The sequence below is a fragment of the Pleurodeles waltl genome, chromosome 7, assembly GCF_031143425.1.
Source record: "Pleurodeles waltl isolate 20211129_DDA chromosome 7, aPleWal1.hap1.20221129, whole genome shotgun sequence".
Taxonomy (NCBI): Eukaryota; Metazoa; Chordata; class Amphibia; order Caudata; family Salamandridae; genus Pleurodeles; species Pleurodeles waltl.
The window spans coordinates 1251773177-1251845265 of NC_090446.1; the positions used below are offsets into that span (position 1 = coordinate 1251773177).

Sequence of the window (72089 nt, forward strand, 5' to 3'; positions counted from 1 at the left end):
ATGACCCGCTTCTGGAAAGAGGCCCAAAGTAACCTGGAGGCCAGTCAAGAGGTGATGAAACAATGGTATGACCAGAAGGCCACTCTGGTAGAGTTTCAACCTGGAGACAAAGTGTGGGTAATGGAGCCAGTAGAGCCCAGAGCTCTCCAGGACCGCTGGTCTGGCCCATTTGAAATAAAGGAGCGGAAAGGGGAGGCCACTTACCTAGTGGACCTCCAAACCCCTAGGAACCCCCTAAGGGTGCTCCACGTGAACCGACTAAAAGCTCATTTTGAGAGGTCGGAGATCAACATGCTTCTGGTCACAGATGAAGGAATGGAAGAGGAGAGTGAACCTCTCCCTGACCTCCTCTCTGCCCAAGAAGGTGATGGGTCCGTAAGCGGGGTCATTCTGTCTGACTCCCTGACTCTAAACCAGAAAGGAGACTGCTATGAGCTGTTGGAGCAGTTCTCCCCCCTCTTCTCCCTTACTCCGGGACTGACCCACCTCTGTGTTCATGATATTGACACCGGTGACAGTCTCCCTGTGAAAAACAAAATTTACAGGTTGTCAGATAAGGTGAAGGCCAGCATCAAGGAGGAGGTCTCCAAGATGTTGACGCTAGGGGTTATTGAGAAGTCCAGTAGTCCCTGGGCCAGCCCAGTGGTGTTGGTCCCCAAGGCTACTGCCCCAGGCGCGAAGCCAGAACTCCGGTTCTGCGTGGACTACCGGGGTCTCAACTCAGTCACACGGACTGATGCTCACCCCATCCCCCGAGCTGATGAGCTCGTGGACAGGCTAGGCGCTGCCAAGTTCCTGAGTACGTTTGATCTTACTTCAGGGTACTGGCAGATCGCCCTGACTGAGGGGACTAAGGAAAGGTCCGCCTTTTCCACCCCTGACGGCCATTACCAGTTCCGGGTGATGCCGTTTGGATTGAAAAATGCCCCCGCTACCTTCCAACGGTTGGTTAACGGGGTCCTGGCTGGCAAGGATGCCTTCTGTGCAGCCTACCTGGATGACATAGCTGTCTACAGTTCCAGCTGGGAGGAACACCTGCTCCACCTCAAGGAGGTGCTTCAGGCCCTGCAACAGGCAGGCCTGACCATCAAGGCTAGTAAGTGCCAGATTGGGCAGGGTTCCGTGGTGTACTTGGGACACCTAGTAGGTGGTGGCAAGGTGCAGCCACTCCAGGCCAAGATCGAAACTATCAAGGCCTGGCAACCACCTCGAACCCAGACTGAGGTGAGGGCCTTTTTAGGCCTCACCGGCTACTACCGCAGGTTTGTCAAGGGCTATGGTACCATTGTGTCCCCCCTGACACAACTCACGTCCAAGAAGCAACCTAGGTTGGTGAATTGGACAGAGGCTTGTCAGAAAGCCTTTGACGCCCTAAAGGAAGCCATGTGCACGGCCCCCGTGCTCAAGGCCCCTGACTACTCCCAGGAATTTATCGTGCAGACAGACGCTTCAGAGCATGGCATAGGGGCAGTCCTAGCACAGCTAAATGAGGAGGGCCAAGATCAACCGGTAGTCTTTATTAGCAGAAGGCTATTACCACGGGAACAGAGGTGGAGTGCTATTGAAAGAGAAGCTTTTGCTGTGGTCTGGGCACTGAAGAAGCTGAGGCCCTACCTGTTTGGGACTCACTTCCTAGTTCAGACAGACCACAGGACCCTCAGATGGCTCATGCAGATGAGGGGTGAGAATCCAAAACTTCTGAGGTGGTCCATTTCCCTACAGGGGATGGACTTTACGGTGGAACATCGCCCAGGGGTTGACCACGCCAATGCTGATGGTCTCTCCAGGTACTTCCGCCTTAGCGATGAGAGCTCCCAGGAGGTCGGGTAGCTCTCCCCACTTTCAGCTGGGGGGGACACATGTTAGACCTGACAGCCTTAGGGTAGTCACCCCTAACTTTTTGCCTGCCTCCCTCCTCGTTTTTGGATACTGTTTTTGCTGGTTTTTAGACTCTGCGCACTTTACCACTGCTAACCAGTGATAAAGTGTATATGCTCTCTCTCTGTAAACATGGTAACTTTGGATCATACCTGATTGAACTATTTAATCTACTTATAAGTCCCCAGTCATGTGCACTCCAGGTGCCTAGGGCATATAGATTAAATGCTACTAGTGGACCCGCAGCACGGATTGTGCCACCCACTTAAGTAGCCCCTTTTCCTTGTCCCAGGCCTACCATTGCTAGGCCTGTGTGTGCAGTTTCACTGCCACCTCGACTTGGCATTTAAAAGTACTTGCCAAGCCTAGAACTCCCCTTTTTCTGCATATAAGTCACCCTTAATGTGTGCCCTGGGTATCCCCTAGAGCAGGGTGCTGTGTAGGTAAAAGACAGGACATGTACCTGTGTAGTTATATGTCCTGGTAGTGTAAAACTCCTAAATTCGTTTTTGCACTACTGGGAGACCTGCTCCCTTCATAGGCTAACATTGGGGCTGCCCTCATACACTGTTGAAGTGGCAGCTGCTGATCTGAAAGGAGCAGGGAGGTCATATTTAGTATGGCCAGAATGGTAATACAAAATCCTACTGACTGGTGAAGTCGGATTTAATATTACTATTCTAGAAATGCCACTTTTAGAAAGTGAGCATTTCTTTGCACTTAAATCCTTCTGTGCCTTACAATCCACGTCTGGCTAGGTTTAGTTGACAGCTCCTTGTGCATTCACTCAGACACACCCCAAACACAGGGTACTCAGCCTCACTTGCATACATCTGCATTTTGAATGGGTCTTCCTGGGCTGGGAGGGTGGAGGGCCTGCCCTCACACAAAGGACTGCCACACCCCCTACTGGGACCCTGGCAGACAGGATTGAACTGAAAGGGGACCTGGTGCACTTCTTAGCCACTCTTTGAAGTCTCCCCCACTTCAAAGGCACATTTGGGTATAAAACAGGGCCTCTGCCCTACCTCATCAGACACTTGCTGGAGAAGAAACCGGAACCAGAAACTACATCCTGCCAAGAAGAACTGCCTGGCTGCTCAAAGGACTCACCTGTCTGCTTTCTACAAAGGACTGCTGTCTTGCTGTTGCCCTGCTGCCTTGCTGAACTCTTGTCTGGCTGTGAAAGTGCTCTCCAAGGGCTTGGATAGAGCTTGCCTCCTGTTCCTTGAAGTCTCAGGACCAAAAAGACTTCTTCCTTTCACTTGGACGCTCCGTGCGCCGAAACTTTCGACGCACAGCTTGTTTCGCGGCGAGAAAAACGCCGCACACCGACGCTGATCGACGCGACGCCCTCGGGGCGATCGAGACTTCGACGCACAACCTCGCAAGGACAAAGCCGCTCGACTTTCCAGGAGAAATCGACGCGACGCCCACCGTGAGTGCGAAACTTTGACGCGCGGCCTCGCAAGGACAACGCCGCCCGACTTCCAAGGAGAAATCGACGCGACGCCTGCCGTGAGACCAAACTTTCGACGCACGGCCTCGCAAGGACAACGCCGCCCGACTTCCAAGGAGAAATCGACGCGACGCCTACCGTGAGATCGAAACTTCGACGCGCAGCCCCGCAGAACGACGCGCAGCCGGAAAACAAGCAGGAGAATCCACGCACAGACCCGGGACATCTGGTAATCCCCGCGATCCACAAAAAGAGACTGTCTGCGCGCCGGAAAACGACGCCCGACTTCCCCGCGTGGAAAAGACCGACGCAAGTCTGTGTGTGCTGAGGAGAAATCGACGCACACACCCCTTTTTCCACGCATCTCTTCTCCTGTGGCCCTCTGAGGAGATTTTCCACCAGAAACCAGGTACTTTGTGATTGAAAGACACTGTATTGCATTCTAAAGACTTAAGACACTCTATATCACTTCCCTGTGATATTTCTACAATTTTCCATTGCAACTTTACTCTTTTTGACCTACAATTATCCTGATAAATATTATATATTTTTCTAAACACTGTGTGGTGTATTTTTGTGGTGCTATATGGTGGTATTGTATGATTTATTGCACAAATACTTTACACATTGCCATCTAAGTTAAGCCTGACTGCTCGTGCCAAGCTACCAGAGGGTGGGCACAGGATAATCTTGGATAGTGTGTGACTTACCCTGACTAGAGTGAGGGCTTTTGCTTGGACAGGAAGTAACCTGACTGCCAACCAAAAACCCCATTTCTAACAATTGCATAACAAGAAGATGGATTGTGATGTTTCTAAGATGCCAGGTGTGCAAAAAACTACAAGAGGCCACAAACATCTTATGTTTTATAACATGTGTTAAAGAACCACAGATACATGCCCACAACATGAGATTTATAAGATCAAAGCCTGAAAACTCAGCACATTATGGAGCAGAATTGTAGGGTCATATGGATATAAAGGAGCTTACATGTAGAAAGCAAATTCTCAAGGAGTTTAACCAATCATCCCACAAGAACACCCATGCTGCCTTAAGTGTTAGACATGGGGTTATTTCCCATTGCCATGGGTGCCAAAATGAGGCCTCTGCTTAATTGGCACAGGCTCTGGTCCATTCCTGAACTGGAACCATACAGACAACTGATTAAAGAATTATTATGTCAGAGGGACCACCTTAGAATCTCTTGGCTAGCTAACATAAAGAACGATCTTGTCCTCGAGCCCAGATGAAGCCACTAATATCTCTAGAGAACAGAGAAATGTAGAGATTTTCTTTGGGAAGAAAAGATAAAGAACTGCAGGTCTGGTAATCTGACTGACCAGTTCTTAGATCACCAGAACCTCCCATTACACGAATCATCTTTCAAAGCTACACAAGGCTCCCAAACCAGGTACCTTTACTTAAAATTCAGATACAGCACGCTTTCAATCCTTGGTTTTACCTCAAAGTGGAGCAAGGGAAACTGCTCTAGCGGCAGATGCCCTGCATGCACCCAATCATCTGAAACAATTGCACACTTTTTACTTTTTTGTCAAGCCTGAAGGGCCCCTCGTAAAAGATGGATAATTCTAGTCTGCCATATTATTGAGGTGAGACGATGCAAAATTGCGCTTCACATTTTGAAATCTGACACAAACGTGGTGATAGTGGTCAGCATGGCTAAATTCCTGCAAATTGCATGACTAATCCGCAAAAAATGATTGATGGTTCCTTCTCTGCAAGGGTCAGGACCTAATATGCAGATCTGGTACTAATACTTAATGCTCCCCAATGGTAAGGTTTAGGAGCCTCCTCCAATTTATGAACCTGGTAGTGAGATCCCTTGATTATTAGCCTTAGCAAAATCAGTGGCACTTACCTGAAGAGGGAGTACATTAAACCGACCGAAAAGGCAGGTCATTGGGGTTAAAAAAAAAAGTATTCTAAGTGGTAAATATTATGGTATTAAAAGTGTACCTTGTTAGGAACTTTACCAAGGTTTAGTTATTTTACTTCATTTCATAACTTTAGAAACATCCTCAATATGATGGAAATTTGTGGAATTCTGTTTTTATTGTGTACATTTTATGGATTTTTATATCTGAAATAAACTTTGCTGATGATGATGACAAGAGGTCACAAACATCTTATGCTGTATGAAAATGTATTAAACAATCGCAGCTACATGTCCACAACAGTGATATGTCATTTTTGTACCAAAAATGAAAAAAATATCAGTGTAGAAACGCTGCATTTTTTTTATTATGTTAAAAAGGATACAGAGGGAAAAAAACACTTCACAAAATCACGAAGTTCATCATTAGGAAATAAAACTGTGTGCATACGCAAGTGTATGTTCATATCAGTTTCTCTGGTTTTCTTTTCACAACTTCCTAAGCACTTTCCATTTAGCAGATGTGTGAAATGAGGTTCGTGGAAGTGAAGTCATTTGACCAAGATCACACAATAGGGACAAGAGCGAAAGCCACGATTAGCTCCCATATCGGCATAAGTGTGCATAAGGTTGGCAGTTTAGCCTGCAGTGTTATCTCCTTCTATATGGAGGCAGTTTTCACTTGCGTTGCATTCGAAGGAAACTATACTTTTCACGGATTAGGATGGGAAAACTAGCAAGCACAATGCAAGAAGCTGATACAGTCTCCCATGTCCTTGTGTGAGTTTATGCTTCTATGTGTCATTGAGCAGTTCCTATGTGCCTTGACTTCACACGATTTTGGACTTTTGTTAGGCACCATCTGGAGGTAGTATTTTTTCTACATATCATATTTGGTCCAAACCACCTTGCGGTGATCCTACTAGAGTGTGTTATATCATCTACTTGTTCGGACAAATTCAAAGAGTGTTTTAAAAAAATGTGTAAAAATAATAGTTATAAAAAGTTTAAAATACTGTGTGCCACATTAAAATAAAATTCAGTTTGAATATAACACTGAAGTTGTGTTTTTCTTGCGCATTATGCCTTACCCAGCCACTGGTTACATCCCTATCTCTTTTTTTAACGTGTTTTTTTCTTGTCTAGTGGCACTGTGCCTCTGTGTAGAGCCCGGTGTAAGTTATCACTTCGAGGAGAATAAGCATCGAAGGAATCCATCCCGGCACGTAACGTGCATGTGGCAGCCAAGATGAAGAGAAATCATAGCCCCTAGAATTTGACATTTAGATTCTTATTAAATGATTAGCCTGATATGGCCTCGGCCATGCTGAGTTGGCAGATCCCAGCCTATAAAAGCGCCCTAGGTCCTCGGTTGTCCTTAATCCGTCGTTGGCTCACCGTCCAGAGGTAAGTAAGGGCAACGCGTGGAGGCGTGCGAGAGATGTGCCCCCTACCACTGCTGCGCCGAGAAAGGCACGCCTACCCCTTCACCTATTCTGCATTACACCGATTTCATCTAGGCAGAAGCAAATTATAAAGCGCGCTGGAAATGTTTCACATTGTCACACTCTCCGTTACGTGGAGCGCTTGTCCAAAGTATGCAGACACCCGCTGTGCTCTCTGGTTCTGTAACTGATCCCAAGGTCCCCCTTAGCGGAGCATTCAGACCAGCCGAGCGATGGATGCCAGGATGTTTTTCCCTTTTAATGTACACAATGCTGGGCTTCCTTAAGGCATGGAGCGCGCGCATCCAACGCGAATGAGAAGCAGTCGGGCCTACAGACACCTCTCTTGTCTTTCAGCCTTCAGGGTGCCCGGTTCTTGGTTCTATTGTCTTTTACGACTGGGAGGCAGTACTGGTAAGTGGCATTTTCAAAATACTACCTAGTTTTGTGTCTTAATGGTGGGGAATGCTGATGATGGGCAAGTGCAGTTGTCCCGCTTTCTGTCGCACTAGAATGCAAAAGAAAGAGAGTTGTATAATAGTTTATCCAGGACAACAAAAAAGGAAAACATACACGAAAATAGTGCATCCCAGCATAGCCAGCCGGATAATCCAGGAGAAGTAAGGAAGCCAGCCAGCTAGCTGTTTGAGTTGCTCTAGTGAGGGCTCTTGTGCTCACTGCAGAAACCTTTAATTTCGGACTACATACCGGTGTGTTTGGGATTAGAGAACAAGAACACAGTAGGAAAACCGACAATCTGTTTGATAAATTAAGACCTCTGTGGATTTTGAAATGTTTTAGGAAGGCTATACAAGGTAGTCATGGGTCCACGGAACCTAAAAATACTACATATATAATTGGTGAAATGTGATGAAAGTACCTTGAAGTTAACACACTGTTGCCATTTTATAAACTTTTAGAAAGCTAATTAAAATGAAGCAGTAATCACAGTTTAGGATTTCATCGACACCAGACTACACAATAAGGGTGTCGTTAAGACAACTTGAGGATGTGATTCAAGTGCTCCACCTCCGTGCTCAGGTGCTAGGATTAATTGATAATGCATTCATCTCCGGCAGCAGGAGTAAGGGTAGCAGAAATTATCTGAAAGCCATCAGACTCCCTGTGGACCGTGTAATACTTCTCATAGTTACTGGTCTCTAGATCTTCGTATTCAGTTACAGTAACTCTTAGAAGATGCTTCTCATGTTACATGGGGCCCTCAGTGAGCAGCCCCGCCTGCATGAATAGTTGGATCAATGTATTTTATTGCAGTATTAATAAAGAGCTTACTATCATGTGTGGTGCTGACACAGCTGCCTACACGAGTAGCACACTACTCCATGTAGGGTGTGCGATTCCAAGCGTTGCCATTATTTTGGTCCTTTGTGGGAAGTAATTCCATGCTGTGTGTGATGACCACCGAGGTGTGGTGACCATGGATGAAGAAGTGCCAAAGAGAGGTGCACAGTTTATGGTATTCAGTAAGCAGGCTGCTTTGAGCTGCTCTGCCAGTCCATTTATGGTAGTTTTTATGACCATGGTCCACTTAACTGGTACTTCCATTGGTTATCCAGTGTGAGATATTTTGTTCAAAGCTTACGGTCCTGGGCAGGAGTAGGTTTGAGAAATCTGTTGGGATGGACTTTGTTAAAATCATCCCTTTTCTGAGTGTGATTGTGAGATGTCAAGAAGTGGTCATAGAATCTAATTTGTCCAGACCAGCAGTGGTGAGCTAAATTAAAGTCCTCGTTGGCCTCCAGCAGTTGGTAGATCTCTATAGTTATTTCATGTCTGTTCATTCGGTGATGGGTAGTTTATTGTTTTGGACTGGTATACTACTAGATGTTAGACATACTCCAACCACAGCAGTTTTGTCTTATGACTGTGTAAAAGTGGCAAGAATCATAAGGGAATTAATATTATGACTGTATGAACTACAATTGACTGCCTGACCATTGAGTGCTATGGTATTATTTGGGGTCAGGTGGGTTATATATTGTGTTGTATTGTAGTTGCATTTATATAGCACTTACTACCCCTGAAGAGGCCTTGGAGCACTTAACACTGGAGAGCACACTGCTCTGGAATCCAAGGTTATTGGTAATAATCTAGTGATTATTTGTAAGCCATTTCAAAAATGTACTCCAGTTTCTTTGTGATAGTTTAAACGGGAGTTAGGTATGATTACCAGTTGGGGGAGGGTATGTGAATTCTTGTAGATGGTTGGTGGGATTAAAAGAAAGAAAATATTTGATATTGTAAAATTGCAGGCATGACTTAAAAAGTAGAAGCAGCAGTAATTTTTGGAAGTTTGGAATGAAATGACAGCAATAGGCAGAAATACAGAAATAAAGATTAAGGCAAACGTATGTGATTAAAGCAGGGTGCAATCAGCAAGAGGTGACATGCAGAGGATGGAAAGTGAGGAGAGGGGCACTCATAAGAAAGGGAGAGGAGAGTTTTTCGTGCAGGGTTTTGTGAATACTGAGGAGGATCTTTGAGACAGCATGCAATGTGGAGATGCAACACTGCAGAAAGATACAACGCATGTGCCAAAGGTCATGCACTAATTATGTTTCACATATTTACTGGACCACAAACTCCATAGCACCTCCCTTCTTTGTACAATACATTTCTTATGTGTCTTGCTGTTCTTAGTAACTTGTACATAGTAATTTTGCTAAAATCTGAAAAGGTTTTGATAGGTATATAAAAGGGAAGGGTGGTGGCTAAGTGCTGTGAGACAGACACATCTACCTAGCTGATCTAATCCAAAGAAGCACTCGCTTCATTGACTCAGCATCCCTAGACATCCTGTGCAACTGTATCTCATTCTGCCTTCTATACAGCTTGAGGACCTAAAGTGAAGACAAACTGGAAGTGCTGTTATGAGAGTGCATGACAGAACACAGCTATGCAGGGGGTGGTCCAATGGTCCATGACAGAAGTTAACAGATGTTTAAAAATTTGAAACCAACTGGCCTAAAGTCTTTGGTGCTTGCTCAGACTTTAGAAGATAGAGGTACCAGTCAGCTAAGACTACCCCATGAGCACTGAGAATCAGTTTAATGAGACCAATTGTGCTTAAAGCTTTATTAAATGTCATAAAAGTTCCTGCTTTAATTGATATGAGTGCCGCTACCATTGGTGGCCCCTGCTTGCTGTTCTCTTGTTTGCACTTTGTCAACAAAGTGTCCTAGTGCTGGGGGTTCATCAGGCAACATGTACTTGCAGAACAGCCGGTGTGCTCTTTGACACTAGGGGCCATATGTACGAAAGCTTTTTCCCATAGACACAGAATGGGTAAAATCCTTTGGTACATCTGTCCCTAGATCCCGCTTGTGCGAACCCTTGTATTGGTACACCTGCACACCTGCTATTCATAGTTTCAGCTCACTCCTTTAATACCAACGTGGATTCATTGATTTGATCGAGACTTGAGAAATATCTTGAGATTCTTACATGATTAACGAGCTCTGGTCTTATCCGTTTACGTATGATTAATAGATCTAAGGTAATCCAATCATGTTGCACTGAAGAAATATGTGTTACCCAATCACATCTTTTTAAACTGAACAAAAGCCTGAAACATTAGCAAACAATGTCTTCCCTTAGAACTGGGCTAGAATGTAATCCACTAAGGCTCAAAACAGAAGAAAGGGAGTGACCGGTGCCAGACTGGCTTTGTATTCCACTGAGCACTTCCCCAGTACTGGAGCCATTAGAGGCAGATTTTGAAAATCAAAAAGAGAGATGGAAAGAGGGATGGGAGTGAGAGTAAGGGATTAAAGAATGAAGAGAGAAGGAGAGAGAGAACAGGTGAATGCAAAGAAAGAAATAAAGCGAGGAAAGGAATCACAGAGCTGGGGTGGTTTGATCTTTTTTGGGCAGACTCCTTTCAGTTCTACGTTTAGGCCCTGCAAGAAATCTGTCATTGTGTTTAGCAAGGGTGAAGCTGTTGATGTTTGTTCTCCCCAGCAGTATTCTGTCAGTCATTGTCCTGCTGTAGTAGGCACATGACTACAATCGCATCTCGGTATGCATCTAGAGAGGCCTTGCCACTGGAACTAGAACACAGTACATCTATCACTAGGACACACTAGGCATAATGCAGAGAGATTGTAATCTCTCCAGAAGCAGCCAGTAGTTTTTGGAAATTATTTTTAAAAAAAATGCTGCACATAGAATCAAATTGACAAATATTGTCAAGCGTTGTTCCCTGTACACATGGTCACTGGATAAAAGAGACACCTAAGAGTTAGTTTCACGTGTACTGTGAAACCCCTAATCTTCCTAATTAGACTGAGGCCTGGTTATGAGCCTGGCAGTCGGACCGCCAGACCTCCAATACGGCAGTGGAAAGGCTGCCCCTTCCTATTATGATGTTTCCACCTGACCAGCGGAAACAGTGTGACAGCATTGGGTTTGGCTCTCAGGTAGATAGATAGATAGATAAATAGATAGATAAAAATGTGTAGTTGCTTACATACATACTTCTTGCTCTGTTTTCTGTTGTACCAATATGTTGCCTTACAGTAACAGAAAACGATACACTTTACCTACTCAGTGTCATAGTGGTGGCCTTAGTGGGATATACTAATTTATATTTAGCACAGTGTGATAAAATCTCAAGTTGTTTTAAACAGATTTTCTACAATTAAAGGGGGGAGACGTTGGGTGGTCTGTGACCACTTCTTACAAATCCCGATTATATGTATATTTTTTAGAAAATACGATAGGCTACATGTTTACACTTTTCTGACATAGAAAACTAAATAAGTAGCTGGAATGGTGTATAGCTATACTGGAGTGCAGATAGACTGATGAACAGAATGAAAGATAGAGACAGACATAAATTTAGATGTGCAGATTCTGAGCCAGAGTTATAAATAGGTAAACACATAATGATTTTTGATTGAAATCCATTTCACTTCGACAGGTACTCCACAGCCATGAGTTCGGACGCTGAGATGGCCATCTTTGGGGTGGCGGCCCAGTTTCTCAGGAAGACGGAGAAGGAAAGAATTGAGGACCAGAATCGTCCTTTTGATGCAAAAACATCATGTTTTGTGGGTGAGCCAAAGGAGATGTACCTTAAGGGTGTTATCCAAAGTAGAGAAGGTGGCAAAGTCACTGTGAAGACCGTGAGTGGCCAAGTAAGTGACAATGGACAAAGTTACTGACTCACTAAACGTGTGGTTCTCTGCACCCACAATCTGGCAAATCTTTATCTTTTTCTTCTTACTCACAGTCATTAACAGTGAAGGACGATCAAGTCTATCCAATGAATCCCCCTAAGTATGATAAGATTGAGGACATGGCTATGATGACTCACCTGAATGAAGCAACTGTTCTGTATAACCTCAAAGAGCGCTATGCAGCATGGATGATCTACGTAAGTGCAATGAAACGATGCATATACTTTTCAGTGTGAAACCATTCTTCTCCAGGCAGTTGATCTACTTTTATTCTTCCATTTGCATTGTCTGTCATTGATCCATCTACCAACACTGATTCAATGGGCAGTTACTGAGATTCGATTACATGACCTGTTCAGTGGTGAACTCACCTCCTTTACAACCTTTTAACAGCACTAATGTTTTTAAAACAGTTACACCAATTTATTGGGTGGTGCACTGCACTTTTTCTCCGGTCATCTGAACCCGCCCCACTAATTCCCTCAATAAAAGATTTTTTTAACTGCCAGCCCTTCACTGATGTTAGGACCCCATGTGATCCTTTCCATTTCTGATTTCATGATACATAGTAGAGATGACTTCCCAGCACAAACAGATTTCATATGATTATTTCATTTAATTTTGTTGACGCATTTCAGAGAGTCTCCACAAGGTCACCCAATTGAAGGACACCATTCACACAGAAAACAGTGACTTATTTATGTTTGCTGTTGCTTAACACACTCACTCACACAAACACACAGTTACACATAAACACACATTCTCATTTCCCCACAAACAAATCTCCAAAATGGTTTCAACTTTTCTTATGGACCTGTCACTGTCAAATTCTGCTGTATGTGTCACTACCCACCCACCTACCAATGGACACTGACGCTTTCTTTCCTGTTTTCCTTCAGACCTATTCTGGTCTCTTCTGTGTAACCGTCAACCCCTACAAGTGGTTGCCAGTGTACAACCCGGAAGTCGTTTCTGGATACAGAGGCAAGAAGCGTCAGGAGGCCCCACCACACATCTTCTCCATCTCTGACAATGCCTATCAGTTCATGTTAGTTGGTAAGTAATTGCCCATTTCATAGGCTGAATCTGTGTTAAGAGACAGACCCTTCGAAGATTATCATGCAATAACTAATACATACAAAGATAGTATTAAGCATAGGTAATCTGGGGTAAATACCCGAACAGAGAGTCTATTCTGCTATGGCTATTTATTTGCTTTGGAATAACACGCTTCTATGAATTCTTCTTATAAAGAAATATTTTCTGTTGTAAATATTTGTCTTGTTCTCCACGTTAATTGACTGTTCCTTCTTGTTTCCTACAACAGATCGTGAAAACCAGTCAATCCTTATCACGTAAGAGATGATCCATTATTATCACTAAACAGGCAGCATTATTGGTTTGCATGTTTTTTCATAGCCTTTTTTGTATTCCACAGCGGAGAATCTGGTGCAGGAAAGACTGTGAACACGAAACGTGTCATCCAGTACTTTGCATCAATTGCAGCCTCTTCTGACAAGAAGAAGCAGGAGCCACAGCCTGGAAAGATTCAGGTAAAACAGAGAAACCTTGCCGACTACCCTTTCATGAGGACATTGAACTATAATAGTGTGCTCATGCTGCTAAAAACTGATGATAAAATACTGCATCACAGCAGCATTCAAAGGAGGTAGATGAATCCATCTTGCGCCTTTAAAACAAAGTGTGTGCAGCAATTTCTCCCCATTTTTGGCCCTATCTCTGGTTTGACTAGTTTAGAAATTTTCAATATGTCTGATAGTTAACAACTAACTACGTCAGAGGTGTTGGAGCTGGGACTCCTCCACTTTACACTTAATTTGTTGTTTTTTCCTCAGGACCAATGTTTACTCCTGTAGTCTCTTTTCATAGTATGAAGCCTTTATTTTGGCACACTATAGTTAAAATTGGCTTGAACGTGCTCAGCGAACAGGCGTAGGAGCAATTCTAAGTGAAAGGTTGAGTTTTAGTTGGTCATAGACAGTTCTGTGAACATTCACCGTGCATAAGAGATCTTGAAGGTAGACACTTCTAGCAACATCTCATTCGCTGACTAGAAAAAAGTTAAGAATGTGGTAGAAAAGTCATAAACGTTCCTCCTAGTCTAGTTATGACTATTCTGAGAGGATACCCCTAGGAAGTATGTCATATTTTAATAAACCTATCGCTCAACAATATTGTTAATGGTAAATATATTTAGAATATATTTATACTCACATTTTCAGTGTTATTTGTTCCTCTGCTTAATTGGCTCTATCCAAGTTTCTTATTTAATTTAGTCCTCATTCTTAGTCCCAAGGAAATTCTGATTTGGGTACAAAAGATAGTTGTAATCTATATGATTCCAAGTTTCTCACCTAGAAATGCAGGAGAAACATACAGTATTACTGTTTTATCTCCCATTCTGAGGTTCTTAACATAGTAGAATATGGTAACACCCACTTGGTAATAAAAACCTTAAAAACACATTAGAGACTTGACATAGTCCATGTCCTGTGTTATGCTTCTGCTCTCTGTTACTGTGGAACTCATATGTTTCAGTGGAAGTCCAGATTGACTGATTTCAGACACAAGTGTAGATCAGAGTCTTTGGCAGCATTAGAGTATAATGCTGCATAATTAATTAATTGATTACAACTCAAAGAGAGTAAGAGCATGTACTAGCACAATCATTATTGTAAAAGCACAATCTACAATGGATGTCGAGTTTGTGCTCTTTAAATTAAACTTTTATGAACCACCATAACATCCCTTTGCTCATTGCTAACACTATTAGAAGATGAGGATCAAGGATACGATTTTACATTAATATAAGTTGCTTTCCATTCTGGTGTCCAGCAAAAGTATACAAATTATTGTTTAGTTGGAATTTTAAAAATGACATTTCACATTTCAAAAATGTTTCTTTCTTCTAGGGCACCCTAGAAGATCAAATCATCTCAGCTAACCCACTGCTGGAAGCCTTCGGTAATGCCAAGACCGTGAGAAATGACAACTCCTCACGCTTTGTAAGTTTATGGCTGAGATATTTTCTTTACATAGCTGATTCCAGTAATTTTTAAGTAACATCAGAAATATACTTTACTCTGTTGGAGAGAATGAATTAGAGGGATTGAATCCTCAGACGATAAATTGGAAATCAAATTACACTTAGGAAAGCCCCTATAAGTCACATAGTGATTTAGAGGTGGGATGACCCTCAATTCTTTGAATCAGAGAATGTAGTCAAGACTATGGTTGTTCTCCACATCTTTTAGTTGAAGAAACAAAATCCAGCCACCCCTTTTTCTTTATCTCTGTTAATGTTATCTTCTCCTTCTCGATTGTTCTTGCGTTGCCTTTCTGTGTCTCCACATATCATCCTTTCCTTTTTTATCCTTTGTCTCTTCCTTGCCCCATGTACTCTCCTTGCCTTTATTTGGCACTCTTTTTATCCTTTTTTCTCCATTTATCCCAAATATATCTTTCTAGAATCCACTTTGACTCTAACTGCTACTCTTACAGTTTTTATATTTCACTCATATATTTAAGGAAACATTTGTCTGAAAGTAGAAAGATCAGTAAAATGTTTGCTAAAATCCTGTTTCATAATACCAATACCTGTGCAGGTGAATATAAACATATGCATATAAACAACTTTGTGCATATAGGTGTTTCGGAGTTACATTTGTACCCTCTTCTCTTATTCAGGTATTGTATAAGATTGATGGTTCATTGTCTACTTGTATATAAATTCTTTAGGTCAAATGGTTAAATGTGATTAGGAAAAGCAGATTTCAGATTATTGCCAGAATGTTTTTTACAAAAATAATTCATTATAAAGCACATATATTTATTTATTAGCATGACGTAGATGGGAACTACTTTTGACACCCATATGGAGAGTCACACGAAACTGTGCAGGAAGAGATGTGGATTATCTTCTTTATTGGCCTATGGACCATAAGTCTTGTCTGTAGCTCACCACAGCTCCCTAATCACACATATTTCCGCATCACTGTGTATGTTGAAGCATAATATAATGTGAGAAGTGGTCTTAGAAAGGGACACATATAAGACACTGCATGCAGATCAGAATTCCCACTTCAAAGTGGAAGTCCCAATTCTTAACCTAATGCTTCCTACCCACAAATTGTCCACCTTTGTATGCACAAGTTCTGCATATATTTCCTATGAAATAGCTTGAGGGATTTGGGGAAAACCTGCTGGCTGTTGATTGAAGACCACCTACAATTCTACCCTCTTTTCAAATCACTGAACATAATAGACACACATCTTCAAACAACACAAAATGCTTCATATACAAAAGTGTTTTTTTAGCAGATTAGTATTCTACAAAGGTCAAAACACTGTTAGGAGAAGAACCACTCATTATGAAATAAGTACGCTGAGCATTTGCATGATATAGACTTCGCTAGCTGTCAGCCCAAGGGTGACATGCTCTTTATATTTCATTTGGCCAGGCTGTGCTGCTGTGGTTTATGCTCTTGTAAAGGCTAGTGTTAGGAGTCTATATTTTCTATTTTTCCTTTTGTGCAGTACCTGGAAATAATCACTCACATGAGTCATTTTTGATTATCCTGCTTTGAAAAAATATATTTTTATGCATCGTTTCAAAGCAGATAAAAAACAAATTGCTGCTGTTTCCATGTAACATGCATTTATCATTATTTCTCAGGGTAAATTCATCAGGATTCATTTTGGGGCTACAGGAAAATTGGCCTCAGCTGATATTGAGACCTGTAAGTTACCACAGATAAGTAGAGTAACAAATTTACAGTTAAATGAGAATGATGAAAAATAATAATGCATCTAATATCAACTTCAATTTGGCAGATCTTCTGGAAAAATCCAGAGTAACATTCCAGCTATCAGCAGAAAGAAGCTACCACATCTTTTACCAAGTTATGTCAAATAAGAGACCAGAGCTTATTGGTAAGTATAAGTTGGCATGGCCCTTTCTTTCAAATCTAAAATTCAAATCACTCTTCTTTATCCACTTTCATTAACACAAAAAATCACCTCATCTCCAACAGATATGCTACTAATTACAACCAATCCATATGACTTTGGATTTGTGAGCCAAGGTGAAATTACTGTGGCCAGTATTGATGACCAGGAGGAATTAATGGCTACTGATGTAAGTTTTAATTTCATCATAATCTTTCTAAAAAATGTTTATGGACATGTGCCTGAAGTCCTAGATCCAGAGGATAGTAAAATAAAATCAGGAATAGATCAAGAACAGACAGTAGAGCTGTAAATGTTTAAGCCTTCCTGGATACGTGGGTGGAATTCTCCATTGTAGGGATGTCTACATTCAGACCTAACTAATTAATTGTGCTTTGCTTGAGAACAACATTCTAAAGAGGAGGCTAGTCGGTGAATTTCAGTTTGCAAGTCCTGATGATGCCAAACAGTGTAAGAGGAAATTTTGAAGTTTCATAGCAGATGAGGTTCACAGGCCCGTTGCCCACAGGCTCCTTAATAAACAATATAAAATCACTGTAGACCCACATTGCACATAAAAACAATCTAATGTAAAGCCTTAAATGCAACAGCCACCACTGAGAGATGCTGATCATGAAAAAGCAAGTCTTTACTTTTCTCAATGGTGCACTGCATCCTGAACCTTCCACCATGCCTTTAATGCAACTGTGTTTTACGTACAGAGTGCCATTGACATCCTGGGCTTTAACTCAGATGAGAAAAATGGCATCTATAAACTGACTGGTGCAGTCATGCACCATGGCAACATGAAGTTCAAGCAGAAGCAGAGAGAAGAACAGGCAGAGCCAGACGGCACTGAAGGTAAAGACTGATATGTTCTCTCTTTTCCGTTGACTGTGCCATTGGGTTTATGTATGTATTGCCACAACTCTCAGCACAGTATACCACACTTGTGCCATCATGAATTTTCAGTTACATTCTTTGCTGTCTTCTGCTTAGTGGTAACATGTTATTGTGGAATTGAGAGTAAATTATGTAACAGCAAAATAGAATGAAGGCAGATATATTCAGCTAGAGTCCATGCTTTTAATCACACATGTGAAAGAGGAATGCTAAGGTTGTGGAAAACCATGTAACGTTTGTCACAAGAAATATAGATTTTATGCATGTTATGCAATGGGACTGTCATCATTCAGATAGTCTTTCTGACTTTCCATTTGTCAGAAGAAAATGCAAGTGGTAGCCCATAATTCCGGATTACAATTACACTCACAAAGTTACATTTGTACCTGTGAATACCAGAGACAAGTGTGTGATGTTCTTATTTTGTCTGAAACGTTTATTTAAAGAAGTACACTTCAGGACCCTAAAACACCATCTGTAATAGAATCACCCTCACAGTACACGTCCAGGCTTGGTTTAAGTGTAGCATTATTTAGGGTTGACAGCATGTTTGCATGTTTTTTTTAAAGATTAATGATAATTGAGAATTCATGGATTTGTGCAATATTTACGACTGTTCCAAATATCCTCAACATTGTATTTAAATGATTGCAGTTGCTGACAAGATTGCTTACCTAATGGGTCTAAACTCAGCAGATCTGCTTAAGGCTCTCTGTTTCCCAAGGGTGAAGGTCGGGAATGAGTATGTGACCAAAGGTCAAACCGTTCAACAGGTAATGATTTTTTGTAAATGATTGTCTATTTAGCTCTAGGAATAAAATATATGCATACTCATTAATATAATGTCTTGACTAAGGTTTACAACAATGTTGGTGCATTGGCTAAGTCAGTTTATGAGAAGATGTTCTTGTGGATGGTAGTTCGCATCAACCAGCAACTGGACACTAAACAACCAAGGCAACACTTCATTGGCGTCCTGGACATCGCTGGGTTTGAGATATTTGATGTAAGTGTGATAGAAATATTGTTAGCCAGGTCTTGAGCCTAAGAAATGTGAAGATTAGTATTTTTCTTATATTTCTACTAACAAACACTTTTGTCTCTGGATTGTTCAGTTCAACACCCTGGAACAGCTGTGCATCAACTTCACTAATGAAAAACTGCAACAGTTTTTCAATCACCACATGTTTGTCCTGGAGCAGGAAGAATACAAGAAAGAGGGGATTGAGTGGGAGTTCATTGACTTTGGAATGGACTTGGCTGCCTGCATTGAGCTTATTGAGAAGGTACAGCTGATACTGTGGCTCTGCTAGAGCGCTATTGTATTATTTGTTAGTCATTTACAGTGACTAGCCATTTAATCTTAATAGGAGATGTTGCCACTCCTTTACATAATTTATACTCCTAACTTTTTATTAGATACTCTCAAAGATGTGCAGTCATGACCATTAGGTAAAGAAAAAACATCAGGTGTGATTGTTGCACCTAAACCAAAATCTGGAAATAGAAAATCTAGAAAAGAGTAAATCTTTCTTTAAAAAAATCTAGACAGAAAGCAAGGTTGGGTTGTAGAATTATCTATTGATACAGTGACACTAACTCTCTGTGAAGCATACAGTGCAGCACACTCCCTTGTTGCCTCCGTCAGTACCTTTTATCACTTCCATCTGTTCAGTATAGATCACTGGTTGTAGCTTTTCATATTCAGGACTACACTATACTGGCTGGTAATAAAGACAGACCCTCTTACAAATTACAGGAAGTTCACTTCACTAAGCTCTGTTGTCATGCTATTTAAGCTATTTGTGCAATCAATCTGATACCTAACCATCACATTTATATTTGCTCCTCTGTCAGCCAATGGGCATCTTCTCTATTCTGGAAGAGGAGTGCATGTTTCCCAAGGCAACAGACACTTCCTTCAAAAACAAGCTCTATGACCAGCATCTGGGCAAATGCAACAATTTCCAGAAGCCCAAGCCCACGAAAGGCAAAGCAGAAGCCCACTTCGCACTTGTGCACTATGCAGGCACAGTGGACTACAACATCACTGGCTGGCTTGAGAAGAACAAGGATCCACTGAACGACTCTGTCATTCAACTGTACCAGAAAGCATCTGTGAAGCTCTTATCCTTACTCTACACTTCTTATGGTGCTGAAGCAGGTACCATTGCAGACCAAATCTATCTATCTATCTATCTATCTATCTATCTATCTATCTATCTATCTATCTATCTATCTATCTATCTATCTATCTATCTATCTTTCTATCTATCTATTTATTTATCTATCTATCTATCTGATCTGAGTTCTCATTTGTGGATGAAAAGTTAGAATTGTGCAGGTCTCACCTAGCAAGGTCTGAATAACCTGTAGCAGGTGATTGATGGAGGAAGGTTAATGAAACAGACAGAACATGTTTATGCTGCAAGACCAGTGATGGCCCCTGCCTAGGGGGGTTGATCATATGGTAAATATTTCTAGGGCACAGTGAACATCTCATATAATTAAATATAATGCAAGACTGCTACTCAATACAATATAACCAATTACATTTTCAACAAATCTGACAGGTGAAGTGACATATCATGAATACCCTGCTATCACATGCACAATGTCTTTGAAGGGTCTTTTGCAACTATTAAAATAACTGACAATGTGAAAGCCCATCTGTTTTCAAGACCAATCTGCAAAGAAGGCATAGATGGTTAATATTACATTCATTTATTTAGCGTAGTGGACACAAACCCACTCCCATATGTATTGTTATATAATTGTGAAGATTCATAAGTATAATTAGTTAGTGATGGCAATACTGCTTTAACCAATACAAAGATGCCATACTACTTGTGTCATTGAAAACAATAGAATCAGGGACTTCTTTAACTAATTAGAATTACAAAAAGTAAGGGCACTGAACGAATGCAATGAAATACAACTCATGCAAATAAAACTTACATTTCAATAATGCAACTGTATTTCAAAATATGATTGAGTAATTCATATTTCTCTGATCTCTAACCAGCAATACATTCTTTGTGTACTCATTGCTTTCTAAGACCAATTTCTGGGTTTCCTTTTCCCTCTTGCCTAAATATCTTTGCTCGTTTTTCCTTTCTGTTGACTCACTTTGTTGTAGCACCCTCTTCTTGTTTAGACCTACCATGATAATTGTAGTCAGTTTCTGATTTTCTGGTACTTTTGAGGCCAGGCCTTATGGCTAACAATGGTTTTGGTCTTACACCTCGTCATAGGTATTTGTGTTCATCCTTATTTTTGTGAAGTTTAGTGCCCTATGTAAGATATAATGAATATCTGTGTGTGTATATTACCTGCAACAAAAGAACTACAGTAGCAGTCATTGCAAAAGCTATTGAACCCCTAGGAGATAGTAAGAGAAGAGACACCTGAATAAGACCAAAGCACACAAACTCAAATATTCAAGCCATTTTTCTTAATAAATGAATACATAAAAAAATCATCAACAAATGTCTACAAAGCTTTCAACATGAATACCCGGGATTCGAGTGAGCCCTGATGAATAAAAGTTCTACAAATAATAAATGTGGAAAAATCACTTGCCCTCCGTCACCCAAACACCTATACCCAAATTACAATACTTGTCAAGGCAGTAAGGTACACACTTTTCGTGATATGTTCTCGCACTTTAGAAAACATAGGCTACATTCTGAAGGCTATAGTAATAATGAACCCAAATCAGAATTAAAATGTAGACACAAAGGTTACATTGACCATGCAGTTTCTCACAACACAGATGTTACCACATAAACTCCAACAATGTCAGACCGAGTAAGGGAAAAAAAGCAATATTCTGAGTCTGACACCTCTGAAAGGGTGATTAGTTCCAGTGTTACTGTGTGATCGCCCTTTCTGATCTATGGCATTAGGAATCAGTAGGTAATGCTGCACATGTGAGATACCTAACCTCTGGTAGCTCCATTTTTAAGGGTGGTATTACCACACAATTATGCCTAAATCCTTTGAGTGAAGGTCTTAGAAATATATCAGCAATGTTAAAAGGTGGTGTAGTAATAAAGAAACAGAACATTCAATGGAAAACCGTGGGACATACTTTTTATTTACTTACTACTGTTTGCAACCATAAATTGCCGAGTCAGTTTTTTTAACTTATTCCTCTTTTCAAATAAGAAACCAGTGGCAAGAAAGCTGGCAAAAAGAAGGGTGGTTCTTTCCAGACCGTGTCTGCTTTGTTCAGGGTAAGCCATGTTCACAGATTTATTTTTTGTTTAAATATGTAGTGAAAGGAATGCAACCATAATTAATTTATTTAACCACAGGAAAACTTGAACAAACTGATGTCCAACCTGAGAAGCACCCACCCCCACTTTGTGCGTTGTCTCATCCCCAATGAAACAAAGACACCTGGTAAGTGAACACTGAACTTGGCAATTTGTATTGAAGCCACTTCAAGAGATTTTTTGGAAGATTATAAATCCTTCATTCATACACTCAGTCATGGTGTACACCTACATAGAAATAAATGAATTTACTCTTGCTTAGTATCCTTTTATGTATTGCAAATGTAATTATTCTGCAACGAATAGTATATATGAATAACATATATTCATGGTCAAAATTGCTCTGTGAATCAGGTTTTGTATAATATTCTTAAGATTTATCAATATAACAGAATAAATAAAATAAATGATTTATGTGTTTAGAATGCAAGTGTGCTGATATACTTAATTCAGTACGTTTAAATGTGATGATGTGCACTTTTAGCTTTAAAACACTTTTTTGTTTGGATTTATTTAAGGTGCCATGGATCATCATTTGGTTATCCACCAGCTGAGGTGTAATGGGGTGTTGGAAGGTATCAGAATTTGCAGAAAAGGATTCCCAAGCAGAATTCTATATGCTGACTTCAAGCAACGGTACATGTTACATACGCACAACTTTGTACATCAGTGGATTTCTCTGCCATTGTCATATATCACTTCTAATGTTCAATCTAGATGGGTTTTACCCTTCCACATATTTAATGCCAACATCAGTTGAAAAATAAGACAGCACATATTGAAGTCACATTTATCTTTTGAAGAGAAACTGATCAGACATAACAACAACTTCCTACAGGCATGGTACCCACAAGAACATATGTATAACCTAGATAACCTACAGCTTAAGTATTATTCAAATATCAAATATTAATAGAAAAAGTCTACATGAAAAGTGTATAGAAACCTCAAAAGGGTGCTTTCATCTATTGATCTACTGGCAAGCAAAACAAAAGTTTCGGTAAATCAAAAATGGATTAAAAATTTAGATTATAATCATAGTGTGTGTCTAACCTAATTGGAAACATATTATCAAAATGTGCAAACATGCCCACATACCTAGTGATGTAGGGCTGTGGAAATTTTCATCTGGGCCACTAATGAGATAAAATATATTTTTCTTGTTGAGTAGATGATATTTCCACTTGCCACCATGTTTTCATCACATTACTCTGGATTGTCTTTGGTGGATATACATTGGTGTATATGGATTTAAGGATTGCTATGTGTTCAGTTTGGTCAAAGTTATACTTTCCCTGAACATAAATGGGGAAGCACAGGGCCTGGCCAGTCATACAGCTTCTTTATTTATCAGAATGCAGATTAATGCTGATATGACCTGGTTAATCCGCTCCAATAATTATGAACAAAAACATTGATCTATCTCTTACTCAATTTCAGGTACAAGATTTTAAATGCAAGTGCTATTCCTGAAGGTCAGTTCATTGACAGCAAGAAAGCATCAGAGAAGCTTCTTGGATCTATAGATATTGACCATACTCAGTACAAATTTGGGCATACTAAGGTAAGTTGTTTTTATTATTGTTTTATCTCATATTCTGTAAATATACATAGATAGAATGTTTGCAAAATAAATTCTAAGTGCTATAATACTTTAGCATTTTATTATACATAAATATTTTGCAAGCAGATAACCAAGTGTGCTTGAATTGCAGATACATTGATGTCACATATCTTAAATTTTTGTTAATTTCTTTATAAATCATTTAATTAAATCACAGTCATCGATCATTGGTCTACATTGCTTTGGGTTCAAAAGGTCAATAATGTACTTCCACATATTTTATTTTAGAAGCTAGCTTCATTAGAAGCCAACCAAAGTGATTTGTAACATCATTTAATGTTGCTAAATAACTATGAATTTGTTAAGCATCATGTTTAGTGAGCAATGGATTGCTGCAATATTATGTCCTCCGACTATGACCCATAAAAGGCATCCTTGATATACCACAGTCTTTGGCAGTGGAGAAACATACCCTTTCACTCACCTTGCACGAAACTGCAAGTCTTCTACATGCTAGATAAAATTGAAGCCTTTTTAGAATGTATCTGTTTGTCTGATAGTTATGTGTAGGGGAAAGATGCACCAAACATGGTGAAAAACACGCTGATCTCTGGTGGACAGAGTCACCGACTTCTGCAGATGGGTACTGATGCTATGGGATAATCGTGTCACAATAAAATTAGAAATGCACTACTTGCTTTCTTGGTGGTAACTTACATTACCTACATCAGCATTCACTTTGCCTTTTGTGTTTGTATTTCTGTTGCACAGAATTATTGCATCACACTATATAATATTCTTTTTTTAAACAACCAATCAATGTGTATATTAATTAGTAAAATTGATGACTTAGCAAGTCTTTATATGCCCATTATTTACATACCTACTGTCCTTATGGTTTCAAGGTGTGACTTAGATTCACTACCACTGTCTTTTGTATATGCTGTTACCCAACCTTCCACCTTGCACAACAGGTTTTCTTCAAGGCTGGCATTTTGGGTGTCCTTGAAGAGATGAGGGATGACCGCTTAGCCCAGTTGATCACTCGTACTCAGGCTATGTGCCGTGGCTTCCTCATGAGAGTAGAATTCCAAAAGATGATGGAAAGGAGGTGAGTACTGGATGATATCATGAAAACTGTTTTCCTGCATGGAACCAAGCTCTGTATACCGGAGTCAAATGCAATGTATGTTGTATTTACATAGACTAAATCAGGAGTGTCCAGCGTAGGTCCAAAAGGGTTGGATCCATATAAAAGTTTCAAGATACCCATGTATATTATACAATGAATCAAACTGAAATAATTAATTTAATCTTTGGCTATACTGTATCAGGCATAGATTCAGCCCTCATGCACCTACATTGCACAGAGGTACACTAACTGATAGGGTCACAACCTTGTACAACTGTCTGACCTTTCATATTCCTCACATCCAGAAGGGTATGCCTTTTATGCCTTTTATGTCACTAATATCACAATGCCAGCACCAAATCCATGGGATACTGACAGGCAAAATACATATATATTGCATGTTTAGATAAAGGGACATTACATGTAATAAATACCACCCTACATAGTATTAGTGATTCAATAAGTATTTTTGTAAGTGTTGCCCTTTATTTCAATAATTTCATAAGCAATACACATTGAGAACAAAAAGATCAGTTTTTCCCATAAAATCAAACTGTCAAGTAAAATACATTAGCAGGAACATTCCTACTTATCTCAGAGCTTCCCTCCCCCACCAACTGGCATGCACGTCTCATTGCTCAGGTTTAATATAATATCATAGTTACAATGCTCCCTGAACCCTAATCTCAAAACATAACTACATTTGTTAAATTGCTACAGGAGAAAAACAAAGATACAGTAAAGATATGATTTCCCATCATCAAAGCTCACTTTTAGACTCTTTTTCAAAGATCTATAATTAATTTCAGTGCTGCATAAAAAGTGCAACTATTACTTGTTGGACAAATAAGAGGACAGTGAATACTTTCTAGGCAACTGGTGTAAGGTAGCCCTGCCTGTAACCTTAAGAATAGCTTCTGTGTATACATTCTGTTATAGTCCATTAATCATGTGCTATAAATGCTTTTGAATGGGAAATGGGGATAGGCTGAATGAATTAATGCATTACTGAAAGAATGATGAATTAATGGAATTTCTAGGACACAAACTGATAACCTTGAAATGCTCAGCAATTTTCAACTGTGACAAGCAAATGTTAAGCAATAGTTTCAAACTGTGTTCATTTTGAGTGAATTACAGTATATTCCCAGTTCATTCCAAATGGTAGAACACAGCTCAAGCCACTTCATGAATCTAGCCATCAAAATGAGTACTGGCATGAGACGTTTGTGCTGTCATTGACTGACTTCCTTCCACATGCATGTTTCATATATGCATACAATTTAATATAATATATTTCTCGGCACTTCAGAATTTTCATTAAATTTCCCTGCTGTTCTGTGCACTCTCTACCAGTGAGTGCTGCATCTCCAATGGATTTCCTTGGGTTGTACCACCCCACCAGACATTAGCCTGTTAATCCCTAAGGAAGACAGTGTGAGAAAATAACCTATGTTCACCTCTTCCCTTGGACAAAGGCAACAGTTTCAATGCAAGCAGAGTCAGGAGTAACAGGAAAATCATATGTGGACAGAGTTCACTTGATAAGGGTGAAGTTTTCAGAAGAGCATTTGCCCATGTTTGTAACATAAACTAGAATCCAGAAGGATTGACATACTGAAGAATATTTATTATCTTGTTTCACATATTTCTGTGTTAGAGTAGAAAAAAGCTATTTAACAGTGATCAGTAAATGGAGACTAGTATACACACTGTGCATTGAAGGTGAAACGTTGTGTAAATGTAACTTTACATACCTTTTAAGTGCATATTAACGTGAATATAAACTTTTAACAATAACTTGGTAGGATACTTGCCTGTGCATTTTACATAAATACCTACTTGTTCAATTTATGTTATAAACTCTCAGGGAGTCCATCTTCACCATTCAGTACAACGTCCGCTCTTTCATGAACGTCAAACATTGGTCATGGATGAAGCTGTACTTCAAGATTAAGCCCCTCCTGAAGAGTGCAGAATCTGAGAAAGAGATGGCCAATATGAAGGAAGAATTTGAGAAAACCAAAGAAAGCCTGGCTAAATCCGAGGCTAAAAGGAAAGAACTGGAAGAGAAAATGGTTGCCGTTACGCAGGAAAAGAATGACCTGCTTCTTCAAGTCCAATCAGTAAGTGACTGTAAAAAGCTAACCTTGATTTCTCTCTGGACCTCAAATTAATCCAGGCGCACTAATATTCATTTGACTACTTTTTAATGAAGGGTGTGTTTATTATAAATGAATTGCAAAGAAGAAACGTAGCATATGCCTATGACTGACAATTGCTATAAGGAATTATTTGACATTAATTGACAAGGGCTTCAATCTTTGGAGCTTCTTGTTTGCAGCTGTAAATATTGGCCTCTAAAGTGATCCTCTGCATACCTGCATTTTGTCACTGTGTTACTGTATGATTTATTGCACAAATACTTTACACATTGCCTTCTAAATTAAGCCCATCTGTGCCAAAGTGCCTTTTAGTTGACAGCAGGGGACCCACAGTTTAGCCAGATCAACCAGGGCATTAGTCTAATTGGGCTCATATGTCTTAGGAGCAATGCACACATTTACTTTCTATGAAGATAGGATGTAAATGCAGACTTTTGGATGATGCATTGAAGTTCTTTTAGCAGCTCCATTTATACATTGACCTTACGCATTACTTCTCTATTATTATTCATTGCATGTTTCGAAGGACCCAAAAGCACTGCAATACAGAATTCTATTCCTATTACATGCATTAGCCTTACAGCTTTTGCTACAGTTCCAGAATGTTATGAATTGAATATATTCTGACAAATATTGTTTAGAAAAATATCACCCTACTAGAGTCAGTTAGTAGAAAATCTGCACCCAATGAGACAATATTTTTGTAAATATTATTTACAACACATTATTTATGTTCAACAATATTGTTGTCAATGATATTGTAACAGTCAACATTTGTGTAAAATGCAGCACCAGTTGGGAATTACTCAATGTAGTTGATTTTTCAAAGAATGAAATGTCCAGAATGCATAATGAATCAGCAGAGTCAGAGCATGAATGTCTAGTCTACTTCAGGAAATTTGGTCATGTATCTGTGGTACACATGTATGAAGATGGAGGGTGGTATGTTAAACATGTGTATATCACTAAGGGCAACAAAAAAGTAATTTGATGCACAGTAAGGTAATTTAAGCTGCTGTTGACCTTTTTGTAGTTTTTCCTTTTAAAAACAATTCTTGCAGTATAATGCCCTAACTTGTTTGATGCTTTTAGTGCCTGGTATTTCATATAGAGAGTGTATATTATTTCTGCTGTGTCACAGAAGACTGGGCAAACCTAGAAGGGCTCAGTGTGAACTGTGGGAGGATACATTGTGAATTGTAGGCAATAGGAATAGGAATCGGTATAGGAAATATGAATAGGTATAGGAAATTGACAGCTAATTAAATCTTCGGGAAGGTAGCTTTGGGGAAGCACCTGTGTTACGTAAAGAGTGATATGATGAGAAAATAAAATAAAGTTAAGACAGAGTCTAATTTCAACAACTCTCACCACAACATGTGGACGTATATCTGTTGCTTCAGGATCCACCAAAAGATACAATCAATCACATAAAATGTTATGTTTGATACTTTAGATGTTTGTAAATTCAACATTACATTTTCAATCTGATATTTTAAATATGTGTTTTACATGTAAAAGGAATCAGAAAATCTGTCTGATGCGGAGGAGAGATGTGAGCAACTCATTAAAAGTAAGATTAGTCTTGAAGGCAAAATCAAGGAAATTACTGAAAGGCTTGAGGATGAAGAAGAATCCAATGCTGAACTAACAGCCAAGAAAAGGAAGCTTGAGGATGAATGCTCCGAACTGAAGAAAGACATTGATGACCTTGAACTGACACTGGCCAAAGTAGAAAAGGAGAAACATGCCACTGAGAATAAGGTAAGGAATATTACAATACAGATGTCTCATCAGAATTTGTTTATCTATTATGAACACCATGTGCTACAGAAACATAGACACATTGTTTTAAAGAGAAATGACACATGAAAATGTTCTTTTGTCTTATTCCTGAAATGCAAAACTGTAATCAATATTTCCTTGAGCCATGTTCATGCCACCTTTTCCTTTTCCTTCCACATACATATATTGGGCATGTATTAATATCATTAGAAATGATCTGTCGAATTGGTGATATCTAGACATGTGGTCAAACAAGATTTGTATGTGGTACACTATTAAATCATTAGGTTGGTGTTCCTCAGTCAATAATTACATTTAACATAAAAACATCAAGCTCATTTGCTTATTTCAATTACTTTCCCATGTATTATGCCAATTGTGCCACCACATATCCCTTAAATGTATGCTGGTAGCCAAAACATATCTTGCCCTTGCAGTTAGAAAACATGCTCCTACATTCTGCTTAACTACAAATGAAAAGCCATGTCTATGCACATTTGTAGGTACAATTCTTTTCAGGAGTTGTAGACGACACACTAATAAACAGTAAATACAAGACATATAGTACTTGTATTTTAAAATGTGAGTACACAAGCAAACCCCTCTATTATATTTAGGTCAAAAATCTTACCGAAGAAATGGCTGGCCTGGATGAAAACATTGCCAAACTCACCAAAGAGAAAAAGGCTCTTCAAGAAGCCCACCAGCAGACTCTGGATGATCTACAAGCTGAGGAAGATAAAGTCAATACCCTAACAAAAGCAAAAACTAAATTGGAGCAGCAAGTGGATGATGTAAGACACATACTGTACTAACAGTGGCACTTGACTAAAGTCTATATCATATAGGCCAGAATGATGAGATTTTGTGTTTTTCATGTTTTGTTAGCTTGAGGGATCTCTGGAACAAGAGAAAAAGTTGCGCATGGACCTTGAAAGATCAAAAAGGAAGCTTGAAGGTGACCTAAAACTTGCTCAGGAGTCTTTAATGGATATGGAAAACGACAAGCAGCAACTGGACGAAAAGAACAAAAAGTAAAAACATAAAAATATGATGTTGCTTTGGCATTGACAGTGTGAAGGAAATATGCCAGCTGTTGTATTCTGGTGGTGGTGATTTGGGCTAGTAGAATAAATGGCAATTCCTACAGTCTGACAGGTGATGACTAAATCATAGTTTATTTTTTTAAAGGAACATATTACTAGTTATGGTGGAACATATTGGTGTGAACATACCATCTGAGTCTCAGACCTTTTCAAGGGGATAATGGTACATTTTATGATCTAGAAGGTACACAGGCCAGTGATAGATAAACATCCGTTAGACAGCATGTTTACTTTGCAATAACTACACACATTCGTATTTGTTTTCCCCTGAAACAGGAAGGAGTTTGAAATTAGTCAGTTCCTAAGCAGGATTGAAGATGAACAGGTACTAGGGGCTCAATCACAGAAGAAGATTAAGGAATTGCAGGTAATTCTATGGATGCATGCTTACATCCATTTATAATATTAAAGTGAGAGGGGCAATATTTACTCCAACCTTTAGGCAAACTTGGAAATTGTGCTGTATTAGCAGCAGAAGAAATACCAACATTTTACATGTGTGTGCACATTAGTGTAAGTATGTGCCTGTGACATTTTGAGTAACCCTTTTTACCTCATTTACAAATAGAAATTTTAGGTTTTTAGAGATGTGTCAACAAGCTTTTTTGAGTTTTATTGAGTATTTGTTAATTACAAATGCCATGTGGGTAATTTTTAAATTGCGAATTCTAGGCTCGTATTGAAGAACTTGAAGAGGAGATAGAAGCAGAACGAGCATCTCGAGCTAAAACAGAGAAGCAGAGATCTGATCTCTCCAGAGAACTTGAAGAGATCAGCGAGAGGCTGGAGGAAGCAGGTGGGGCCACCTCAGTTCAGATTGAGATGAACAAGAAGCGAGAAGCAGAGTTCCAGAAAATGCGCCGTGACTTGGAAGAGTCAACTCTGCAGCATGAAGCTACAGCAGCCGCTCTGCGCAAGAAGCACGCAGACACTTTAGCAGAACTTGGGGAACAAATTGATAACCTGCAGAGAGTGAAACAGAAGCTGGAGAAGGAGAAGAGTGAACTGAAGATGGAGATCGATGACCTAGCAAGTAACATGGAGTCTGTCTCTAAAACCAAGGTACTTTTTGTCTCTGAATCCCATAGAATATTATAAATTTCTTACTACAGGTGTGCAACATGTTTATCTAAACCCTTCTCATTTTGTTTCAAAATAAAGGCTAATCTGGAAAAAATGTGCAGAACTCTAGAGGACCAGTTTTCTGAAATTAAGTCAAAAGATGAAGAACATCAGCGTCAAATTAATGATTTAAATACCCAGAAAGCTCGCCTGTCAACAGAGAATGGTCAGTAAATAAAGGGCATGTGTGCATTTCCATTTTATGTGCACAACTGAAGTGAAAAAGTGCTGATTGTGTGGCAAATCTGCTTCTAGGCGAATTTAGTCGGCAACTAGAAGAGAAAGAGTCCTTAGTATCTCAGTTAAGTAGAGGCAAGCAAGCCTTCACCCAGCAACTAGAAGAGCTGAAGAGACATCTGGAAGAAGAAGTGAAGGTAACTGATTTAACACTGTATAAAATTGCAGTTATGTATATTCTTATTCTGAGCACCTTAACCTTGTTCCATGTTAATTCATAATTGTCTACCAGCGAGCTGTTCCTTGTAACTACCTGTGAATATTTTCCCGCGTTTATCAGTGGGTGAGCCGTTCATTGTCATTGGCGACCTTCAGGAAAAGCCTGTTCACTTCTCTTTCTTCTTCGGATTGAAATTCATTTAAGCAAAAGTAGGGTGAAAGAATGGGAAAGAACCATATAACACCTAGTGGCCAGTTATTGCTAGATTGCTTGTTCAGCCATACATTGCCATGTTCTATAAGAACCACTTACACGTGCTCCCCACAGTGACTCTGGGTCATTTAAACACAGACACTGAGGGGTCGGTAAATGCAGGTCCAAGCATAAATGCAGTGTCTCTGGCACAAGCGTGAAAGATTTGAGTGAGCAGGAAACTAATGTTTTTGATGTTGATAGCAAGGTACACAGCCACAACACGCAATAAGTGAACCCAGTTCGGTATTTTGCACTCCACATTAATAGGCAGCCGAGCTACTTTTTCTGAGTCAGTCACTTATCCTTTCCGACGCAGAGCCTTTCTTCATGCTAGCATAACGTAGTGCAATGTTGTATATCATAAAACTGAATGAAATAAAAGTGAGTGAGTATATATAACGCAGTTTGGCGTGTGATCTCCATGACTCCTACCGGGGAAGAGAGCGCCCGGCAAGTCTACGTTAGTAGAAGCCTTAGTGCTAAAAAACATTGAGTGCCTTTAGTGCGAATTTGTCTACAATGCTCAGCCGTAAGCAGGCTACAATGAAAATAATTATGAAATTGAATAAGAGACTTTCTAAGATGATTGTTCACTTCTTTTGGGTGCATTTCTAGCATTATATTAATTTCTTAAATAAGATGTAATCATAATTGCATATATAATGCGCGGAAAATGGCACCTATCCCCGTGAACAGTACTGTATATTCCAATGTTTTAATCATTGAAAATGGTCCGTTTTTTCACTTTATGATCTGGACTGTGGTAGGTAGAGGTTGATGTCAGCTACTATAACAAGCTGAACACATTGACATTCCCAAGTTTTTCATTCTTGACTTGTACTGCACACTGTTGTTGTTTTCTCAAAAGAACCATGATGGTGACTCCTGTGAATATTTTTGAAAAAAAAAACACATTTATGTGATATATTTTAGGCCAAGAATGCACTTGCCCATGGCTTGCAGTCTGCTCGTCATGACTGTGACTTACTGCGCGAGCAATATGAAGAGGAGCAGGAGGCCAAGGCTGAGCTGCAACGTGCATTGTCCAAGGCCAACAGTGAGGTTGCTCAGTGGAGGACCAAGTATGAAACAGATGCCATCCAGCGCACCGAGGAGCTGGAAGAGGCCAAGTAGGTTTTGGTGACATCTGCAATAGCTTACATTGCTCTTTGTATACGTACTTACAGAAAATCAATTGGGTTATAGTTGAGAACAACCAGAGCACTTTACAATATTCACAATGAATTGCACTAGATCAAATCTGGAGATGCCTGGATGATTTTTGAGATCCACTCAAAGAAATGTTTGTCAATTCCTTTTGCATATGAGTATCTTAGAGATGCTGAAAGAACATTTATGCTTCGTTCAGTGCAAAACCTTTTGCGCCACAGTATAATTATGGATATACAGATGATGCAATACAGAGACACCCAAGGATTTCATAGTTTGCTTCAGAGAAATTCTTTTTGAATTGGATCCAAATTAAACAGACTTTATTTTCAGGACCTAAATTCAAACAAATATGTTTTATGTATGTCTATTAATGTCTTGTGTGTAACTGTATTAAGACATGCGAGAATTACAAACACAAGGAAAATGTTCTTAATTGAAGCAAAGATATATAACCATATGACATGTACTTACCTTAATGATGCTGAATATAATAAATGGCCATTTTAGTCCTAGCGCTAACATTTCTTCTTTAGATACATTTACTAAATTATTTTCAAGAATTTATTCTCAATCACAAAATCTATTTTGACTAAAAAGAAACTTCTTGGGCCTTGACAATACAGGCTCCACACCAGCGTTTTTAGATATTGTTGATTTAATTAAATATATTTATGTCAACAATACATAGAATCTTTTCTAGAACCACTATGGGTGATTTCTAAGCTTTGAGGATTGAGAAACTTTTTTTTGTAACCAAATATATTTAAATGTATTACTGAAATGCAGAAATTTAAGAAATAATCTTAGTCAGTGACATACTTCCAGAAACTGTGTAAAATAATCTCTGATGCTAAAACCCCAACAACATCCCATGTGGTCTTATGCCTTCAGTGACAAAATTGCTGTCAATTAAGAGCTACTGCACATTTGTTTTTTTGTATTTGTGCCTTTCACTGTTTTGAAGTACATTGATGGATCCCGGAATTCTTGTATACATATCATGGAACAAATGCACCATAGTACAGACCATATCTTCTTATCCACATTAGGAAAAAGCTTGCTCAGCGTCTACAGGAAGCAGAAGAACAAATTGAAGCAGTTAATTCTAAATGTTCCTCATTGGAAAAGACAAAGCAGCGACTTCAGGGTGAAGTTGAAGATCTTATGATTGATGTAGAGAGGTCAAACGCAGCCTGTGCAGCTCTTGACAAGAAGCAGAAGAACTTTGATAAGGTACTTTGGAAAAACCCTTGTGGATTATCTTGTATTTAGACATTACTGACATTTTCTAAAATGTTGGTACAGTGTGTTTAGGCACGCCTATAACAAAACTTTATTCTGTTTGATTACATTGTTTGTTTGTGAAGGGAAACATCTTTTTAGTCTGTTAGTTGAATAAACTCAGAGTTTCACATTCTGTTCTTTTAATGAGGGGAAGTCCAATTTTGAACTGTAATTTAGAAAAAAAGGCCCCCAACTTATTGTTCTTTATTAAACCCAGAAACACTGAATTTGTATTGAAGTTTACAAAACGGATACTAATACGTCATAGTCTCTAAATTGTTATGTAATTGAATAAGGTTTCCAGGACTTAATTCTGAATAGTCACCAACTACTAGCACACCATGCCATATCATAGACAATAAACTATTTTGGCTCTACCTCTAACAGAGGCCAACAGCAGCACAAAGTTTGAAGTTCTTGTTAGTATTCTGCTAGACCATTAATGATCATTGTCCTGACTTCAGACCTCACGATTTACATATTTTATAAATATCAGATGGCCAGAATATCAAATGGAGGTAGATGGAGGATGCTTGTAGAAACAGTACTAAACCATGAATAGACAATTATAAGGGTGAAGATGGTTTGGAGGGGGAGAAGGGGGAGAAGAAATCCAGCTGTCCACATGTCATGGACATGTACATAAGAAAGAACTCCTCTTCGTAACCAAACTTCTGAAACAAGGAACTATAAAGGTGCTCTTACGAAGGGTAGAGAGCACCCTGCATAGCATGCACAACATTTTATACCTGTTTCAAATAATGTGGTGCTTAACTAAGTAAGTTATAAATAAGTCTTAAACACTCTTTCATATAGCCCGAAGGGTGGGTCTAGTGGACATGTTATTCTTCAACCTTTAGGAAATCCGACTCAGCTAAAGGAACTCCTTGCACTCTTGGTGCATTAGTCTAACTACCTTTGTCTGCCAGGGTAAGTATTCACTATTCACTCCAGCACATGCTGTTTTGAAGCAGAAATTCTGCCTTTGTTCCTAATGTGAGAGAAGGCACTTTATCAATAGCAATTAGATGGGTGACATCATCAGACTGGTCAATGACACAATACAAGAAATTCTTGAAAAAACATGAGGATTGAGAAGTTGTGTCTCCCTCTGACATCTAGATTTTTAAGGCAGTCATCCCAAACAGTAGTCTTCCACTGCAATGAAGGCACTATAAGGTCCTTCTGCATGTTACAATCCTGAAATGATACAAGCTGAGGAAAAATATGGAATGACGTAGTTGTAACTTGACATAAAATATTATATACAATATCAAAGTAAAAAGCTCAGGACCACACAGATGTCATTTGGGTCAAAAGTAGTAAAGAAATAGAATAGTTATTTGACTCCTGGTATGAGAGATCACAGGTATCCAGAGAGAAAACATAATAGGGTTCAAGTTCAATGAAATATTAACATGTTCTATTACAAATTGTGACGTGAAGGCAAAGTAAATATTTCATGCTTTGTAAATGGTATTATTCCATAGGTTTTGGCAGAATGGAAACAAAAGCATGATGAAGCCCAGGCTGAACTTGAATCAGCTTTGAAAGAGTCACGGTCCTTGAGTACCGAACTTTTCAAAATGAAGAATGCCTACGAGGAATCCTTGGACCACCTTGAGACTCTTAAGCGAGAAAATAAAAACCTTCAGCGTAAGTGCTAGATTTGTCTGGGGTGTCCTTGCTTTGTAGGCATACATACATATTTCATTTATGTAGCATTTTTAAAACTAAGTGCCCAAATACATTACAGTACAATTTCAGCCGTTTCCTTATCCTTTTTGGGTTGCGTGATATAATATATATTGCCCTCTGATCTAGGGGTGACAAACATACTTAAAATGAATGTTTCACCCATAGTCTACATATTTGAAGATCTGACATACCAATGCAGATATTTGTCATGATTGGTGCTTTGTGTCTTTTACTGACTAGTGGTGCCACTGCTTTAAACAGCTCTGTACCACTTGAAGTAGTACCACTGCAAAAAGAGACAATATTTGTGGTTTGGTCTTGTCCTCTAGCAGGGTTCTGATGTCAATAGTGTAAATCGGGTAAGGTGTTGTGACCTCATTGAGACCCTCATGTACATCATTACGATGGGCTGCTCCACCTTCTTCATAATTACATCATCACGATGACTAGATAGCTGTGCCTCAGGTAGAGCCCTCTGCACAGCATAAGGATTGAATGGTACAACCTCTAATGAATTTGGATATATTTTGTAAAGTCAGCTTGGTATACCCTCTGAAAGCATAGCATGTAGTTTATAAATATTTGGCCTGACTCAGACTGTGTTGAATAAATAAAAGAATGGTGCTCTATTTTTAAGATCATGGAGTCTGATGTACAAAATAACAACAGGGTATTTGAAGCATTAAAAGACATCTCATATACTTCAAGAGTACTGATGGCAGTAATATCAGATGTAGTCTCTAGTGTAGGGTATTGTAGACATTTTGTACGAGGGGTACGATGCAGGCTTAGAAGGAAGCCGCTGTGGGGTATACATTTTTAGTATTCCAAGCAGAAATAGGGATTTGTATACATCACATAGGTTATATATTTAGATTTAAGTGGAATTCTGAGTACATTATGATTGTTAAGCGTGGTAGTTTTAGAAGCAGTCTCCAGTACATCAAGAAGATGAATAAGGGTGAAACCTGGTGCACTGAGAATAAGTCCCATAGAGGCTATAAAGTTGGGTTGTTGTATAATCAAAATGAGATTCATGTATTCAAAATGTAAGTGTGCATCTTATAAACGTTTATATCCTTGGTTTCTCATGATATTTTAAGGTGGCTCTAGAGAAGAAAGTATTTTTATCTTCTATAGAATGTTGTTGTGAATTCTTCACATAACTGAAATATTAATGATATTCTAGAATTTGATAGTGTACATCAAAAACAAATCACAAGCTTTGGTCTTAAAAATACATTGTGTAATTCGTTTCCCAGACTATATACAGAATGGCCAGTTTTAATAATGACATACCAGTCACTAATGCATGTTTTTACACCATTTATAGAGGAAATTTCTGACCTAACCGAACAAGTTGCTGAAGGTGGCAAGAGTATTCATGAATTGGAAAAAGCTAAGAAACAAATTGAACAAGAGAAATCCGAACTCCAATCTGCTTTGGAAGAAGCTGAGGCAAGTACATACAGATAACGCTATATTGAACAAAACTATTTATGTTTTTATGCAGAGCTTAACTTAAGTTTTGCATTACTTCTGAATGTTTTCAGGCTTCCTTAGAACATGAAGAAGCAAAGATCTTACGTGTGCAACTGGAGCTGAACCAGGTGAAATCTGATATTGATAGAAAGATTGCAGAGAAGGATGAGGAAATCGATCAAATCAAGCGGAACAGCCAGAGGGCCCTAGAATCCCTACAGAGCACCCTGGATTCTGAGATCCGGAGCAGGAATGATGCCCTCAGGCTAAAGAAAAAGATGGAAGGAGATCTCAATGAAATGGAAATCCAGTTGGGACATGCCAACCGTCAGGCTGCTGAAGCTCAAAAACAGCTCAGGAATGTGCAAGCGCAACTCAAGGTAAATAATTCAATTGGCAATCTTTGCTTTTTCTGAGCTATGCTACCACCTGCCAATGAATGGCAAATCACACTGTTTTTATCCATTCCACAAAGGATGCACAGCTGCACCTGGATGATGCTCTGAGAAGCAATGAAGATTTGAAAGAACAAGTAGCTATGGTTGAGCGCAGAAGCAACCTGATGGCTGCAGAAATCGAGGAGATGAGAGCTGCTCTAGAACAGACTGAGCGTGGCCGCAAAGTAGCAGAACAGGAACTTATGGATGTTACAGAGCGGGTGCAGCTGCTACACACTCAGGTAAACTGAAAGCTTCTAAGTGTTGAGACATGCTTATTTGTGTGATATGCTGTAATACTAACGCTTTCCTTTCACTGTAACCCCTTTAATTCAACAGAACACTAGTCTCATTAATACGAAGAAGAAGATGGAAACTGATATTTCTCAGCTACAGACTGAAGTAGAAGAATCCATCCAGGAGTCAAGAAATGCAGAAGAAAAGGCGAAAAAGGCAATTACAGATGTAAGTAATTGCTTTCTTTAGTATACATGTAATGACATTGGAAATCAGGAAGGCTGAAGAGATAAGTGGCAATCTCATGTCAACAGAAAGATTTTCACTAAAATAGGAAGAGTCAATTGATTGTGGGGAAAGGGAGATGGGAAGCATATGCTCTTTTGTCTTCATCAAGTAATAATTGCAATATAGAGAGAGAAGATCTATTATTTGTCATCTGCTGCCTGTATATACTTGGGAAAGATAGAGGAAGAGAAAGATAGAAAACACTGACAGTGAACACAAGGATGAGAAAAGAGCCTGAGAGTGTGACATAAATGGGCAGGGTGTCTCTGGTGGTGGATGAAGGAGACACGAGGTGGAATTGAGATTGCTCAGCTTTGGTATTTGGCATCTTTGACATATGATAACGTCGTCTGCTGGATTTTGAGCAAAACGTTTAGCACCTGCAGGTATTCTTTAACATAGAATAGATACATAATGCACAGTTTTGAAGAGATGATGTCTTTGAGTGACTGTACTTTAGCAGTAGTAAGGGCCACACCAGCCTTCATTACCAGTGAGTTCCTAGTCTCCATTGCAACACCAAGACATTTGTGTTAATTGTCATTACACTGATTTATTATTATTTGTTGATTAAACTTTCCTAAGGTGCTTCCTAGTTTAATGGTAAAAGCATGAAAAATCCCAAAAATGTAGGTAGCAATATAAAGAAGACCAGATGAGGTTGAGTAAGAAGAAACCCGTTATTTCTGTGAGCTACTTGCTCACTTAGCACTTACATCTGGCTTTCAGAAAACACTGTCAGTGAAGACAGCCTTACTGCTGGAAGGAATGAGGAGGTAAGACCCCTCCTCTTTCTTCTGGTTGCTGGTGGATGACTGTTCGCCACAGTGGTGCACTTTAGTCAACCTGTGCTGTGGCAATGGGTTAACATCACAGTTTTTTCAGAAGCCTATTGAAAGATAGTGACAATTTGATTCTTGTTGGAGACACTAACTGTACATAAGAAGTATAGAATATTGTCACTACTCACACATAAGATATTATCAATGAGTTATAATACCGCCGAAACACACTTTCAGCTTCAGTGTCTCAGAGCCAGTGCAGTGGTTGTACTCATGGTTACTGTTGATAACCCATCAGGCTTTACCATGTGTGCTTGCCCCTAAAATATCCATATGGCAGGAAAATATCACAAAAAATATAATACGACAGAAACATTGTTTCCTAAATATTGGGTATAAAAATATTGGTCAATTGGATTAAATAATGGAACATCCACACACAATGGGTTAACATTTTTGTAAATTATATTTCTGTCAGACAATATTTTGGGTAATAATAGTCTAGATTATCTCAAGTTAGATACTGTTACGAACTCCAGTTGCCAGTAGGGTAAACTGATCATCACTCTTTCACTTCCATCTACATTTACTTACATAATTTGTTGAAAGTCGGTACAGCACACTCCAGTTTTCAGTGACACTTGTATCACGAAAGACGTGTCACCTAATTATTAAAGCTGTTTCTTTCTATGAACAGGCGGCCATGATGGCTGAGGAGCTGAAGAAGGAACAGGACACAAGCGCCCACCTCGAGAGGATGAAGAAGAACTTGGATCAGACAGTGAAGGACCTGCAGCACCGCCTGGATGAGGCTGAGCAGCTGGCACTGAAGGGTGGCAAGAAGCAGCTTCAGAAACTGGAAGCCAGGGTACGGACTTCTGATGCATGCATGCTGAGCTTGGACGCCACTCAGTCCTTCAGTCTTTTCAATGCCTCCTTATCCAAAACAATTATTCTATGCACCTATTAGTAATACTTACACAATATCTCTACAACATTTTCACAAACATATTTAAGCTGGCAATATAAATAAAAATGCTGGCTACATCGAAAGTCTAAGCAAGGTAAAGTAAGTCTTCACTATCATACTTCCAGGGGTGCGATTCACGAAGTAGGGCACACCTCATTTGCATGACTGTTTTTCACAGAACGGGCACTTGCACTCACAAACGAAATGACACACGCATGTAAAATGGCACGAGTAAATATCCGTAGAGGGGATTGAGTGGGTGTTCTAGGGTGTTGATGGCTTGAAAAGTAGGGAAACCGTCACACACTTTTGAAAGCTACATTGCCTGATTAAATACGACTTAATGTTATTCCTGTCTAGGACATTGGTCACTCTGCATTCATTGTGGCAATCGGTGAGATGCTCAGTGACACACAGGGTTGTGCAAGAAATGTGTTTCTCCATGGGGATAAAGTATTGTCTTCTTAGGGTGAGGGTGTAATAAGGAAACATTTAAAACGTAAATAAAGTTTACCTAAATGTTTATGTAAATGTACAGCTGCTATATTGACTTATGCTAATGCATATAAGTAATTCTGAGTGCATGTACCAATTACATCTTGTCAAGATTTTTTAAGAATTTCAAAATATGTGGAAAGTCAATCTAAATAGGGGAGTAAACTCACCAATATAGAAGAGTTGCTTTATTAATTGCACTCATAAGGTCTCTAGTAAGTGAATGCAAAGCGCCACGTGTAGACATTGCTATACAGCTAAATAAGATATGTCTAGCCATGTAAAACTTCTCAGATCGTTGAACAGACAACCTGGTCCTGACAAGTTGGTCAAATGGGAAAACTAGAAAGAAGTCTACAATAAAATGTTAACTTTATGTCAGAACAAACGAGCTGTTCACGACTACTGAATGAAATGGTAAATTCACAAAAGGTGTTCTCCTGCAGGTGCATGAACTGGAGAATGAGCTTGATGCAGAACAGAAGCGTGGCGCTGAAGCTATTAAAGGAATGCGCAAGTATGAGAGGCGGCTCAAGGAAGTCACCTATCAGGTAAATACAATAGACAGCAGATCGTGTTTTGGGTTCTTTGTTGGGCAATAAGGGAAACATAATGTAGTTTTTCCATCTGAAATGGCGAACTATGATTTTACTTGCAGTCTGAAGAGGATAAAAAGAATGTCTTTAGACTCCAGGACTTGGTGGACAAGTTGCAGTTGAAGGTGAAAGCCTACAAGAGACAAGCAGAGGATGCTGTAAGTAATGTATACAAATTCTAACACACCATGTAACACAGGATTGCATAATCCTTGACAAGCTCTTTATAAGACCACAATTTCTCTTTTAAGTTGCGAGCTCATTTCGAACAAATATTCTGAAAATAGCGTTTTCAAAGTGAGTAAGAGATAGATGTTTGAACCTCAGAGTCATTGAAAAATACATATTTCAATTATACAACCTATTTCACTTAACAGTGTTATTATTAAAGGGAGCCGTGATAATACACTAACAAGTCTTTCTAGAACACTGGGTTAAAAAAAAAATATATATCTGAGGTGAGTTGTAGGAAAAAATAAGGTTGAACCTCAATTAAGCCTAATAACATCTTGCCCAACACGTTGGTGTTTCAATTCTGGATAAAGACTGAGATAGGAATGAAAACAGCAGAGTCCGGGACGCTTTGGCACCAACTGTCTTACAGGAGAACTTACGCCCATCCACGTTGACCTTACACATATAAACTGTATGCTTAATGTGATTTGGAGGCATACAGTAGAATTGAAATTAATATGTTGTACGGAGATGCGAAGGAACAGTTTCAAGGCACAATTTTAGGCTCTAAGAAGTGTGTGGTGTCTGATCAGTTAAGATAAAGGAAACTAGTGAAGATATATGAACACATGTATGGGTGGATGTGTTACCATGTATGTTAATATGAGATCAGTCATGCAAGTACGTTCACGCCTCCTGAGGTGTTAAGATAATTTCTTTGTTACACACAATATTGTTTAGATGTGAAGGATGGGATAAGTGAGTAAATGGGAAGTCATACATGGTGACACCGAAACATTCAGAGCTAGGAATTAGGTATTAAGAGAACAATATCTTCTTTCAGGAGGAACAGGCAAACACCCACATGTCTAGATTCAGAAAGACTCAGCATGAGTTGGAGGAGGCTTCAGAGCGCGCGGACATCGCAGAGTCTCAGGTCAACAAACTGAGAGTGAAGAGCCGCGACATTGGCAAGGTAAGAGCTGGGTTTTTGGTTTTCCCTTAAATTAGAGGAAAAAAGTAAATGTAGCCAGGAGGACTTGCACGAGAACATCTACTCTTTCTTTCAACTGGGTTGCATGCACCTAGAAATCCATACAGGATGTTTTAGGAACCATATCTACACTGGCAGTGCCAGCACCGGGAGCACAGGATTATTTTGCAGAAAGCCTGGGATCAAGGATATCAAACTTTTTCTGTCTAGTCTTAGTATAATATAGTACTTTGATTCCATGTCCGCATATGCTGCTACTATAATAAATACAAACCAGACAGAACACATGCAATAGAACTTGGGGTGTCAGGCAGGGAACAGAATGACGTATATTAACAGTGATAATTGAGTTGTCATTTAGCACATCCTTTACTACCTTCTGTTTACAAAATGGAAGAACTGCTTTCTAAAAAGCATTTTTACCTATTAATTGAATTATTTGTCTCTTAACATGGGTGTTCTTTGTTGAAATGTTTGCTTACTGACCTTAAATATCGCAATTTTTTTTTCATTCCAGAAAGCTGAAGAATGAGATGCTTCAGAAACAGAAGAAGTGCATATAATATGAACTTCTTTGTGTTTATACTGTAAATCTTGTAGTGTATACACAAGTGTAAAGGTTAATAAATGTGAAGGAAATTTCATGGCTCATTGTTTTTGCTGCTATTTTTGGTTTGGATGTGGCTGTAGACACCCACATTTTTATATACTTTGTTTAAGAAATATACTTTGTTTAAGAAAAGTTGACTGTTGCTACCATGGGTGGGTTGGAAAGCCGTACAGTTGATGGTAAAGAGAATTGCACGATGATGTTGGAGTACATTTCATTGCGGTTTAAGTTTTGCATTGCCCAGTACATCTGTGGTATTATTAGCCAAACATGAAAAACGATTGTAAAGTCATGAAGCCAAGAAGGGCCGAAATAAGGCCAAGACCAGAAATAAGGCCAAGAAGAAATAGAAAGTGCATACCCGTGGCACGACTTCACACTTACCTATATACTTCCATCATTGTCAAAGTAGAGCAAACTAATTGCTGCACACACAGTTCTTCACGTTTAGCGTATTTCCTAACTATAACATGAGTGCTCTCATCATTATATGCTGCGCATAAAGGTTTTCTATCTACCAGGCTACATGGCAACTCTGTAGTTTCAGGACCATTGCAGTTTTGATATTTTGTTACAAAGCACTTGAAACACACATAAATATATAATGTAACATAGTTACATTTTCTGTGCGCTCAGCCTAGATTTGTCATCATTTAAATGATTGTATTCTTACTGGTGTTATGGCTTTTTCTCTGTGACACGGCTATTCAGTGTCAGTGTTTGTCCTCTGGTAAGGTACATGGGTTTTGCGTCGTTGGGTTACTTAACTTCTCAATTAGCCCTTTGTTAGTTGGCGCAGAAGTTGCACCAACAACCTGGAGCCTACATGTAATATGTGGACTGTAGTGCATTTTTACACCACCCACATAGCACACAAAAATATATGGCTCAAAAAAGAACCATTGTGCTTCAGCTAGGCTGCCCTACAGCTGCAGAGACAAGAGAAAGTGCCTTGGTAAGGTAGAAAAACTATTTGATTCTTTGGTAATTGACCGCTACAGTGTACCTCGAAAGCACAGAGGCCTGGATGCTTAATGTACAAAAACGTCACATGTGCCTTCCCAGTGACTAAATATTCAAAAGCTATTTTCACTTTGTAGGTCAAGCTACATTCTCCATGAAGTGGTCTTGGTATAAAGAAATCCCTTAAATTATGTCTCCATCTGGGAAAGTTCAAGAAAAAATATTCAAAGTGATGCTTCACTAATTCTGAAATAGTAAAAATATATTTCCTGTTGAAAGTAGTTTTTTATTACGTTTAGTGTACAAGTAACTTCAGCAGAATGTACTTTGTGGTGCTTATGCCAAACCTGGCTTACAATCAGTAATCATCTCGCCTACTTGGAGTTACTGGTCCTATTCCTTAGAGGACAGCAGCCTTGGTTTTGGGCCCATAAATGCCTGAGTGTTATTACAGGAATTCGCCACCTACAAAAAAACAGGAATAGTTGCAGGTGGGCGAGAAGAGTTGATGCTGCAAGGAGGGACTACATGTCCCAGGCATCCTGTCGGTGAACTGTGCTGAAGAGGCGGGACTGCTACACCATCACAATATAAGTTTTGAGGGCATCCTGAGGCATGAGATGCAATCAAGACAGGCTGGGACATCAGCCTGGGCGAAGGCAACGCCAAAAGCGGGCCCGTCTGCACCTATCCATGGCCAGTTGAGACCAAACCGGGCCACCCTCTAACTTTTGCCCCCCTTGCTCCCTGGTTGCCCTCGCTGCAAGTATGGAAAAATGAAAAATTAACCCCAGTAAGAAGGCTCCCTCGGATAAGGAAGGAACGGTTCCCAGGATGATGCAGGGTAAGTTCTCCATTTTAATTCACCTCTCTTCTGCTGTGGGTGTTCTCATGGAGAAGATTATCAATATAGAGGAAGAATAGGCCTCCCAGGCTCATGCTCGAGGGAGCACTTGTAACGTAAGCCCTAAAGATACTATCAACTCTGACTCTGGTTTAACTGTCTTGGCATCTCTTGTGAATCAGGACGCACTTTGTGAAACCTGTAAGAACAGCTCCAGTCATATTACTGCCATTCTTAATCATTCACCACCTTCTCCTGAATCAGCTCCACAGGCCCCTGTGAGAAAGAGGAAGACTGGTCCTAGATAGTGCAATTCACCTTTGACTAACTTATGTTGACAGCTGTCTAATGGTATAGACCAGGCTAGGGAATTTTGTAGTTTACAAAGCACATTGGATGAATTTTACTCTTGGAGCCTGCCTTACACCTGGAGCAGGTCGAGCAGCTGATCAAAGATCAAGCATGAGTTGCTTTGCCCAAATCTCCGCTCCCTCTGTCAGAACAGTGAGTGGAGCATTCTATGAGGTTGTGCAGCCCTGCCCCTTCCAGGGACTCTGTATCTACTCAAGCACCCCTAAGACCCGACGCTGATTCTGATTTAGCCATAGTATATGGTGAGCAATTGTTTTCCATTAACAAGGCAGGCAAGCCTCGCCTACAAACTGCATGAATGACAGAGGTCTCTAGCCTCTACCCCAGGTGACCCCAGACCCTGTTTCACCTCAGGGTAACCTAAGTAATGTTCATGATGGGACTAATTTGCGTAAGGCCAATATTATTCCACCCCCAAGGGGAGGCGACCCCCTATTTTGTGATACTGGGGAATGTCCCCCCTCAATTGCGAACCAGGCGAAAGTTTAATGCAACTCAAAAATAAAGTGGTTCACTTGGTGGGGGCTCACACAGTTCTGGGAATGCATCCTGGTTCTTGGATGAATATGGTCAGGTGAGTGCACTGGATTAGAAGTAGGCCAAAACCTTTTTTGGGCAACTATGTGATCTTTAACTGACATTGGAGCATGTGTTCTTGACTCCATCAATCAGTTTGCAAAATCATCCATTTGTACATTGCCATTGAGGTACTTTTATAGGTCAAATTTAGACCCCTATAATATGGGTCTAGTATCCTCCCTGCACCCCATGAGTAGGAATACAGGTCAAGAGGTCCCTTTCACGTTGGAAACCTAAAATCGATTTTTGCCTCCTAGATCTCTGGACTCCTGTGATTGACAGACCCAGTCCAACCCAGCCCAAATACCCCCACTGGGCAATATATTTCTTCTGAGAGTGCTAGCACTCATCAGATTATGAATACATTTAATCTTATTAGTTGGCAAATAACTGGACTTGGTGCTAAAGTTATTGATCCAGACTGGGTGGAGTATGTGAAACAGTTTGCAGTAATATGTCTACAGCATACGTGGGACATAGCTAGTTGTCATTTTCAGGATTTTAACTCCTATTCCACACCACCTAGGGAGTCCTGAAAAGGTTGCCTGATGGGAGGGGAGGGGGTTGATCATTTGTATTTCTCTAGTATTTGAGGGTACTGTGGAGATCCTTGATACTGGGACCCCTAAGCTTTGCTACTTTTTTGCAGGGGCCCCTGCTACCCAGTTGTTAAACTTTTATAATGCCAAGAATTCCTCGCAGGACTTTAGTAATAAATACATTGTGGATTCTTTCCACTGCTCCTTTGAGGGTGCCGGATGGGGGAGAACAGCCTTTATATTGGTAGGTGATTTTAATTGCCATCTGTGTGTGGATCCCCGTCTTCTGCCTTGTAAACCTAGTCACTGTTTTTCACCTAAGGCTTGCATTTTGACCACCATCTACAAAGCAAATTTGTTGATTTTCATTCTTAGCAATTATGACTTTGTCTTTACCTTGAATAAAACTGTATACTCTGCTAGGGTTGAGATGGTCCCGACCTTCACAGGTAGAGGGTGCACTTTATTCATAGTCATTATTGCTGTCTCGCATCTCATTTATTCTCAAATTTTGGAGGCTACCATAGATTGCGGCCCCTATAGTGACCATAAACCTAATTGTATCTTCCTTAGAAGTGTCAGAATCGAAAACAGAAATTTGGAGGGCCTAGAGGAGGTTTGAAACCTACCAGCCAGGGAAAATGGTTACAACGGTCACAGGTTTCTTCTGAGCATCTTACGTTTTTCTTCTAAATGCTCACAGGAGCTTGTCACCTGTTCTACTGGGGTGTTGTCAGCTTTTTAGCTTGTTCACCCCAATTTATCAGACTGATACTGGTGAGAACTGACACTAACTATGCCCTTGACTCTGCTAACCAGCCCCAGAGTCAGTGTTCTGATCAAAAGGTATATGGTAATGTGGTACAATTACAATTGTCAATTACAGACTCCTATAAGACACTAGTATATAATAGGGCAAGGAGGACTCAAACTACCTAGGGCAGTGAGGTATAGAGGTCAGTAGTTTTTTTGCACTTGAGTGTGCACTGCTGTGTTGCCTGCTGTCATTTTTAAAGGGAGCCCTCCTATGCAGACTGTCTTTAAAAAGTGAAATGTGTGCAAAGTTGACTTTGGAGTTGAAGGTACTTCCAAAGTGTTAATCTACCTTTTTTTAAACATATTTTATTACATATATGTCACTGCTAAGGTCTCCCCTAGGCGCCTCAGAGGTGGGGTGCCATGTACCTATAAGAAAGGACATTATAAAAGTTGATTTATGTGCCTTGGTGAGGGAAAAATTACCCATTTCATTTTTCCCATTGTAGATACATAGCTCCATCAGATATTTTGGGAATATTTCGTCTAAGAATAAATATTGCTAGGAAGGAGCTAAATGTGTCATGAAAAGACTCAAATGACTGGTAATGAAAAGTCCAGCAACTTGCCACTGTTAAGCTTATCATAACTAATACATAAAAGAAGCTATAGGCATTTCTTTTCTATAAGCCCAAATCCAGCATGATAGTGGCCTCTTTTGATAGATCAGCCTTAACATGATTAGCCATGCTGCTTTGATAAGGTTGTAAGTGGCCTGCACTGATCAGAGGTTATCTGATGGGGAGTTCTGCAGCTGCAGAGGCCACGCCTGGAAGGGGGCTGGGTAAACCAAACTGGGATTCAAAGAGAACAGGACAGAAAGTAGTGTAAGTCAGGTTTACCCTCTCACTCTGTACCCCACAGACAGATAACAGGCCCAGGAATTGAATTCGCAGATGGTCTAAGGGGGAGTGTTTATGGAAATTAGCCACACCAGTAGGTTGGTCTAGCCAGGTCTTGCTTTTCTGGAAAGAAATCGTCCATCTTTGATTTTAAGATGCAGTGCTTTGTGGGACAACAAAGTGCCACACTTTGGAGGAAGTTTTCATGCTTTTGGGCGACCCCCTGCATCTCATTAGACAGGTGTGTCCCACTGTTTGTCCCCCAAAATGATTGAATAAATATCTAACAGCTGCATTGCAACTCAGGTCTCCTGCCTGAAATCACCAATAGAAGAGGGCCTGGTCTGCAACCCAAAGGACTGCACTCTGAAAGACTGTGCCTGTTACACACTAGAACAACATCCCTAAGTACTGTACGAATTGTTGGTCATTTAATGCATTTTATCAATTTTAATTATTGTACGGTTTTAATCTTTCTATGTGTTTGCTTTGATGTATGTTTTTATTTTTTTATTATTACGGAATAAAACTTTCTTGAATTGAATTGACATTTGTAATTTGGAGAAAGGACAGTATTCACCCTACCTCTTTTGACATGCAGATGTCCAAATGAGGAAAGGGCCCTCTTAAACTCTTACACTTGCTCCAGTCAAAGCAGGAGGAAAACAGTTTACTTGACCCTGACAAAGGGAGAATACCTCATCTGAATGGGGGGAGGGATTAAAACTAGAGAGTATGAGAATGTTTACAGGAAAGCAAAGTTAAGGAGCTGCAAAAGGAGGTAGGCACAGAGACCAAAGTAGATAGGAATAATTAGGAAATATTTCACTGGATAGTGTTGTGGAGGGACAACATCTAATGGAAACAAGACCTTGTAGGAAGAAAATAAATGAAAAACTCCTACCTCCTACTCACAATGAAGGACTGGAACTGGCATCCATAGTTCAGGTGGCCAATCACCTGTTTACCTAGTTCAGAGACAGAAAAAGAAGAGAGGACTGGAGCCTGCAATATACTTTGCTACAGAGGGACCTGGTGCTTAGACACCTGCCTGGAGACCTGATGGTGGCAAGCAGACCAGGAGGACATTTGCAGTAGTGAGTCTCATTCAGTTTTTCAACATGGAAACAGGGATGAGGTGGCAAATCTATCTCAGCATCACAGTGACCCTGGTAGCTACGAAACTGACCTTGTTTCACCAAAACCAATGGGTTCAGCAAGAGTTTGCAATGACATATCTGGCTGAGAGTAACCCTCACCTGCATCAGCTGTGGACCTTGCTCCCATGGAAAATGTGGGCTTCCAAAAGGCATTCTGTGTCTGAAAGTACTAATGTTGATTAGGATGACCCACTTGCTATCATCTGCCCAACTCTGAATCACTGTTGCCTGGCTAAGAGTCTACCTTCAGGAGAGTGATGTGTGGAAGATGAAGAAAATAAAAATTACAAAAAAGGCTCCAAGCAAGCTAGGTGGTACCACACCATTAGGAAATCTGCTGAAACCATAGTGAGATTATAAAATCAGACTGTGGATGTTGAGAAATGCAGCTGTGGAGAAATACACAAGTCATGAACTGCTATTCAACTGGAAATAGCTACTGGGGCTGAGGATAGAGAGCAGAACTGGAGTTAGAAGAAATATGTGGGGGTTGGAGAAAGATGTTGGGGCAGTGAAGAGTTGTAGGATGTAAAAGATATAGGATTATGTTGAGATGATGGTGCTGTGAATATGTGCAGGTGTGATGGATATATGCTGAGGCTGTGCAGAGATGCTGAAACTGTAATTAGTGACTATATGCTTCCAATGACATGCTGGGTTTGCTGAAGACCAAAAGATTGATCAGATCACTTTGGAGAGATGAGGCATGGGAAAAAGTAGAGGGGGATAGGTGGCTGTAGTAAATGATGGGACTGTGGAAAGATGGGTCAGGGCAGCAAAATGCAGGGTCAAGGGAGAAACACAGCAAAGAAGACATGCTAGGCTACTGTCGAAAACTGGGACAGCGAAAAGATTCAGATACTGCTGTTTAGAGATGAATCAATTAAAACATGCAGAGGCTTAATTAGAGGCAATGTATAAAGTATTTACTAAGCACTCAAACAGTAATTAAGTGACAGCATAACATGAGGAAAATCCCAAACCAATTTAGCAGAACATAATATTTAATCAATAAAATGACACCAAAAAAATAAACATCCAATATGTCGAGCCAAAGATATGCATTTTTAAAATATGATGAAAAAGCACAAAGCATTAACCTTGGTTATCTGGTCGCACTAAACCTGGTCAAAGTCAAAAGCTAAAACCAACCGCGATGGAGCGCAAGACAGAGACAGAGTTAGTTCCAGTGGAAAGTTTACCTTCTGACTTAGAAAGTTTTATGGCGAAGACGTGGATGTCGATGTGTCATTGTGGGACAAGGTGAAAGCTGGAACCAACTCAGGGCTTGACGACCATGAGTTGCTGAAGGGCGAGGTCCTGGTGCGGTCATTGGCAAAGGTAGGTGAGTGGGTGAAGCCTGTGTTCTGGAAGATCTCAACGTCGATTGGATGTTGCTTAGCATCAGTCCTGATGAAGCCATAACTGTGTCCAGACTTAGAAAATATCCTGAAAGTCAGATCTCCTTCGGCGGGGCAAAACAGCAAGCTGAGTCAAACTGACATTTCAACCACGATGGCTGTGATTTTGAAGGTGACCACACTCTATGTTAGTTCTCCAGGTAGAAAGCTGGCAAAAAGTGTTTACGTCTATTGCAAATTAAGGGCGTCATTATGACCGTGGCAGCCACCAGACCACCAGGGTCACAGTCGGGGTCGGACCGCCACCAGTCTGACTGCAAAATTATGACCGTGAGGAGAGTGCCATGGTCAGACTGCCGGCACTGACACTTTTTAGCCACCATGCGGCCTGGCGGTGCTGGTGTCGCGTAGGCTCTCATTATCCTACTAAGACTACTGGATTTGGGCGGCAGAATCACTTGCACTGTGGGGGGCTGAGTCTGAACCCACTACAGGTGACACCTGTCGACCTAATCTGAGTTTTGCTCCGGCTAACTAGCAGTGCCTCATCTCCACCCAAGAGTAGGGATGATTGGGCAACCAAGCTTATGACACAATTGACTACTCAGGGAAATCGTGGTCACTCAGATCTCGTCCGTTTCTCTCAGTTACATGAGTCTCACATATACAAGGACAATCAGAGGCAGAATAGAGTTCAATAAAATTTTATTGAATTAACTGCATCTTATTTAATAAAGCGTGTACTGCAATAATTAGGATGATGAAGCATGACAAGATTAAAATTGTGACAAGGAGAGTGAAACATAAAAATAACACTACCATATTGTCACTAGAATCGTTAAATATAGCTCCTACCTAGGCTATGTTAGAGCACAGCATGTTAAGCTCTAATTCTGCCCTTCAGGTTCTCTGGGAAGACATTATCCCTCATACCTGTAGTCTACATAAGCAGCTGCAGCAAAGCACTCAGGAATCAGCATACAGTCGTGGTCATCTGGCTGGAATTTCCCTGTAACATATGTGGGTCAAAGTAGTGTTTTTATAATAGAACAACTGAAGTTCCAAGAAAGGATCCCCACGTAAGAGTGTGTATGATTCTATGAACACTAGAGATAAAGTGTACCACTTTTGCAGGCAACCTATCTTTACTGCAGCCTTGAGAACACCACAGAGTGAAAGAAATGTCTTGTTTAAGAATGCAGTGCTGGCCTAGGCAAAGAATCGCTAGAAAGAGAAAATAAAACAAGACCGCAAATGTGGCTATCGTTAAAATAATAAAACGAAGCTGAATAAAATATGTCTATGTTAAAGTGCATAGCGGCAGGCCTAGTTTTCTAAAAAAACGAGTATGAAGCTATATATAAAATGGCTACACACCACCCTACCCTTGGTGGTTCAAAGCCTAACTAAAGTTCAACCTAAGGCATATATGTGAGAATTCCAATAATGACAAGTCAAAGAGACTCTTGAGCATGTATGAAAAGGACAATTTAATGTCTAAAATGGCTACATGACTATAGCAATCCCAATCCACCAGGGCAGCGCTGCAAGCGCAATCCCAATCCGCCAGGGGATTACGACTCCTCTCTCTGCCGACGTTTACATGGCAGATTCACTGCCATGTAAATGCTGGTAGAGATGGGGTGCCAAGGGCCCCGGGGGGTGGGGGGGCAGCACTGCCCATGCACTTGGCATGGGCAGTGCGGCAGTCCCCCTGACCAGCCCCGTCACGCAAATCACTGTCTGCTTTGCTTTGCAGGCAGTGATTTGCATAACGGGAGCCAGAGCACCTGACCCACAACAGCATTGCCGCCGGCCGTATTATGAGCCGGCGTAAATGCTGTGCATTTCCAGCTGGCCGAATGGGAAACTCATAATAGGGCCAGCGGGAAGGAGACCGCACTGGCGGACTCCTCACCTGCGGGAATTTGGCGGGCATGCTTTTCTGCCCGCCAAAATCCTAATGAGGGCCTGAGAGTACAACAAAAAGGTTTATTACATTTTTTAGAATTGATTTCTGTGCTGTAAAAGTTGATGAATGCACTTTGGCTAATATTTCCACAACCTGGTCCATTAAAGGTGTCAAAACACATACGATGGTTCAGTGGGATGAGTGACAATTTGAACAACCAATTCAGTCTTTCTTCCATCTAACTAAATGCAACAATTTGAATAGTGGTAAATCCTATCAGGCATGCTTATCTGCAACAGGCTTAACTGGCAGGGCTCCATATGGGTTATTCAACCTGTGGGAGTAGCAAAACGACCTTTTGGGCTGTTGAAATAGTGGGCTAAAACGAAAAACAATATTCTCTGGCAGTACTAGGAGTGCTGGAGGGGTGCTGCACAGGTGAACCCTGCTTCCCCATATCACTCTTAGTGTATTTTAATTGCTGAAACAACGTCAGCTCAAGGACATGTATCCATGCTAATTATTAGCAGAAGGTGTGTGTTGCCCAGGCATGCCCTCTTGCCAGGGCTCTTCTGTTTGGTCTCCTGCAGTATTCTACATGACAGATACCTCGGACTCTCGGCGCCTGCTCCTCAAAGGTTAAGATCAGCACTGGGAGTTTAAGTGCCACACTTTTATATTTACATGCTAAGCCCTATTCTTCTACAAGTGTAGGACTACCAGGAGTATTTGCAGGGCAGAGTTTTAGCAACGTGTTCCTCAGTACACATTAAATTATTGAAACTGGGCACAAAATATTTTTGATATAGAAGTAAATAAAATACATCATCCAAAAGCAGAATGTATAAACAGATATCATATTGATACCTGTTCTCCTTTAGGTATCTACCATACATAATTATTTGCTAAACATGTTCCAACATTTTCCAATAAATAGCAACTGGTGTCATTGCAGTTCTATTTTCCACCTTTAAAAAGAACAGCTGACAAACCGAATGAGGTTTATGCATGGAAATAGCTCCAAGCTGTCCATCAAATAGAATGTGCCTGTGACTCCTATGGCAGTATTACGAATTCGAGAACGACTACATCACAAATAATATTAATTTTTAAACAGTATTCACCAAAATGTCACCCAACAGTGTGTTAGCCCAGTATGTTTTACATGTGCCACAGAAAAACATGTGGCATTTGATCAAAAGCTAATAGTCTCACCATGGGAGACTTTACACGTCATCCTTCAGATCTCAGTACAAACAAGCATTTCCAATGCAATGGGTCTCGCATTTGCTCGACTTAGATCTATTAGCATTGTAAAGTCCTAACTGGGCTTTTATTGCCACATAAATCAAAAATGAAAAATAATACAGATTTAAAGTGCTGCGCCACGCCATGAGCATGAACATGAAGGAGCACACAAAAGGAAACAGAATTTAGCTCGCAGTCAAATGTATCAGCAGTTATGCAATCACCCATGTAACAGGGTCGATGTCATGCAAAGCGCTCGACTACTACCCAGCGAGATCACGCTGTGTAGGAAATAAAAAGAAAAAGTAGTCCAGAAGCCATGCGGAAAACATGGAGCCTCACATGTTTTCAGTAGTTTACCGGTGCTCTTGAAGAGGGGTAAACACCGGAAAAGGCATAACATATGCATGCCTTTCACAAATAAAATCAAACAAATTTAAAATTTTAAAAGGTAAGCCCACAAACCAACGATACTGATGTGACGTGGGCATGGTTAATAGCCCACAGAGAGATTACAACAGGTGCCACAGCGTTTACGCGCTTGACCCTAAAAATGACAGAGCTGCCATACCGATATAGAAGAGGTATTCACACTTTACTATGAAGACATATACTATTCTGTTAGAAATGGGGTCTTTGGTTGGCAGTCAGGTTACCCCCTGTCCAAGCAAGGACCTTCACTCTAGTCAGGGTAAAAGAGAATCACCCTCAGCTAAGCCCCTCACCCCCTGAGTAGCTTGGCATGAGCAGTAGGCTTAACTTCAGAGTGCTAGGTGTAAAGTATTTGTACCAACAAACACAGTAATTCAATGAAAACACTACAAAATGACACAACACAGGTTTAGAAAAATAGAAAATATTTATCTAAACAAAACAAGACCAAAATGACAAAAACCAACAATACACAAGTTATCAATGAAAAACCAAAAAGAGTCTTCATGTGTTTTTAAACACAACTTAGCGTGGTCTTTACCTGGGTGTGTAAAAAACAACCCCACACGGGCCAGTGTGCGTCAAAAAGGGCTTGCAATGCGTCGATATCACTCACGAGCTAGACCGTGTGTCGTCTCTCCTTCAGTCAAGTCGGCGTGTGTTATTTCTTCTCTCAGCAGGAGAGCGATGCGTCGATTCGAGTCCGGCAAGCCTTGCTTCGTTTTTACACGCCCAGCGATGTTTGCATTGGAAATCCTGCTGCATGACGATCTGAAAACCACGCAGCTCGGGTTGCGATCTCACCAGCCTCCGTCAGTGATTCTGCACGTCATTTCTCCAGCCACGTGTGTCAATCTTTCAGTCGCACTGCAGGCAAGCGTCAATTTTCAGCTGCAAATCCAGCAGCTCATCGATTTTTCAGCCACAAATCTGAGTTTTGTTGATCTTTTCCCCGCACAGCGTGGATTTCCCACTCTTGGTCTGTCAGCTTCTCCTTTCAGGGTCCCAGGAACTGGATGGGCACCACTTGGCAGAGTAGGAGTCTCAACAGAGGCTCCAGGTGCTGGCAGAGAGAAGTCTTTGCTGTCCCTGAGACTTCAAACAAACAGGAGGCAAGCTCTAATTCAAGCCCTTTGTGAGTTCTTCACAAGAAGGATGGCACGCAAAGTCCAGACTTTGTCCTCTGGCACAGCCTAGAAGCAGTAACTGCAGGATAGCTCCACAAAGCACAGTCACAGGCAGGGCAGCTCTACTTACTCAGCTCTTCAACTCTTCTCCAGGTAGAGGTTCCTCTTGGTTCCCAGAAGTGTTCTAAAGTCTGTGGTTTTTGGGTGCCCTTCTTATACCCATTTTGCCCTTTGAAGTAGGCTTACTTCAAAGAAAAGTCTCTCTTGGTTGTGAAATCCTGCCTTGCCCAGGCCAGGCCCCAGACACACACCAGGGGGTTGAAGACTGTATTGTGTGAGGGTAGGCACAGCCCTTAAAGGTGTGAGTGACCACTCCTCCCCTCCCTCCTAGCACAGATGGCTCATCAGGAAATGGAGACTACACTCCAGCTCCCTTTCTGTCACTGTCTAGTGAGAGGTGCAAGCGGCCCAACTGTCAAACTGACCCAGACAGGGAATCCACAAACAGGCAGAGTCGCAGAAAGGGTTTATTCATGAAAATGCTCACTTTCTAAAAGTGGCATTTTCAAACACACAATCTTAAAATCAGCTTTACTAAAATATGTATTTTTAAATTGTGAGCTCAGAGGCCCCAAACTCCACATGTCTATTTGCCCCCAAAGGGAATCTACACTTTAATCAATTTTAATGGTAGCCCCCATGTTAACCTATGAGTGGGATAGGCCTTGCAACGGTAAAACCGAATTTAGCAGTATTTCACTGTCAGGACATATAACACACATTACGATATGTCCTACCTCAACCATACACTGCACCCGGCCCTTGGGGCTACCTATGGCCTACCTTAGGGGTGTCTTACATGTAAGAAAAGGGAAGGTTTAGGCCTGGCTAGTGGGTATACTTGCCAAGTCAAATTTCCAGTTGAAAACTGCACACAAAGACACTGCAGTGGCAGGTCTGAGCCATGTTTACAGAGCTACTATTGTGGGTGGCACAACCAGTGCTGCAGGCCCACTAGTAGCATTTGATTTACAGGCCCTGGACACCTCTAGTGCACTGTACTAGAGACTTACCAGTAAATCAAATATACCAATCATGGAGAAACCACTTACATACATATTTTGTATAGGAACACTTGCACTTTAGCACTTGTTAGCAGTGGTAAAGTGCCCAGAGCAACAAAAACAGCAAAAACAGAGACCAGCACACATGAACAACCTGAGAAACAGAGGCAAAAAGTTAAGGGAGACCACGCTAAGGATGAAAAGTTTAACACATTCTAACTTAGGGAACACCTCATACTTAGAAGAAATACTCATGCAATGCTGCATTTGCCACGTCTCCCTTGAAAGGTGAAATGTCAGAGGCCATATCACACCTCTTGACATGCAAATTAACAAAAGCAAGATGGCTTACCTGGTGAGTTCTATCAAACTGGAAAAAGACTTGTGGCCCTGCCTCCTTAGGATGTTTTTATTAAAGCAGACAACATCAGAAGTCTCAAACTGATTTCCAACCAAGTTGTCATAACGCTGTTGTCAAAAGAATAGAAAAGTGGATTGCTATACTCTATAATTTCCCTCATCAATGTGGATGTCAAAATATTAGTGAAAATACTTCCTAGAAATAGTAATACCATCTCACAGGTAGGCTTTAGATCTGTCCAGAAATTACCTACACACACTGTCACACCTATTAAGGATGACAAAAGATGGTCCACCTGAAACTCTAGGCCTGTCCCTAGATGCTGAGAAGGCTTTTGATAGGGTTCAGTGAGGATATCTTTTTCAGGTACTGGAGAAGGCGGGCTCTGCCTGTCATTTTATCTCTAAGTTGCACTGGCTGCACTATAACTTCAATGTCAACATCAATTACAATGGCTTTCCATTCAGTAGTATTCCCATTAAGTCAAGCACCTCTCACAGGTGCCCTCTGTCATGCCATTTGTTTCTGCTTGTCCTGGACCCACTCTCCTGGCTGTGATCCAAAGCACCATAAATAGACATGGCATTACCATGTTTGCAGGTCAGATAAAATCATTTTTGTATGCCGCCGACATCCTGTTGACACTCACTAGGCCAGTGACATCAATCCTGGCAGTATTGTTTCTAATTCACACATTCATCATTCTCTGGTTATCAAATAAACTGGGATAAATGTGAAGTACTGCTTCGTCCTTTGTCACCATAAGAGCATGCTGGCAGACTTCAATATGAAATCATTACCAAAGGCTCTTAAATACTTAGGGACATATTTAGGATTAAGGGACACAGCGCCGCAAGTCGCCTTGCTATGCTGCATCACAGGTAAAAGGCCTTATTTATCTCAATACAGTGCATTCCTGTTCTTTACCCAGTGCTGGTGCACAATGGGCTGCCTAGCGTTAATGCAGGCACCCTTGAACGATGGTGTAAGGGTGCCTCAGTTGCATGTAGGATTGTTTTTGTGCAGTAAGAAGCACCTTTTGGGTGTCCCATTAGCGGTCAATATAGGTTGCTACTGTCAGCACAAAGTCCAGGTCCCATTGAAGCTTCTAGTTGGCAGTAGTTGCAGGCAGTCATTTCTTGGCGTGAAGAGGCAGCTTTACAGTCACCTGGAGCCCAGAAAACTTGTATCTTCATTGTGTTCCAGAGGAGTTTACTCTGACGCCAGCCAAGAGTCCTCAACCAAGCGGAGCACCACATGGGGCTCAGAACTCAATCCAGCAGAGGCCTGTAGCAGGTTACAGGCTGGTCAATTGTGGCTGGGCAGTACAGGTAGGCCTCTAGAGACTTGTTGTGTTCCTGTAGCTCCAACATGAGGTCAGCCAACTGACCGTTGGAGTCACTTCTATGGAGCCTGGTTTCAAGGCAAGAAGGTTTGATCTTCCTTCTTGAGACAGCAGGGCAGTCCTTCTTCTGAATTTTCCATAGGTCCAGGAGTGTTCTCATGAGAGGTTCTGAAGGTGGCACATTTATATCTGGTGCCATTCTGTGGAGGAAGTCCTTGACCTACTCCCAAAACTGGGCCTGGTCAATTCTTCTATTCCCCAAAAATGGGTTTAGCAAAGGAAGTTAGCGGAAGGCAAACATCTAAGATGATCCTGCAAAAAAAGTCAGGTCCAACACTTAGGGATCTTGGTTAATAAGGGGGCTATTAATATGTTTAATCAAATCCAAATGTGACTTTGTAAAACTCTATCCACCAAGTATATTATTGTGGGACCATATTCATACTGACAAATTACTATTCTGCCCCATTATAACAACATTTTTGGTATGTTACCCGATCAAATACATAAGCACAAGCAAAACTGACTAGACACCAACATCAAGGTGTACATTTGGGTTAGTTGGAAACCAAAAATACGGCTCCACAAATTCTGGGCCCACATTGGTGAATGACATGCAGTGCATGTATTGTGTTGCACTCTGTTAAGCTCCTGATTATCCGTCTGCTATCCCCTTATGTACAGGCTCTTGGGGATCCATGCCCTCCTCTGATGAGGTTGAGGGAGTGCTGGGGGGTTCCTGTACTCCGGGAGTGTCCCCAGGGCCTGACCAAAGCTTTGCTCCGGAGCTCAGTGGTAATGCACAGCACACTACGGTGAACACATGGTTAATTCTATGCAGTCCTGACCCCTGGCAGGGGTGTTGTGGTGCAGTGTGGGTCCTGGTTTCTGCACCATAGGTCTGTTGGAGAGCCTTGGCTCATCTCCTCTTGATTGAACAGATAGGGAGTTTGAGAAGACGAGGTAAACCTTACACAATCCCAACAATGTACGCAAACTCTGCACCTGGATATTTTGCTGTGCCCTGGAACTGATTAGTGATGCATGGTAAGATGCCAGTTGCTGTGGACTTGGTCAGGCCCTAAGCCACAGCAGGAGTGTAGTGGCACTGTGTAGTCACTGGTTTCTGCCACATGAGTTTCAGGAGACCCTGGACCCAGCTTCTGTGCCTGACCAGATAGGGCTTGGGAGGAGGAGTAGAGACTTTCCTAGTTCTGATGCTGTAGCTAATGCCTGATACTTTGCAGCAATGGAGTGACCTGTTGTGGGTCTCAATTCCTGCCCATCCACCCTCCTTGAGGCCATGGGTAGGACTCCCTGGATTAATCTGGTGGAGAGCCTGGGGAGAGAATGGGAGCCTCCTTTGGGTCCTGCAATCCACAATAGGCCTACGCCAGATGGAGTTCTGAGATCTGGCTGAGGCAGTGTGGAGGCGCTCCCCTATGTAAGCAGTGATCATGCTGCCTTCTGGACAATTCTGTTGAGGAAAGTCATGCATTCACCAATGGAACCCATTGGAGCTGATTGTCCAAGCTTACTGAGGTGCACAAGTGTATGCTGGAGTTCTGTGACAGTCCTGAGTGGAGGACTGAGAGCTGGACTCTGATGGTTGGACTATAGAGAGAGGTTAATGACTCTCTTTGCTGTGAACTCTAAAGACGGCATTGATACTGCAGAGAGGGAGCAATGTGTAGCAAAGTTATCAATCCCCATTGCTTCAACCAGAATTTCGAACAGAAACAGGCTCTGGGTCCACTGCTGTGCCCTTTGACAGCCCCTTCTGGCATTCCTTCAGCATTTGACTGGATTTTTGGGGTCCATCAATGACTGTAATGAGATCTCTTCGTCCTGCAGGAAGGTGGTTATGACATTTTTAAACTGGCATTGGAAGAGGAAATGCTGGAATGTGGTACACCTGGTGGGCCAAAAGGATGCTAACCATCGGAACGCCCCAAAGACTTTGCTCAGGGGACTTCCAGTGACTCACTGAGTGCCCGGCGACTACACATACCTATTGAACAACAGGCTGTATCTCTGTAAAACTAGACAAAATTCTATCTGCTATACAGGCCAGAAGAGAAACATTGGAAGCTAAAATTGATGGAGTCGGTGTTGACATTGGCATCCCGAGGAAGGACAAGCGTAAGCTCAGTGAGAGAGTTAAAAAGACTGAGGAGGCTATTGGGGAGTCCTACCTTGGAGGCACTCATCGGATCTCATCATGAGAGTGAGGTTCATAGAGCACACAGCAGAGGACTTGGAAAGTCTAAACTACATGAACAGAACCAGAGTGCCGGGGTTGCCGCAGGGAACTGAGGGTAATGATATGTTTGTATTCTTGCACAGCCAGGCTCTTTCAAAAATGAAGAAAAATTTGTTTCAATTTTTTTAGACTACAGTGTGGTAATGCAATACAAACGTGCCTCCATTAATGAAGGTGAGAAAGCCCTTATTGAAGTACGAATGTCCCATATGGTATTGTTCCCTTCTAAAGTGAAAATTATGGTAGATGACACATTACTTTTTTCAGTGAGTCTGCTGAAGTATGGGACTGGCTGGGGAAATATCACAGAGGGATGACGGAAAGTGGCAATGATTAAAATAGCACCTTAAGGGTGGCCTTTTTCCTCTCATTTTCTTCCTTTGGGGCATGACCAGAGGAAGGCCTTATTTTGTTCCCTTGGTTGTTCACATGGTTTGAGCATCCTCAGGAGAGGAATTGTGGATTATGATATTTTGATTGCTGGTGATTTCCACATCTGGAGATACAACCTAAAATATCCTAGCATAGGGGATAATGGGGCTGGGAGGATTTATAGCTCTGTAAATATTATGTGGGTGCCTAGGGGTTCCTCCACTGGTGCCATGCTTAGGTTATGGCACTAATACATGTAGGAAAGTCCTTTTTTTTGCCTGATCACCCCCACTCTTTCTGGATAGGTACTGGTGGTTACTGACTCTTGGCTGTGCCCTGGGTACTGCTTACCAGTCCCAGGGCCAGTGCTCTGTGTAAAATGGATATGCAAATTAGGCTAATTATAATTGGCTAAGTTAACCTACCTATAAGTCCCTAGTATATGGTAGGGCATGTAGGTTTAGGGACCACAGCATAGGTGGTGCACACCTAGGTGCATTGCTGAGGTGCCCAGTGTCATTTTAAAAGCAAGCCTGCCTTGCTGGCTGCTTTTAAATTAAAGTTATATGCAAATTCGACTTTGGAATTAAAGGTACTTCCAAAGTTTTAAACTACCTTATTTTTACATATAAGTCACCCCTAAGGTGTGCCCTATGTGCCCCTAGGGCTGGGTGCCATGTAACTATAAGCAGGGACTTTATAAAAATAGATTTATAAGCCCTGGTGAGGTAAAAACAGCCAAATTCGTTTTTCCCTCATTGAAGTCAATGGCCTTCATAGGCTAGAATGGGCAGACTTTATTTAAAATTTTAAAGTCTCCTTAAATGTTACATACCAAGAATTTGGTATCAAATTGATTGTTATAATAAATCCCACAACTTCCAGTTGTTGGATTTAATATAACTAGTGCAGGTAAAAAGTTTAGACTTTACCTAAAAAGTTGCCAATTTCAGCTCTGCATTGTTTTTGCTGCTGTGCTCTGATTGGCCAGCCTGCAGCAGCTTCTGCCAGGCCACTTTTATGAGGTGTGAAGTGGCCTGGCTTTACACAAAGGAATGTGCTTGGGGGAGAGAATCTCCCCTCAGCAGATGGGGAAGCAGGAAGGGGGAGGGCTGCCAAACTGGTCTTCAAAGGCAGAGAAGGACATCTGGAGCACCCAGCAACACCCCCACATCCTGCAACCCCAGACAGCTAGGTGCCCCCTTGATTAGATTAGGAGAGGGGTGTGTTTATGATTTTTAGCCACACCAGTGGGTGGGCTCAGCCAGATCTCTCCTCTAGAAATCAGATTCATCCATTTTGGATTTTTAGAGACTATTGCCTTCTGGGATGGATTTGTGCCACACTTCCCAGGAAGTGGTCATCACAGGGGGACGACCCTGTCCCTGATTGGAGGACCAGGGCCCCCCTGCTTTTCACCCAAGAGCAAGGATAAAAACTGGCAGACCTGCACCCACGCCTCAGATCCCCACCAAATTTCAAGAAGAAAGAACTACAAGGAGAAGAAGGACTGCCCTGCTGGACCCCTGGCCTGCACCTGGACCCTGCACTCAGAAAGACTGCACCAGCTGCACACTTGGGCTTCACCACAAGAAGGACTTTGCCTGGCTTCCACTGGTTCAAGGAGGGACTCCCTGTTTGCTACAGGTGAAAAATTGCTAACCAGAGTCCCCTGCACCAACTCCTGAAAAAGTGACCAGCTGACCACTGCCCAGTGGCCAAAAAGGAGTTTGCGCCAGGTGCACTCTGGGAGTTGAAGTCCGCACTTCCCAAGGACCATCACAGAACTTCTGGACCCTTGGGGTGAGCTGTGGACCCCAAAAGAACCTTAAAAGAACATCTGGGTGAAGCCCCAGAAGTTTGGAAAAGATTGGAGAAATTTTAGAAAAAAGCTCCATAAAGTGACCGACTCGACGCGGAAATTCTAGCCGGCTTGCCTCAACCGCGACCCGGCCTGACTTCGTGGTTCGTCCCGGTCAAGAAAAACATCCGAAAAAAAGACTAAGTCCGAACGTAAAAAGTTGACCGGGACCATCCAGCCATCGTATCCGAGAAGGGCTCCACGGACGTCGGACCAAGATCCAGGTTTACCCCGGTCGAAGGATTTTCATCTCGAAAAAACGACTAAGTCCGAAGGTAGAAATCACCACCGAGGAAACCGACTTCGCGTATCCGGACAAGGGCTCCAGGAGGTCGGATCCAACTGGCAGGTTCGTCCCGGTGAAGAAAAACATCGAAAAAGAGACTAAGTCAGAAGGTAACTTTTTAACCGAGGCCTCCCGCGACCTGTAGCCGAGCAGGGCTCCATCGCGGTCGGCCTGAAAGTTTGACTTTGTCCCGGTCCTGGTGCAACCAGATGACCCGATTGGCGCTTTTCGTTTCTGGGCGCTAGAAAATAATAATACTTTAAAAATTCATATCTCCGGTTCCCCTGAACCGATTTTAATCGTTTTTGTGTCATTTTAAAGATAAAAATATAAGCTATTTTTATAAATTGGTTTTGGATTTTTAAACTGTTTCCTGTGTTTTATTTAATTACTGTTTTGTGATATTTGAATGCTTTACACTTTGTCTCCTAAGTTAAGCCTTGACGCTCGATGCCAAGCTACCAAGGGTAGAGCTGGGATTAATTTACTGAGACCTAACTGTACTTTTGTGGAGGTTTGTGGCTTGTTGCTAGGTGTAGGTACCTACCTGCCCTATCAATAACCCATTTTCCAACATAATTGGAAGCAGCGACGGGATCCTGTACTTGTGTTCAATATCACGTTACAGTTTTAGATAAAACAAATTAAAAATCCTTTAAATTGTCCTAGTGCAAAAATTGTTTTAAATTTTTAATTTTAATTTTTTTTTAAAAATTAATTTGGATTAATTTCAATTATTGAATTTTTGTAATTTTTCTAAATTCTTGTTTCCAATTTTTGCAAAAAGTTTTTTGTTGACACAAAACTAGGGAACCATGGAGCTTGATCTGGCTAGCCTACCTACATTGACAGTAGTCCAGCTTAGGGGGTTGTGTGTTGAGAGAGGGTTGCCTGCAACCACTAATCTCAGGAAGGAAATCCTAATTAAATCCCTGACAGCATGGGCTGAGGCCCAAGAGGTAGAGACAGAGGAAGCTCCAGAGGAGGAAGAAAAAGAGGAAGATGCTAACTCTAACCATTCAGGGGAGGGAAGGCATCAGACCCCAAGTGAGGAAGAGGAGGAACGGTTCTCACTGGACACAGACACTAGGGGCAGACCCAAAGCTAGTGATAGGAAGAGGGTCCTTTCAGGAGGAGAGAACCCATCCATCAGGGAGAGAGAGCTGGAAGCCCAGCTAGCCTACATAGCTTTGGAGGCAGAGAAGCTTGCCCTAGAAAAAAAGAAGTGGGCAAGCAAAGAAAAAAAAGATGGAAGCAGCGAGAAAGAAACTGAGGTGTCCCTGGGTGGGGGTTTTGCCCCCAGATTACCCAAAGGGGTGGTTCCTGCCTATGTAGAGGGGGATGACATTGATAAGTGGCTGGGGGCCTTTGAGAGGGCCCTCCAGATGAGGAAAGTCAAGCCTCAGTACTGGGGTTCACTCCTTTGGGAGTTAGTTCCCAACTCTGGGAGGGATAGGCTCCTAACCATGAGTGGGGAGGATGCAGACTCATACCCCAGTATGAAGAGATGCTTGACTAAAAAGTTTGGTCTAACCCCAGAGCAGTATAGGCTTAAGTTTAGGGACACCCAAAAGACAAGCACCCAGTCCTGGGTGGACTTTGTGGACATTTCAGTGAAAGCACTGGAGGGCTGGATACAGGGCAACAGGGTAAGTACCTTTGAGGGGCTGTACAATTTGATTATGAGGGAGCACCTTCTAACTAATTGTGTCCAAGAGAGGCTCCGCCAGTATCTAGTAGACTCTAGGTTGACCAACCCCAGAGAGCTGGGGGAGGCAGCAGATGACTGGTTAAGAACTAGAGTTAACCAGAGACCCCCAGGGGGTGATCAGAAAAAGGGAGGACATGGTTCTTCTCAGGGGAAGAACCAGGGGAAAGAAGACAAAAAACCCAAAGAGTCCTCACAAGAGTCCCCAAAAACTTCTCAGGGAGGGGGAGCCCCGAGCCAATTCACTTCTAAAGGGAAAGGGTATCAGGGAAAGAATTTTGATCCTGCTAAAGCAGGAAGGTTTCAGGAGCTTGCTAAGGCCGGCAAGTGTTTTGACTGTTTTCAGCCAGGACATAAAAGAGGAGATGCTATCTGCACCAAGAAGCCCCCCACTGGTGGGCAATCCCAGGGGATTGCTAGTGTAGGGTTGGGGGTGGAAGTTGGCCCAGGGGTGGAATCAGGGTACACTGAAGTCACCTTAGTATCCGTGGGTGGGGTGGACATTGCAACTATGGCCACCTTACCTCCCATCATGCAGAGGTATAGGCAGAGGCCTAAAGTCAATGGGACTGAAGTGGAAGCTCTGAGAGATACAGGAGCCAGTGTGACAATGGTCACAGAAAAGCTGGTTTCTCCAGAGCAGGTCTTACCTGGTGTCTTCCACCAGGTGACTTATGCAGATAGCAGAACCAAACTCCATCCCATGGCTATGGTGAGTCTGGAATGGGGAGGTGTGACTGGCCCTAAAAAAGTAGCTGTAGCTCCTGCCCTCCCAGTAGAGTGTCTACTGGGAAATGATCTTGAAGCATCTGAATGGTCAGAAGTGGAGAGAAGGGTCCATGCAAAGATGCTGGATCTCCCTGAATGGGTGTGTGCTGTGACCAGGTCACAGGCAGCACAACAGGGAAATGCTGGACACTTGGACCCTGGAACAATGGGCCAAGCCTCCAAGAAGAAGAGAAAGGGCACTGGGTCTGGCTTGCCAGCCCCAACAAGTACAGAGGGTCAGGAAGAATCCAACCCTGAGGGGGAGGATCTGAACTCTGAAGGAGGGACACCTTCCCTGCAAACTCTGCCTGACTTGGCAGAACTGCAAGGGGCAGGTGGGCCCACCAGAGAAGATTTGTGCCAGGGACAAAGAGAGTGTCCCACTCTTGAGGGCCTGAGGCAGACTGCTGCCAGGCAAGAACAAGGGGATACCAGTGGTACCCACAAGGTTTACTGGGAGGATGGAGTTCTCTACACTGAGGCTAGGACCCTCAAAGAAGGGGCTACTAGGAGAGTAGTGGTCCCCCAAAAGTATAGAGAATTCCTCCTTACCTTAAGCCATGATATCCCCTTAGCTGGTCATTTGGGACAGACCAAGACCTGGAACAGGCTGGTCAACCATTTTTTTTGGCCAGAAATGTCCGAAAAAGTCAAGGAGTTTTGCAGCTCCTGTGTCACCTGTCAAGCCAGTGGCAAGACAGGGGGCAAGTCAAAGGCTCCCTTAATTCCACTGCCAGTGGTTGGGACTCCCTTTGAGAGGGTGGGGATTGACATTGTTGGTCCCCTAGACCCACCAACTGCTTCAGGTAACAGGTACATTGTGGTGGTAGTGGACCATGCCACCAGGTACCCTGAGGCAATACCCCTCCGGACAATCACTGCACCCACAGTGGCTAGGGCCCTACTTGGTGTGTTCACCAGAGTGGGATTCCCAAAGGAGGTGGTCTCAGATAGGGGCACAAACTTTATGTCAGCCTATCTGAAAGCCATGTGGGAGGAGTGTGGTGTTACTTATAAGTTCAGCACACCCTACCATCCACAGACCAATGGTCTAGTGGAAAGATTCAATAAGACCCTGAAGGGCATGATCATGGGTTTGTCTGACAAACTCAGGAGGAGATGGGATGTCCTCCTCCCATGCCTGCTGTTTGCCTACAGGGAAGTGCCACAGAAGGGGGTTGGATTCAGCCCCTTTGAGTTACTGTTTGGGCACCCTGTAAGAGGCCCATTGTGCTTGGTGAGAGAGTCTTGGGAAAAGCCTCTCAAGGAAGCCAAGGAGAATGTGCTGGATTATGTACTAGGCCTGCGGTCTCGCATGGCTGAGTATATGAAGAAGGCAAGCAGGAACCTGGAGGCCAGTCAGGAGCTCATGAAGCTCTGGCATGATCAAAAGGCTACCATGCCTGAGTATCACCCAGGACAGCTGGTGTGGGTTTTGGAGCCCATGGCTCCTAGGGCACTACAGGCCAAATGGACTGGGCCCTATCCAATCCTAGAGAAAAAAGGTGAGGTCACCTACTTGGTGGACCTTGGCACCCCCAGGAATCCTCACAGGATCCTGCATGTTAATAGGATGAAACCCCACCAGGACAGGGCAGACATGACCATGCTGATGGTCACTGATGAAGGGAAGGAGGAGGAGGGTGAACCTCTGCCAGACCTCCTGTCCTCAAAGGAAAAAGATGGGTCAGTGGAGGGAGTGGTACTCTCTCCCAAACTGACAGATCAGCAACAACAAGACTGTAAGCAAGTCTTGGGGCAGTTTGCTAGTCTGTTCTCCCTGACCCCTGGACTCACCAATTGGTGTGTCCATGATGTTGACACTGGTGACAGCTTGCCTGTCAAGAACAAGCTGTACAGGCTGTCTGACCAGGTCAAGGCCAACATCAAAGCTGAAGTGGCTAAGATGTTGGATCTGAAGGTAATTGAGCACTCTGATAGTCCTTGGTCCAGTCCAGTGGTACTGGTGCCAAAAGCTAGTCCCCAAGGTGGGAAGAAAGAATTAAGATTCTGTGTGGACTACAGAGGTCTAAATGCAGTCACTAGGACTGATGCTCACCCCATACCTAGAGCTGATGAGCTCATTGACAGGTTGGGGGCTGCCAAATTCCTGAGCACATTTGATCTGACCTCAGGATATTGGCAGATTGCCTTAAGTCCAAGAGCCAAGGAGAGGTCAGCATTTTCCACACCAGAGGGCCACTTTCAGTTCAAGGTGATGCCCTTTGGGATGAAAAATGCTCCTGCCACCTTCCAACGGTTGGTGAATAGAGTCCTATCTGGGTTGGAATCTTTTAGTGCAGCTTATCTAGATGATATAGCTGTATTTAGTTCCACCTGGAGGGACCACCTGGTCCACCTGAAGGAAGTGCTTCAGGCCCTGCTTCAAGCAGGCCTGACTATCAAGGCAAGCAAGTGCCAGATAGGGCAAAGTTCTGTTGTGTACCTGGGCCACCTTGTTGGTGGAGGCCATGTACAACCTCTCCAGCCCAAGATCCAGACTATCCTGGATTGGGAGGCTCCAAAAACCCAGACTCAGGTCAGGGCCTTTCTTGGCCTGACTGGGTATTACAGGAGGTTTGTTCAGAATTTTGGGACCATAGTGGCCCCTCTGACTGAGCTTACCTCCAAGAAACAACCCAAGAAGGTCATTTGGACCCCAGAGTGTCAAAAAGCTTTTGACACCCTAAAACAGGCTATGTGTTCAGCACCAGTGTTACTGGCCCCTGACTATAGCAAAGAGTTTGTAGTGCAAACAGATGCTTCAGAGGAAGGGATTGGGGCAGTGTTAGCACAAGTTAATGAAGAGGGCCATGATCACCCAGTTGCCTTCATCAGCAGGCGACTACTCCCCAGAGAGAAGAAATGGAGTGCCATTGAGAGGGAGGCCTTTGCTGTGGTTTGGTCCCTGAAGAAGTTGAGGCCTTACTTGTTTGGCACTCACTTCCGTGTACAAACTGACCACAGACCTCTCAGATGGTTGATGCAGATGAGGGGGGAGAACCCAAAACTGTTAAGGTGGTCCATTTCCCTACAGGGGATGGACTTCACAGTGGAGCACAGACCTGGGACTGCTCATGCCAATGCAGATGGCCTTTCCAGGTTTTTCCACTTAGCTGATGAGGACTACCAGGGTGTAGGTTAGTACCCATCACCTTTCATCTGGGGGGGGGCAGTGTAGGAAAGTCCTTTTTTTTGCCTGATCACCCCCACTCTTTCTGGATAGGTACTGGTGGTTACTGACTCTTGGCTGTGCCCTGGGTACTGCTTACCAGTCCCAGGGCCAGTGCTCTGTGTAAAATGGATATGCAAATTAGGCTAATTATAATTGGCTAAGTTAACCTACCTATAAGTCCCTAGTATATGGTAGGGCATGTAGGTTTAGGGACCACAGCATAGGTGGTGCACACCTAGGTGCATTGCTGAGGTGCCCAGTGTCATTTTAAAAGCAAGCCTGCCTTGCTGGCTGCTTTTAAATTAAAGTTATATGCAAATTCGACTTTGGAATTAAAGGTACTTCCAAAGTTTTAAACTACCTTATTTTTACATATAAGTCACCCCTAAGGTGTGCCCTATGTGCCCCTAGGGCTGGGTGCCATGTAACTATAAGCAGGGACTTTATAAAAATAGATTTATAAGCCCTGGTGAGGTAAAAACAGCCAAATTCGTTTTTCCCTCATTGAAGTCAATGGCCTTCATAGGCTAGAATGGGCAGACTTTATTTAAAATTTTAAAGTCTCCTTAAATGTTACATACCAAGAATTTGGTATCAAATTGATTGTTATAATAAATCCCACAACTTCCAGTTGTTGGATTTAATATAACTAGTGCAGGTAAAAAGTTTAGACTTTACCTAAAAAGTTGCCAATTTCAGCTCTGCATTGTTTTTGCTGCTGTGCTCTGATTGGCCAGCCTGCAGCAGCTTCTGCCAGGCCACTTTTATGAGGTGTGAAGTGGCCTGGCTTTACACAAAGGAATGTGCTTGGGGGAGAGAATCTCCCCTCAGCAGATGGGGAAGCAGGAAGGGGGAGGGCTGCCAAACTGGTCTTCAAAGGCAGAGAAGGACATCTGGAGCACCCAGCAACACCCCCACATCCTGCAACCCCAGACAGCTAGGTGCCCCCTTGATTAGATTAGGAGAGGGGTGTGTTTATGATTTTTAGCCACACCAGTGGGTGGGCTCAGCCAGATCTCTCCTCTAGAAATCAGATTCATCCATTTTGGATTTTTAGAGACTATTGCCTTCTGGGATGGATTTGTGCCACACTTCCCAGGAAGTGGTCATCACAGGGGGACGACCCTGTCCCTGATTGGAGGACCAGGGCCCCCCTGCTTTTCACCCAAGAGCAAGGATAAAAACTGGCAGACCTGCACCCACGCCTCAGATCCCCACCAAATTTCAAGAAGAAAGAACTACAAGGAGAAGAAGGACTGCCCTGCTGGACCCCTGGCCTGCACCTGGACCCTGCACTCAGAAAGACTGCACCAGCTGCACACTTGGGCTTCACCACAAGAAGGACTTTGCCTGGCTTCCACTGGTTCAAGGAGGGACTCCCTGTTTGCTACAGGTGAAAAATTGCTAACCAGAGTCCCCTGCACCAACTCCTGAAAAAGTGACCAGCTGACCACTGCCCAGTGGCCAAAAAGGAGTTTGCGCCAGGTGCACTCTGGGAGTTGAAGTCCGCACTTCCCAAGGACCATCACAGAACTTCTGGACCCTTGGGGTGAGCTGTGGACCCCAAAAGAACCTTAAAAGAACATCTGGGTGAAGCCCCAGAAGTTTGGAAAAGATTGGAGAAATTTTAGAAAAAAGCTCCATAAAGTGACCGACTCGACGCGGAAATTCTAGCCGGCTTGCCTCAACCGCGACCCGGCCTGACTTCGTGGTTCGTCCCGGTCAAGAAAAACATCCGAAAAAAAGACTAAGTCCGAACGTAAAAAGTTGACCGGGACCATCCAGCCATCGTATCCGAGAAGGGCTCCACGGACGTCGGACCAAGATCCAGGTTTACCCCGGTCGAAGGATTTTCATCTCGAAAAAACGACTAAGTCCGAAGGTAGAAATCACCACCGAGGAAACCGACTTCGCGTATCCGGACAAGGGCTCCAGGAGGTCGGATCCAACTGGCAGGTTCGTCCCGGTGAAGAAAAACATCGAAAAAGAGACTAAGTCAGAAGGTAACTTTTTAACCGAGGCCTCCCGCGACCTGTAGCCGAGCAGGGCTCCATCGCGGTCGGCCTGAAAGTTTGACTTTGTCCCGGTCCTGGTGCAACCAGATGACCCGATTGGCGCTTTTCGTTTCTGGGCGCTAGAAAATAATAATACTTTAAAAATTCATATCTCCGGTTCCCCTGAACCGATTTTAATCGTTTTTGTGTCATTTTAAAGATAAAAATATAAGCTATTTTTATAAATTGGTTTTGGATTTTTAAACTGTTTCCTGTGTTTTATTTAATTACTGTTTTGTGATATTTGAATGCTTTACACTTTGTCTCCTAAGTTAAGCCTTGACGCTCGATGCCAAGCTACCAAGGGTAGAGCTGGGATTAATTTACTGAGACCTAACTGTACTTTTGTGGAGGTTTGTGGCTTGTTGCTAGGTGTAGGTACCTACCTGCCCTATCAATAACCCATTTTCCAACAATACATAATTATCATATCCAATTAAGAGATAAGGGGCCAGATGTAGGAAAAAAGCAAATTGCGACTTGCAATTTGCGAGTCTGTGCGACTCGCAAATTGCAAGTCGCAATTTGCTATGCAGAAAGGTGTCTCAGACACCTTCTGCAACTCGCAATGGGGCCGCAAAGACCCACCTCATAAATATTTATGAGGTGGGTCGCAGTTTGCGACCCCATTGCGAGTATGGGCACTCACGGGGATGGTGGCCTGCTGGAGACAGCAGACCACCATGTCCGTTACTGCTTTTTAATAAAGCAGTTTTTTTTTTCTATCTGCAGCCCGTTTTCCTTAAAGGAAAACGAGCTGCACTTAGAAAAAAAACCGAAACCTTTTGTTTCGGTATTTTTCAGAGCAGGCAGTGGTCCATAGGACCACTACCTGCTCTGAAAAATAGTTTTTGTGATCAGTCACAAAGGGGAAGGGGTCCCATGGGGACCCCTTCCCGTTTGCGAATGGGTTACCATCCACTTCAAGTGGATGGTAACAGCGATTTCATTTGCGACCGCTTTCGAGGGGCGCAAATGAAATTGCATAACATTGCGAGTCGCAAATAGGAAGGGAACACCCCTTCCTATTTGCGAGTCGGAAATGCATTTTGCAAGTCGGATCCGACTGAGGCGCAAACCCTTTGCTACATCTGGCCCAAGGATCCTTGCTGAAAATTTAGGAACTATGTGCACTGTAGTCTGTAGAAAATGTCAACATTTTTGGAATGTTCAGAACAGAAAACCCTCACCCAGCCAATTGGCAGTATGCTTCATCATTGAGCCCTTCTTGGCAACAGTCTAAAAGATCCACAAGCATGCTACTACCCTGGAGTAGGGTAGCTGGTGTGGTAGTTTTAGAGTTGACAACAGGGTGGGAGCATTCTGATGAGTGCTTTATTCTAGAATAGAAAAAGGGATTCTTGCAGACGTTGAAAAACAGGAAGTTCTAATTATGAATGATGTTGGAGGAAATGTTAAGATGTCCTGACCATAAGACCTACCTGACTGGAGTGCATTCAGGTGGATTGATTGGGATGTCTATTGGCGTGGCTGATTAGATTGGGCTGCCTTAGCACTTCCATCACCCAGATATGCTCTGGTCCAAGATCAGTATGATATTGAATTAGTCTTCTTTGATTATTATCAGGGCTGAACCATTGAGCTAAGGGCTTCAAAATAGGGAACAGCTGACAAATCTTCATGGAGGCCACTTTCAAAGATGAATCTGGATTATAAGATTCTCAGTAAGGTGCTGACCATGAACCTCGACCCACATATTTCGGTATTCCTTCCTCAAGGCCAAAAAGGGCTCTTTCCCACTTCAAATACTGCCTTAATACCAGACTTTTTCTATGAATAATGCACAAAATACATACATGTGCCCCTCTGCCATAGTACTGGGCTGGGGATTTTATTTGATAC

The 72089-nt window shown here is 41.9% G+C and overlaps 1 protein-coding gene across 1 annotated transcript; it reads left to right on the forward strand.

Moving 5' to 3' along the window:
* The first annotated feature begins 6528 nt into the window (after window positions 1–6528).
* Window positions 6529–42808, forward strand: LOC138246135 (myosin-1B-like). The gene is made up of 41 exons (XM_069200406.1): window positions 6529–6638; window positions 7034–7090; window positions 11619–11835; window positions 11931–12074; window positions 12777–12933; window positions 13205–13232; window positions 13316–13430; window positions 14811–14903; window positions 16574–16637; window positions 16732–16830; window positions 16932–17035; window positions 17568–17706; window positions 18403–18521; window positions 18605–18754; window positions 18864–19034; window positions 19606–19912; window positions 21919–21986; window positions 22068–22155; window positions 22547–22664; window positions 23469–23592; window positions 24567–24703; window positions 26595–26850; window positions 28411–28653; window positions 29292–29468; window positions 29563–29708; window positions 30057–30147; window positions 30453–30842; window positions 30942–31068; window positions 31158–31276; window positions 32488–32684; window positions 33777–33960; window positions 35502–35667; window positions 37043–37167; window positions 37263–37571; window positions 37667–37870; window positions 37968–38093; window positions 39633–39803; window positions 40847–40951; window positions 41059–41154; window positions 42015–42146; window positions 42682–42808. Exons 1-41 carry the CDS (start codon window positions 6544–6546, stop codon window positions 42694–42696), a joined length of 5973 nt encoding a protein of 1990 aa, XP_069056507.1. The 5' UTR covers window positions 6529–6543; the 3' UTR covers window positions 42697–42808.
* The last annotated feature ends 29281 nt before the right edge of the window (window positions 42809–72089 follow it).

Excerpts from the sequence above, each read along its gene's own strand:
- LOC138246135 (XM_069200406.1), top strand. The coding sequence starts at position 6,544 with ATGGCCTCGGCCATGCTGAGTTGGCAGATCCCAGCCTATAAAAGCGCC. Across the intron at positions 17,036-17,567 it reads AGGAATTAATGGCTACTGAT|AGTGCCATTGACATCCTGGG; the intron begins GTAAGTTTTAAT and ends TTTTACGTACAG. Across the intron at positions 30,843-30,941 it reads AGTCTGTCTCTAAAACCAAG|GCTAATCTGGAAAAAATGTG; the intron begins GTACTTTTTGTC and ends TTCAAAATAAAG.